At 38.8% G+C, this 72,089-nt stretch overlaps 1 protein-coding gene across 3 annotated transcripts; it reads left to right on the plus strand.

Moving 5' to 3' along the window:
- The first annotated feature begins 2,742 nt into the window (after positions 1–2,742).
- On the plus strand, positions 2,743–56,023 carry WDR11 (WD repeat domain 11). Of its 3 annotated transcripts, none has more exons than XM_081267409.1 (29): positions 2,743–2,916; positions 3,936–4,047; positions 9,294–9,447; positions 10,442–10,615; positions 12,903–13,089; positions 15,383–15,548; positions 16,122–16,236; positions 17,440–17,635; positions 17,939–18,042; positions 21,327–21,503; positions 24,126–24,210; positions 29,852–29,958; positions 32,302–32,377; positions 35,980–36,088; positions 37,957–38,081; positions 38,775–38,922; positions 42,431–42,537; positions 42,957–43,071; positions 43,445–43,616; positions 46,387–46,495; positions 47,401–47,463; positions 48,784–48,849; positions 49,746–49,923; positions 50,640–50,735; positions 51,205–51,370; positions 52,081–52,295; positions 52,725–52,870; positions 53,758–53,837; positions 55,073–56,023. In XM_081267409.1, exons 1-29 carry the CDS (start codon positions 2,831–2,833, stop codon positions 55,228–55,230), a joined length of 3,792 nt encoding a protein of 1,263 aa, XP_081123535.1. In that variant the 5' UTR covers positions 2,743–2,830; the 3' UTR covers positions 55,231–56,023. The 3 variants fall into 3 exon arrangements, with proteins under 3 accessions (XP_081123535.1, XP_081123536.1, XP_081123537.1); XM_081267410.1 differs by having other exon boundaries at positions 52,198–52,295; XM_081267411.1 differs by lacking the exons at positions 9,294–9,447; positions 10,442–10,615 and having other exon boundaries at positions 2,896–2,916.
- The last annotated feature ends 16,066 nt before the right edge of the window (positions 56,024–72,089 follow it).

Raw genomic sequence — 72,089 nt, forward strand, 5'->3', positions numbered from 1 at the left:
CCCAATCTTTATAGAAGATCTGTACTGGAGGATGGAGCTGCACGATTTTGAACCAGTTTTCTCTGCACTTGTATTTTTTCTTCATTTTATAAGGGCATGGGCCAAGGTTGTGTTGCTTAAGATATACAACTGTGCTTTCTGCATCTCAATATCTCAATGAACCTTTCCTTTAAGATTAAATATTTCTCTCTCTGTATCCTAAATCCCTATCTCAATGGCAACTAAGATGACTATGATAATAAAAACTGAAAAAAAAAAACAAGTTTCAGTGAGTATAGGGAGAAATTGGAATCCTCACACATCACTCATAAAAGTGTGAAATGGCAGAGCTTCTTTGGCAAACAGTCTGGCAGTTCCTCAAAAAGTTAAACATAGCATTACTAGACAAACCATCAATATTACTCTGTATATGCTCAAGAGAAATGAAAACATTGGTTTACAAAAAATGCAAAGAATGTTTGTGGCAATATTGCAGTATTCAGAATAGTCAAAAAGGGGAAAACTTTTTCTTGTGGGGGGAGGAAGTTCTGGTTACCTGTTGCTCACTTTCATCTGTGAGTTCCTGCCTACTCCTGATTGTCACCTCAGCCTGTTTGACCTAATACTTAATGGGCATTTGGAGCTCCTGAACCATCTGACATTTATAGAGGGCCAACTGTATGTCAGGAAGGGTACGAGGCATTGCAAAGGAAAGAAGGTTGGAATTTGGTTCCTTTCTAAAAGAAGTTCTAATTTTACTAGAGTATATTTATTTCCTTATATTATGGTTACCTAAAAATGTGTTAGTTTCCCCTATGAGACAGAAGTTTCTGCAGGTTAACAATAGCATTGGATATAAATACTGAAATAGCACGGAAGAATAACATATAAAAATGACTTTTCAGAGGTCACTACACACAATTCCACTCACATCACATTGGCCAGAATTGAGTCTCATGGCTTGGTCTAGTTATAAGGGAAGTAGGAAATTATACTCTATGGTTATGCACATCTTGGTGGCCCCAAAAGAACCAGTGGAGAAGAATATGGGACAAGGAAAACAAGGGGAAGCAGCAACAGCAACTAGTTGCAAGAGGGCAACTAAGAGCCAAAATGTTCCTACTGTTTAATTGGAGGTGACCTTCGGGAAAGCTGTTTTTCAAGAGTGATAAGGTGGACATGGAGAAATTACCAATATTTTGTTCAAATTTCTGTTGATGTATTGAGGGGAAAAAGCATCTGAAAATATCATTCCTGATGTTAAAGAAATATGAAAGTTTTCATAATCAAAATGGAGTCCCCTTGAGTAAAATTAACAGAAAAAAAGGAAAGAGGGAAGGAGAGAGGAAGAAAGGAAGGAAGGAAACAGAGCTTGATATTTAGGAAGAAAGATTTTTATGTGCAGTTGCCTGATAACAACCATTATAGTGCTCCCCTACTCCACCAAAGAGTCATAAGCTTCTCTAAAGACCCTTAGCAAAATTGGTTTAACAACAGGATATCAGCAGAAATTTCTGCAGAGTGTTCAATATGGTTTGAAGCTTCCTCTTTCTTGTAAATGCCAAGTTTGTAATCAAAACACATGAACCTCTGTCTAGCCTACAAATATGGGTCAAAGAGCAATTGTTATGAACCCACCCACTGACAGGTAACCACTACACTGAGTATAAAATTTAAAAAATTTCCAGACTCTGAGGTCCAGAGATTTTTAGGTATTAGCCCCTCTTGTCTGCTGCAGCTAAATAAATCTGTTTCCCAAAAATTCCTCGGGTGTCCAGTCTCATCTGTCCTACATCATTGCTATCACAAAAGACTCTGCCAGAATTACAAGTTTGCACAGAGGCATTGCAACCTTTTACAAAAGCACGTCTACAAGGACATCTGCCCAGCAACTGCCTGTTCAATCTCAGACTGATGCCACCCTTGTTATTAATCATTGTGGCCAAGGATTGTTATTTGACAATACCTGATGTAATCCTCCTCGTTTTTGCCTCAACCTCTTTGAATATGCCTGTAGTTTACTATGGCAAGTATATTAAACTGCTATTCCCAAATAAACACCTTGGAAGACAGAGTCTGTTATTGCTTTTATTTAGGTTTAAAGTGGAAAGAAATCATTTCATTAAGTGTTACTGTAGAGTAAACCAAGTGCTGATTACAAAGAAGGGAAGGATTGGTTATAATTGGAAAAGCAGCAGAGTAGAAATTGCAAGATGAAAGCCAGCCCAGCAAACAGGCAAGGGGGTCCTTGCACCCCAAGCATAGCACACCCACTTTTCCTCAAGTGCAAAGGGAGTATTTCCAAAACTCATATGGAGTGTTTTCTGCATTTGGTAATTATCTGCATTGGGGGCACTTATTAATTTCACTCTCTCCATCTCATTCAATTAGTGGCCATTCGTTTGTTCTCTGTAAACTCCAAGAGAGGGAGGCTGCGTCTTCATCAGTACCCCAGACACCTCAAGCGGGGCCAGGCGCTGGTCGTTGTCCTAAACGAACCGACTTCAGGCAGAAAGGCAAATTGGCACATGTGTGTCTTGTTTTTCAGATTTCTAGCAATGTTTTCCCCAAACCTGGAGGAAATAGATATGACACTTCTTGCAAACACAGCCACAGAAGTTACAAAACCCGGGACCACTGGGGCCGCAGGACTCTGGAGAAGGCGGAACCCAGAGGCGGGGAACCTGAGTTCAGCAGAAACTGGAAGCAGCGGAACCTGTAGATGGTGGGACCTTGGGGCCGGCGGAACCTGATGGCGACGCCGACGGGCTCCCCGGACTCTTGAACGGAAGGGCAGCCTCGGCCACTTCCGGGTTGCGGGCCGGCTGGGGAGCCCGGGCTAGCCGCCGCGATGCTGCCCTACACCGTGAACTTCAAGGTGTCGGCGCGCACCCTCACCGGGGCCCTCAACGCCCACAACAAGGCGGCGGTGGACTGGTGAGGGCGGCGGGCTTCCGGGCCGCCGAGAGCGGCCAGAGTCTGAAGGGAAGGGGAGAGAACAGGGGCTTCCCTCCCTGGTGTCGGCCTCGCGCAGAAGGGCGGCCGTCGCACTGCTGCGTTCGATTTTCCTCGAGATGATGAATTTTGTTGTCCCGATGGTGGCAGGTGCCCCATGTGGGGAACCCCTGCACATGCATTTGCCCTCCTGCCCCGGGTGTCCCCGGCCCTGCCTGCGCGCTCCGTGCTGGACCCTCCCTTCCCCTTCCCCTTCCTCCCCGGTTCCAGGCTTCTCTTCCCCCCAGCCCGCCTCCCGCCTTCCCTTCCCGGCTCCTGTCCACCTCTCCCCCCCCCCCTTTCTCTCTCTCTCTCTGTCTCTCTCTGTCTCTCTGTCTCTTCCTTTTCTTGCATTTATTCAACGACGTGCCGGACTCTGTGCTAGGCACCTGTGCATTCCCTGCCTTTTCGCACCTTTCTCTTTTCTGGTTCAGTTCGCCCCTGTTACCTTTTGTCTTTTCACTGTGAAGTAACAGCAGCTCCAAAACTAATAATAAAACGGATGTAAAGCAAAATTCTGAAGCTGTGGCGCTGGGATTGTTGTCAAAAGGACTGAAACTCCTGACTTGTGTCTTTTTTTATGGGGTTGTAAGATCTAGGACTCATCGTAGATACATATCCCAGGCACATGGTAGATACTCAACATTGAAAACAGATTTAAAAGAATAAGACAAAGCATAGGCCTACAAAGACACACAAGTTGCTTTATACATGTTCAGCGCTGTATAAACTTAGCCTTAGAATCCTTTTTAACCAAATTAAAAATGAATTGCAACAAGCTTTGGAAACTTAGCTAGACCTTTTATTTAAATGGATACTGTTACATACAAGCCTTTGGGTTTAAGTAATAATTTTATTAATGGTGGTACTTGTGTACCTTTATCATTTATTTAGGATTAGCAACAGAGAAGTTGAATCTTGCCTTGTTGCATACTTGAGTTTTAATGTTGCTCTTTTGCCAGGGGCTGGCAAGGTTTAATTGCTTATGGATGTCATTCGCTGGTGGTAGTGATTGATTCCAGTACTGCCCAAACTCTTCAAGTTTTAGAAAAACATAAAGCTGATGTTGTTAAGGTAAGTCAAATCTCACTTTGACCCCATAACATTCTGTATAGTGTGAAGTTTAATATATCATTAGGTTCTCATTAAATCATAGGTATACATGTTGAATACTCTTAAATATAATAATCTATTTAGGGTAACCCAGCATAATGTCAATCTAGGATGAGTTATTAAAAAATGACAAGTCATTTTAAAGCTATGTGGGAATACCATTTTTGCCATTTACCAGACCACTCATTCCATTGATTAGTTTTGGGTGCTTTGCACTGAGGATACACAGAGAGGTCTTAGGCAATTCATTATCTTGTGAGGAGAATTCAGAGCATGGTAGGACTCACTTATGCTGTGGGAAGAAAAAGAAGGAACCGCTCAGCTAGTTGTAGGGGTTTTGGGGTGGGTCACAGAAGTCTTTCCAGTTAAGGGACTGGTAAAAAGTATTTAGCCAAGTGAGAAGTTTAGGGAGTAGTATTTCAGGGAAAGGGAACACTTGTAGAGCTAACTAATGTGCTGCAAAGATGGCCAAAAGAGTGCTCCACTTATAGAAGTGCCGAAAGAGGAGCAGCCCAAGAAATTCAACTGTGTGTCTTGAGAATTTTATAATATTAGGAAGGAGTTTGATTTTTTTTTTAAATAGGAGATTGATATAACTGCATTTGTATTTTAGAAAAACTCACTTTGGCAGCTGTGGAAGATCTGTTGGAGAAAGACAGGACTGGAGGCAGTGAAATCATTTAGTAGACTTTGAGTAATTTTGGCAAGAAATTCTAAGATGCTAAAATAAGGATGAGACAAAAATAGAGTCATCTTTAGGAGCTGTGTGACAGGCAAATTGGATAACTTGTATAATGATCAATGTAAGGAATAGTCTCTGACTCCGAGGTTTCTGTTTGAATAACTGAGTAACAGTATGACCAGTAATGAGTATGTGTGAAGTCAGTGAGTTTAAGTTTTCAACATGAAAAGTTTGAGATACCTATAATGTGTTTTTTTAAAAATATTTATTTCTTAGTTTTTCGGTGGACACAACATCTTTATTTTTATGTGGTGCTGAGGATCAAACCCAGTGCCGGGCGCATGCCAGGCAAGCACACTACCGCTTGAGCCACATCCCCAGCCCTATGATGTGTTTTTTATAGTGAGGTAAAGTTTAGGAGAGAATTCAGGATTGGGGATAGAGATTTGAGGTCTTCTTCATAACAGCTTTATTGAGATAGACTATAGAATTCACCCATTTAAAGATTACAGTTTTATGGTTTTTAGTATATTCACCATTATTTAGCCATCACCAGTCAATTTCATCACCTCAAAAAGAAACCCTGTACACATTTGCCTCATTCCCCTCGTTAGGCAACCACTAATCTATTTTCTGTCTCAGGAGATTTGCCTGCTCTGTATATTTCATATAAATGGAATCATACTGTGTGTGGCTTTTTATGCCTGTCTTCTTTTACTTAACATAATGTTTTAAAAGTTCGTCTGCTATAGCATGTATCACTACTCAATTTCTTTTTATTGCTGAACAATATTCCACTGGAAGGATATATCACGTTTATTTTTTGAACATTTGGATGTTTCCCAGTTTGGGCTATTATGAATCACGTAACTACAACCATTCCTGGACTAGTTTTTATATTTGATCTGTTTTCATTTCTCTTGGGTATATATCTGGAGTAGCATTACTAACTCATTTGGTAACTCTGTGTTTAATTTTTTGAGGAGCTACTAGACTGTTTCCAAATTTTACTTTCTGTTTAGCAGTATGTGAAGATTTAGATTTCTCCAAATTACCCCAATCCTTATTCTCTGTCCTTTTGATTATAATCATCCAAGTGGGTATGAAGTGGTTCTTATTATAGTTTGGATTTGCATTTCCCTGGTAGCTAATGATGTTGAGTATCTTTTCATGAACTTGTTGGCCACTTGTGTGTCTTCATAGTAAAACTGTTCCTTCAGATCCTTTGTCCATTTAAAAACTGTATTATCTTTTTATTATTAAGCTGTAAGTTTTCTTTATGTATTTTAGATATAAGTCCCTTATCACATATATATTATTTGCAAATATTTTCTCTCATTTTTTAGGTTTTCTTTACTTTCATTTGGTAGGTCTTCCCTTTCAAGAGCAAAAGTTTTTCATTTTGATATGGTGCAATTTATCTTTTTTTTTCTTTTTTCTTTTGTTGCTTGTGCTTTTGGCGCCATCTCCAAGAAACCATTGCTTTTTCCAGTGTCAATAAGATTTACAATTTTGTTTTCTTCTAAGAGTTTTACTGTATTAACTCTTACGTGCAGATCCTCGATCCATTTTGAGTTAATTTTCATACATGGTATGAGGTGGGGGAAAATATTATTGATTTTTGTATATTTACCTATGCCTCTGCAATCTTGCAAGACTCACACATTAGAGCTAGTAATTTAGGGGTGGGTTTTTTAAAATAGACAATCGCATTATCTGAAAATGAAGACAATTTAATTTAATCATTGATAGTCTGTATTTCTTCAGGTTTTTTTTTTTTTTCCTTGCCGTATTACGCTGGTCAGAACCAGAGAATCGATGTGGTAGGAGGATACTCTTATGTTGTTTCTGAGCTTGAGAGGAAAGTATTTAGTCTTTCATTATTGAGTGCGATGTAAGGTACAGAAGTTTTTTTTTAAAGAAAAATATATTTACCTTCCTTTTTTCTTTATCTTTCTTTCTTTTTTTTTTTTTTTTCCGTTTCTGGAGTTTTTATTTCTTTATGTAGATTCAGGTTTCAGTCTGGTGTTATATTCTCTTTACCTGAAGAATGTACTTTAAGTTCTGGAAGTGCATATCTTTCTTGATTCTCTCAGCCTTTATTTGTCTGAGAAAGTGTTTTACCTTTGTTTTTAAAGGATATAAAATGCTGGGTTGGCAATTTTGTTTTCTAGTAGTACTAAAAATATCACTCTACTATGCTCTTCTTACTTAATTTCTGATGAGAAATTCTTGCCTTGGTGTGTCTCTCTCTCTTTCTTTTTGCCTTCAAGGTTTTCTCCTTATCCTTGGTTTTCAGCAGCTTGTCTATGATGTGTCTAGGTGATTTTTAAAGTGGTATATCAGTTGGAGCTTGCATAATAGGATTCAATACCATACACATGTGTATACATGTATATGCATATATATACCAACAATCATTTTGATATTAAAGGTAGTTATAGGTAGTTATATTCTCTAGAGTCACTGCAAACACTGAATTGGTGAATACTGAAACATTGTTTACTCCCAGCAATTGGGTTGTGTGAACTTCTGGTCACAACATTTTCATCAGCTCAATAATACATAACCTTATTTTATATGTGTTTCTATTTAAGGACATTTAATGTATATTGTTGACTCATTAACATTGAATTCATGGCCTATAGCATATCTCTGAGCAAAGCTATCTCACTCATATATTTTTCTGTAAGGCATGTCACAATTTTTTTGCCCTTAAGAACAGAACAGTACTATACTTGGGAGCTGTTTTAAACAATGAAGTCACCAACAAAAAGCCCCAAAATGTGAAAATGTGATATTTCAAGAGATGTGAAATGGACCCTTTTTTTGTGCTTTGAGAGCTGAAGCAAGAATACATTGTTTTCCCTCAATTGGGAACACACGTGTGTGTCTGACTAAATTTTTACGTTCTGTTCTTATCTGCAAATGCATAGCACATACTAGTTTTGAGGTTACAAACAAATATTACTGAGTAGGCAAATTCACATTTGTGGAATCTGCAAATAATTAGGATTGACTATATACACCCATACACACAATGTATAAACACATACACACGTACATACATTTAAATATATACACATATCTAAATGAACACATACAAAAAATACGCATAGCATGCACGTTTTATTAGAAAGATTTTTGCCTCAGAAGATTTATAACAGTAAAACTTTAAAGATTATTAAAATATTTGGAAAACTTGATTTCATCTTTTTCATAAATACTTAATTTGTTAGCCTACTTTCCTACTTTATCATTATCTGTGGATGTGCTTATATATATGTACACGTGTATATATGTTTATATGGGTACAATTAGAGATTTTCTGATGCTTCAATTTATCTATTTTGGGGGGGTGGGGTACTGGGGATTGAACTTAGGGGTAGTCAACCACTGAGCCATATCCCGAGCCCTATTTTCTATTATATTTATTATATTTATATTCTGTATTATATTTAGAGACAGGGTCTTACTGAGTTGCTTTGCACCTAGCTTTGGCTGAGGCTGGCTTTGAATTCGGAATCCTCCTGCTTCAGCCTCCTGAGCTGCGGGGATTTAAATTCATCTATAAACACACACTGAATACCAACTTTGAGCACTGTACTGGTGCTCTACTGGTCTGGTACTAGAAATATGAACAAGGCCTACAGGATGTACCCCTGGGAGCTGAGAGTCTATGGGTTGGTGATAAATTAAAAAAAAATTATAATTACACATGGTATAATAAAGTGCTTTGAAGAAAACATACAGGATGCTAAGATAGAAAAAACAAGTGGTAGTAACCACCAAAAGAGTGACCGGGGAGTGGCCAGGGAATGTCTCAGGTCATGGTAAGGATTATAGGACTTGTCTCTTATTCTGTATTCATTATCCAAGAATTTAATCAGATTTGTCCTGGAGTTGTGAATTTTATTTTTAAAATTCTATTCTTACTTGTCCTTTAATATTGTTGAAAGTATAAAGCATAAATTTCTTTTTATAGAAAAACTTACATTTTTATGAAGTTGATAGAACCAGAGTTTTTTGTTTGCTTTTGGTTTTTCCTTTGCTTCCCTGTGGAGGCTTTGTTTGTCTCTAATTGTCTCCTTTTAATGAGGACAACAAAATATAGAAAAACATTCTTCTTAGCAATTCATGATTTTATGTTTTGTTACAACTAGATTTTAGGGAAACTAGTTCCAAGGTATTCTGAGGTTTTAAAAGCAAAGTATTCTGGAGAATTTTTGTTGTTTTGTTTTATTTTGATTTTAACCTGAGTTTCCCAAAATATTAACGCTATGCATCATTTTTCACATTTTCAAGGCAAGGGCATTTTGATAAAAAATATTTGCAATGCAACATTTGAAAAATGCCATGTATAATAAAAATATCAAATTTCAAAATGCAAACCAGTTTCCGTTTATTCATGCTAAAGATTTTTGTAATACAAATATAGTATGGGTTCTGGTTTATGTGTTGTAAAATGATGTTTAGTTTTATCCAATGCAAGTATTTACTTGATCTGATTTCTTCTTGATACTAGGTTAAATGGGCCAGGGAAAACTACCACCATAACATTGGCTCACCATATTGCTTGCGCTTAGCTTCTGCTGATGTCAATGGGAAGATCATTGTTTGGGATGTGGCAGCAGGAGTAGCTCAGTGTGAGATCCAGGAGCATGCCAGACCTATCCAGGGTGAGGAAAATGTGCTCTCCTCAGAGCTTATATTGATGTACTTACTCAGAATATTTTCTTGCCCCCTCCCCTCCACCTCTCATTTAATATCATTGTTTGCAGATTAACTCTTGGAGATTTTTAGCCTGCTCTACTGATCTGAATTCTGGGCTTATTTTCTCAAATCTCAATTGATTCATGCTTTGGTAAAACCCTTAATTTCAATTTCAGCCTCATTCAAGCATGATAAGAAAATTAAGCTGCTTCCATCTTGAAATCTATATTATAAGTAAACTTGGGTGAACTGCTCTTATGAATTAGCTATCAATGTTTAATAGGGTTGAACAACATTTTATTCTCATTTTCTTAGATTGTTTAACTTTTTCTTTGTTATTAATCCCAAACCAATGAAATATTCTTTAGGTATATATCTTTGAGAACCTCTCTGATTTAAAAATTTTTTGAGTATTTTCTATGTGCTAGGTACTAAACTACATCTTTAGTCTGTTTATCATCTTGAAAAATCATGAAAAACTTCATAGTCTCCAGGAAAGCATTTGGGGAGTGTGGCATCTTGATTGTGGCTAAGAGAGTTTCATATGTTGATTTTATAGTTTTATTTTTGGTTTGTTCTTTTTGTGATACTGGGGATCAAACCAAGGGCCTTACATATGCCAGGCAAAGGCTCTACCACTGAGGTGTATACTCTAACTCCTAATTTTATGTTTAAAGGATGATTAATTGTGTTGAATTTTCTTGAAAGTGATATTTTAGATTACTTGGAATTTTAACTAAACATCTCATTCTTACATGAAATAAAGTTTTCTTCTGCAGATTTTTCTTATGTTACTCACTTAAAACCAATACAGTATTGGTAAGCATGCATATGTCACGTTTGGCAGTGTGTTAAGATTTTAGGGATTGCACCTACTAAACTAAATATCAATGGCAAGTTATCCACCTCTTTTGAAATGGAAGTTTTTTGAATTTTTCCTTATTTATCTCATCTTTACAGACGTTCAGTGGTTGTGGAATCAAGATGCTTCCCGAGATTTGTTGCTTGCTATCCACCCGCCAAATTACATTGTGCTTTGGAATGCAGATACTGGCACGAAACTGTGGAAGAAAAGCTATGCAGATAACATTCTCTCTTTTTCTTTTGACCCTTTTGATCCCTCACATTTAACTTGTGAGTATTGGTTTCTTATGGAAAATGAATTAAATGAAGTACTAACAATATAATTAATGCTATATCCCATGCAATATATATATATATATATATATATATATATATATATATATATACACACACACACACATACATCTGTAATGTTAAGATGACTGAGCAAAGTGGAGAAGCACATCTCATCCATATATCTGCGGGTCCTGATTCATGTACTAAATCATTACTTCTTATCATTTGCACCTATTTTAATAGTTAAAAATATGAGCCAGCAACCCACACCTTCACTATGTTGAATTTGTGAATAATATAGGACTAGCCAAGGACAGAGTGTTACTGTGATACTGTAATTCAGATTTAATTGAATTAGATTTTTTTTAGGAATATTTAAAAACCTTGAATCAAGGATTTCATTTACTCTGTGGCCAAATTAAGTTCCTACTTTTTAAAAAGATTATCCTAGGGCTGGGGCTGTAGCTCAGTGGCAGAACACTTGCCTAGCATGTGTGAGGCACTGGGTTCGATCCTCAGCACCACATGAAAATAAACAAATAAAATAAAGGCATTATGTCCATCTACAACTACAAAAAATTAAAAAAAATAAAAGATTATCCTAATTCATGCCATGTGTTGTGAGTGCCCTAAACAGATGCATGTAAAAAATGGAATAAGCCCAAAGGAATCTTTTCTTGCAGAGGCATTTTTTTGTCACTATTTGATATTTTATAGATCAGATGATCTAAAAATGAGATTTTAGATATTTTTTATGGATAAATTATTTAGAAGATACTCATTGTTCAGTTACTCAACAATATTTCTTGAGCTATTGACACTAATATGAAGGTTCTTTTGTAGAATTAGCATTCTAGTTTGAGCTAGATCATAAACTGTGAACATAGTGAGTTAAGTTCTAGTCTGTTAAAAGGTGATAAGTGATATAAAGAATGTGAATAAGATGAAGGGGATGAAGAGGGATGGGATATCTGGTGGTCAAGTTGTGATAGATATAATGGTTAAAGTAGGCTTCATTCTGATAATGATCAGAAACTTGAAACTTGAAGGAGGTAAGGGAATTAGCTGTTTTTCCTGGATTTGAATGACTCAATTCTGACTCTGGTTCGTCTTTATTAAGTGTGTATGTGTGATAGTGAAATGAAGGAGTTAGAGAAAGGCAGACAAGTGGAAGTTGAAATGGGACACATGGCTAAAAAGTAACCACAGTATGGACTGTTCAAGCCTTTGTGTGTATGAATATTTATATGAACTTGTGCATGCATACATTCACTCACTCAGCAGTTTGCTGAGGTAAATGCAGTGCTGCAAGAACACAACAGAAGACTAGTGCAGCACAGGGAGGGAAGGCATCACAAAAGAAGAGAAGCCAGTGAGACCTTCAAAGATGATTCTGGAACCTGGAAAGGAGACAAGGTTTAGCCCAGATTGGTTGCATCAGCTCTATGTCTCTGTGATTTTTCTGGTGAAAATATTTCAAAATGCCACTTGCTCTAACAGTTTTTATTTACTTCACTGTGCTAGGGTTGTCATAACTTGTATGCTTTCTTGATCTCTGTGCCTGCAGCAACCTTAGATTGCTAAGACTCAGGGTGGATGAGGTTGTCCTGACCATATATCCCAGTATTGGTCAGCTCCAGTTAGGAGGGAGATTCTCTTTATAGTCATAAAAAGGCATAGTTTATATTGCCAAATGTTGTGTTAAACTATTTTTGTTTCATGGACATTTAGTAATCCTCTGTTGGGACTTATGTCATTTTTAAATATAAAGGGAAACAGTCTTTATTCATCCTAAGGTACAGTCTGATGTTCAAGAAGACTGAGTAGCTCATGAGAATCCTACAAAATTTAGTATGATTCAATCAAATATTTGAACTTAGCTAATTGTGATATGCAGAATATCTTACATATGGGGTATTTTTCTTCTTGTGAATCTTATATTCTGGAAAGTGTTTGGATTTTGAAGTTACAGAGTTTTTAATGACATTCTGTGCATAGAATTTATCAGGAAGAACAAACATTTGTTCTTTCTGCCAACACTCTTCTGTCTCTTTAGTATATAAACATAATTCAGAATGCTGAGCTTGGAAGACTCTGATGAATTGTAATGGATTACTTGTTTCTTTTCAACTTGGAGAAAATTCTCATCATGTTATGACCATAACATTGCATGTTCTATATTGTTAAAATTATCATTGTCTTTCTCTCATGTTGTATTGGAATAAAATTCTGTGCTCAACTTGACTAAACTTTAATAAGAATTTTGCTTCTTTTAATATAGTACTCACCAGTGAGGGTATTGTATTCATCTCCGACTTCTCTCCATCCAAGCCTCCCTCGGGACCTGGGAAAAAAGTGTACATCTCCAGCCCACACTCTAGCCCAGCTCATAACAAGCTGGCTGCAGCCACAGGAGCCAAGAAGGCTCTTAATAAAGTAAAAATTTTAATCACTCAAGAGAAACCTAGGTAAGTTAAAAGTGTAAGCCTAACAGCATTCATCAGTTTGTCAGATATCAAAGCATTCTTTTGGAATTGTGCTAAGATAGATATTCTTCTTCATCTCACTTCACTTCCTAGTTTCAAGTTTATTAGAGGAAAAAAAGATATTCTGCCTTTTCCCATAGGAGGAGATCCAACATTTTAGCATGGTCTCTCTGCATCCTCCAGCCATTCTCAACTCCCCCACTGAATTTTACAGATTAAAATTTTTCACTCCTGATTTTTACTTCTGAAAATATGAAATGATTCTGAAGTTGTGCTTATTGAATACATGAAGAATTGGGAAACAAAAGCTGAATTTTATTTTAGTATGTTTTCCTGACTTTGCTGTGCCTCTCATTAGCCAGTAAAATATAAGTGTTTTTCTTATGTAGTTGAAGATTTTTCCCATACTGATTAAGAGCTAAGTTCTGGGGGAATCCATAACTGTGACTCAGAACAGATTCCTTAGTCTTACTCAGATTTCAATCTATAAAATAGGGTTTTTAAGTAGTTCCTAGGATTGTTATAGAGATTAAAAGATATGATAATGTTAGTAGAGTACTTCATGTTGTGATTGATACTTTGTAGGCTTTCATTTAGAAAATGTGAGCTGTTATGGTTTAAGAAACTATACCTGAGCTGGGTGCAATGGCACCTGTCTGTAATCCCAGCTGCTCTGGAGGCTGAGGCAGGAGGATCGTGAGTTCAAAGCCAGCCTCAGCAACTTAGCAAAACCCTAGCAACTTAGCAAGACCCTGTCTCTAAATAAAATACAAAAAGGGCTGGGGATGTGGCTTAGTGCTTAAATGCTCCTGAGTTCAATCCCTAATACAGGAAACAAACAAACAAACAAACAAAAAACCCAACAACCAAAACTGTACCTATATAAAATTTTAAGTAACTACTTTTATGTATTAGTTTTATTTTTCCTGTTCTGGCAAGATTTTTTTGCATTCATTTTTAAGATACAGCCTTTATCTTTAATATGCTAAAGTTATGCTATCTAGATTTTTTGGTTAAAAAATATAGTAAAAATATAAATTTCACTACAAATACATTCTAAATTTGTGAATAAATGTTTTTATGTTATTAAACCATAGGCTGGTTAAATTGTTTATTTGTGTTCCATTTTGTGCCAAAATGAATTGAGTATCCTGTAAGTATCTTATGAGAACTTTCCACTATTCATGGATTCCCTATCATGTGCAAATAACTATTTGGCAGGCAAATGGTTTTATAAGTTGTGATTTAATCTCTTATGTGAATTACATGTACATTTTGAGCACTTTTTATCCTTCAACTGGAACTGACCTAGGTGCTTTTACATTCATTACTTTATATAATCTTAGTCCCAGGTGGTAGCTCTGTTCCCATCACATAGAGAAAGAAAACTTACTCAGGCCCCTCCATGGCAGTTAGGAATTTATTGCACTACAAATCTCTCTCCCTTTCTAGTCCTCTAAAGTAACAATTTGAAATTTCTAAACCTTTCAATAAAATTATCATGTAAATATATTTCTGTTGAAATATAGTTAAAGGTTATGATTAAATATATGCAACAGTCACAAATTACTAGAATGATTTTTAGGACTAACACTTTTTTACAATCCTCATAGTTTCATCTCTTATTTACACAGAAGAAAATGCTGGGATATAATGAATGAAATACCCAAATTTGTTCCAAAAAAGATTTAGGCAGTGTAAAAGTGAGTGAGATGGCCTGGGGATATAGCTCACTTGCCTACCATGCATGGAACCCTGGGTGTTATCACCAGCACTGCCACAAAAAAAAAAAAAAAAAAAAAAAAAAAAGCTAAGAAAGGCAGAGTAGGGCAGAGATGACCTGCTATAGGTTATACAGATAGTCCAATAACTCTTGGTGCAGTGGTGCTAATTACCCTAAAAGTTAATGTTTTAATCCCAAGTCTTGCTTTCATAGGTCTCTTGCTTCTAATTGCAAAGTAAAAACAAAACTGTTTTATGAATTCCAGTATAGTATTACCACTTTTCATCTTATTGTGGATAAAATGCTGTTCTGTTTTACTTAAGTCATTCAAAAATTTAGAAATACTATGTCCACTTAGCCTATTGAATTCCAGCACTAAGTAGAGATCTAAGTTTTGGATGCTAACCACATTGGTAATTTCAAGAAATAATTGTACATTATTATTGACTATTTTTACATAGTAAGTACAAAATTAAATCTTAATCTTTTTTGAAGTGAATCAAGTCTTGATACTAACATTGATATCAGTTCATCTCTTGATACTTCTTTCAGTGCTGAATTTGTAACTCTCAATGATTGCCTCCAGCTGGCATATCTTCCTTCAAAAAGGAACCACATGTTGCTGCTCTACCCTCGAGAGATTTTAATCCTTGACCTCGAGGTGAATCAAACAGTGGGCGTGATTGCAATAGAACGGACAGGAGTTCCCTTTCTGCAGGTATCCAACGGTTTGTAAATTCTACCCCCAGAAATTTCTAGAGATGGTATTTAGAGAAAGACTATAATCTTCCAAGTCATTAGTACCACTTTCTTTTTTTCTGTTTATTAAAAAATAAATGGCAGTGTTTTGTATTCCTTATTTTTCTGCACTTTTAATTGGTTTGATTTATCCTAAAAATTCTTCTGACCTCTCCTGAGATATTTACTGAGCTATTTATGTCACATACACATGGATGAAGACAGATATTTTTTTTAGAATTATAAATTGAATTTTTAAAATGTTCATTTGGTGTTAAATTTTAGATATTATGTATTTTTAAAATTTTTTTTTTAGTTGTAGTTGGACACAATACCTTTATTTTATTTATTTTTATGTGGTGCTGAGGATTGAACCCAGCATCTCGCACGTGCTAGGCGAGCGCTCTACTGCTGAGCCACAACCCCAGCCCCTGTGTATGTATTTTTGTTTCTTTTTTTGCCCATATTCTCTAAATGTGATTTTGAGTATCTATGTATCTATACTTCACTTAGCTATTGTATTTTTACAAATAAATATGTCATCTATTTAAAGGTAATACCCTGCTTTCAGCGTGATGGTTTATTTTGCCTTCATGAAAATGGGTGTATAACCTTACGTGTTCGAAGATCTTACAGTAGCGTTTTCACCACTTCAGGTGATGAACCAGGTGAGTTTAAACCTCACAACAAAGTTAATTATATTTTTCTTCAAAATTATAAAGCCTAGCTGGGCACAGTGGCACATGTCTGTAATCCCAGAGGCTCAGGAGGCGGAGACAAGAGGATCATAAGTTCAAAGCCAGCTTCAGCTAAAGCGAGGCACTAAGCAACTCAGAGAGGCCCTGGCTCTAAATAAAATACAAAATAGGGCTGGGGATGTGGCTCAGTGGTCGAGTGCCCCTGAGTTTAATCTCCAGTGACTCCCCCACCAAAAATAATTATAAAGCCTCACCTGGTAATTGCCGGCCAATGCACATAGTGTTGATGATAATACTTGCCTTGACAGTGGTTACAGCATAAGGCATAAAAAATGCCCAGGATCAGTCTCTCAGTGTTTTAACAGTGTTCCTTCTATGAATGGTAAAGAGACTGATATCTTGTAATTCTTTCTTCTTGATGGTATCCATGGACCATGTAGACATTATTTTTAGTGAGTCTTCAGTCCAAGTGCAGCCTCATGCATCTTTAGTATTACATTCTTTGACTTTTCTGCTTTAGGAGCTTCCATTGTAAAGTGACAGGTTAACATGTCTCCAGGGCACTCAGTTGTCAGGTCAGTCTTATCTTGGAGTGTAGAAGTAATATTTTTGTGAAGTGATGTATGACATGAAGATGAAAGTGCTTCTTATATCTTTCAAAAATTTCTGGTATTTTCAGACTTACAGACACCTGCAAATTATGATGGTCTATAGTGCATTGTTTATTATTTAATCTTATGTTACTGTTGACATATGATTCTGAACATTTCCTTTATTTTAAAATATTTTAAAACAAAGTATCTTGTTAATTTATAGATTAAACTTTTGTGCAGACACTAAGCAAATTATCTTTATATTCTGAGGAAATTAGTAGTAATTGTAAAAAGTGAAGTTGTACTCAACAGTTTGCACTAGTGAAGGAATGACATTCTTTTTTTTAATATTCATTTCTAGCTTTAGGTGGATACAATATCTTTATTTACATTTATGTGGTGCTGAGGATTGAACCTGGTGCCTTGTGCATGCTAGGGGAGCACTCTACCACTGAGCCACAACCCCAGCCCCAGGAATGACAGAATTACATTCTTTTAGTTGGAGTTTTATTTAAGTGGAAATAAACAGTAGTGCATTTGGTATGTTTCTGACATTTAAAATAATCAATCTTATGTTTAGATCCAGATCCTGTTCAGGAGCTTACCTATGATTTACGAAGCCAGTGCGATGCAATCAGGGTTACAAAAACTGTCCGTCCCTTCAGTATGGTGTGCTGCCCTGTCAATGAGAATGCAGCTGCCCTCATAGTGAGTGACGGCAGGGTCATGATATGGGAACTCAAGTCTGCCGTGTGCAGTCGAAATTCACGGAGCAGGTAAATGAATCACTGGGATTGTGTTTTGTGTCTTATATTTTCTGTTTCCTTTCTTTAAAAAAGTTAGTAGGATCATCTAAAAGTAGAAGGGCCAGTTTTCTATTAAAAAATATTTTAAGGAGATAATTAAGACTTTAGATTATTAGGGAAGCATGTATACCTGGTAAAGCTGTTTCACCTATGAATGAGATAATACTACAATAAAAATAAAATATCATGAGCTGGGAATTAATACTTTGAGTTCCTAATATGTAATCATGGTTTTATATATGTAAAAACCATCTAATTATTTTGTCTTTGCAGTAGTTCTGGTGTGTCGCCTTTGTATTCACCGGTGTCTTTCTGTGGAATTCCTGTAGGAGTGCTACAGAATAAACTCCCTGACCTTTCCCTAGATAACATGATTGGTAAGCTGCTTCTTTTTTTTTTTTTTAAACTTTCATGTTAGGTATTATTTTTGAAGGGCAAAATTAATAGTCATAGATTTGCAATTATTATAAAGTCAAAGATAATACTTGAGAAAACTAAAATGTAGAATCATTCTTTCCTAAATTAACCAGAAGGGTATAAAATATTAGGATAAAAGTGCCTGGAGTAGCATGGATAGGCATTATAGTTGTGGATACTAGTATGTTGTCATTCCTTAGAGACTAATCTAAAATGAAAGAAATCACTGGATTCTGGATTCTGCTCTTAGATGTGGGCCTTCTCTCCCTTCTCTGCCATTCCCTGATTCAAAATTCAGCTGAAGTAATGCTTTTTGCGGGGTGTGGGGGGTATGAGGCATTGAACTTAGGGGCACTTGACTACTGAGCCACATCCCCAGTCCTATTTTGTATTTTATTTAGAGATAGGGTCTCACTGAGTTGTTTAGCACCTCGCTTTTCTGAGGCTGGCTTTGAATTCATGATCCTCCTGCCTCAGCCTTCCAAGCTGTTGGGATTACAGGCATGTGCCACTTCGCCTAGGTGAAGTATTGCTCTCTCTAATCTTCCAAGCCTGATATAAATGTCTTTTTTTGTGTGGCCCCTAATAGTTAATAACTATTGTATTGTGGCCTTACTTCTATTTCCTCTAGTAAATTATAAGGGTTTGATTGAATTTTGAGTACTCCAGCACTCCATGCAGGGCCTTGGGTGTTCTAGATGTGCAGTTAGTTAAAGGAAGAAAGTAACTCAGCATTGTTAGGAAAAAAATCACTTTAACTCTTACACATTAATTTTCATATTCTTATGTTAGGAATCCTTACTTTAAACAGGTATTTATAGATAAAATATTCAGTTATTTAATTATTATAGGGCTAGTACATACTAAAGAAGAATGAGGATTTGTGATTTCAAATATATATGTAACCTGATTTTATAAGATTTTGTAAATAGGCCAAGTAATTTTCATATCTATATCTTTTTAAATTGTGGATGTGGTTTACAAAGGTTTTTCTGTCATTATTTGTTCTTCCATAATGCAATTGTGAATGCATATTATTTAGTACTTTTTTTTTTGCTTAAATGCTATAGATAGGTGCTATACTACAATGAGCATTGCTTTATTAATCATGTTAATCAAATGGCATTTATTGAGTGCTTAAATATTACCTTAAATGCTGTGCTACATACTCTACATATTACCACTACCCTGCAAAGTAGGTGATATTAGCCCCATTTTATGGGTGAGAACTGAGGCCCAGAAATTAAAAAACTTGCCCCATACCAAATACCAATTGGTGGAAGAGCCAGAATGTGAACACAGTCCTCCTGACTTTAGAGCCTGCTCCTTGGCAGTGGCTTCCATTTCTGGCTGCTCTACTATGTAGGGCAAGACCCTGAAGTGTCAGGGCCTTGGTTTCGATGTCTTGCAGTTGTAGAACTCTTTGCTCAATGGCACTTTCATAGTTAAAATTCTTCCTATTCACCATCCAGAAACAAATTCATATGAAGAAGTTTGGACACATTTTGCATGTTTTGCAGAATTCATTTTATCAGTAACATGATATTCTGAGTTAATCGACCTTGTCTGTTTTAAATATAAAATACTAAAGGGGAAAGAATTGTAAACACACATGAACAGAAATAATCAGTAATACGAAGCCCATAGGAGGTTGAAGTTTTATGCTGTTTAGGTATATAAGTGATATAAACAACAGTGTTTAAGAAACAAAAGGATACAGATTGTATAGCAGTTCTTGACAATGTAGTTGATTTAAAAGTGTTAAAGCTTTGTCACTTGAAAACATTTTAATTAAAACTTTTAATTAAATTTTTAATTTGAAATTCACTGTGTACTTAGTGATAATTGAAAGCAATTCAGTTAAATACAGAGGCTGATTTATATTCATTGGATAAAGGCTGCTGCTTATTAAGGCTTAATCTGCCCTACCTTGTGAATTGACTCTTATGAAAAATACTTGAAAAATGTGGCAGTTCCCAGGAGTCAACTCTTAAGCTAATAGTGTTGGTATTTGCAGGACCTACCTGTTGAACTTCCCTTTCCTTAATGTACCATCCATTGTTACCAAATGGATGGTACATTAAGGAAAGGGAAGCAGAGAGATTGTGTTCAATTGTATGATGAATTCTAAGGGATCATTTTAGTTTGATTAAGTTTGTGGTTATTTTTTTTCTATATTTTATAGGTTTAAAAATAGCATTATTACTAACATAACATTATAGTCCTCAAAGGACTATATTCATGGTTCCATCCCCCACTTGTAGTAATTATTTATATTTTTCTATTATAGCATACATGTTTGTGTGTATGTGTGTATACATATATATTCACTCACACATATTCTTTGTGTGTGTGTGTGTGTGTATGTGTGTTACTGGGTATTGAACTCGGGGGCGTTGGACCACTGAGCCACATCCCCAGCCCTATTTTGTATTTTGTTAGTATTTTAGAGTCTCACTGAGTTGCTTAGGGTCTTGCTAAGTTGCTGAGGCTGGCTTTAAACTCTGGATCCTCCTGCCTCAGCCTCCCAAGCCACTAGGATTACAGGTGTGCACCACCATGCCCAGCTTACACATATCTTTATGTTTTGGGCAAGTTAATTCCAATATCAATAGTGATTTATAGGAAGGAAATTTGTATGCGTTTTTTAGTGAACAGTTTTAATTTTATTGTAATTTTTATATTTACATTGTGTTAGAGTGGTTTTTATTGGAGTCATTTTGGTTTGAGACTTGATAACCTAAATACAACATGTCTCTAAAAATAATGCTATTTAACACTTAACTGTTAACAATGACAGTTTATATACTACATATATTATTTATTAATATGTTTTATGTTTTATGTCTTTACATAGAAATTAATTATAAGGCTTAAATTTTATAAATACATTGATACATTAAAGTTTCTCATTAGAAATCATAAATTATTCTTTGAACATGCTTTTTGTGATCATCAGTTTTATATATACTTTACAAAGCACTGCAGATTGAAAAGTAATCTTTTGGAAAGACAGTAACATAGGAATGTTTTCCAGCACACCATGCTACGGAAAGTGTTGTCTAACCCAGTTTCTCTTGATTTGTTCTGAAGTCTCTGTTTAGTGCCCTCATGCCAGGAACTGTGGCTGAAACTTGTTTCTTAGAAGACTTTAGTTTCTGAATAATGGGTAGTAGTACTCTAGAGGAATCTAAGGTCAGCATGCTTTATAATTAATAATTTTCTATTTTTAATGACAAATAAGGACAAAGTGCAATTGCTGGAGAAGAACAGCCCAAAGGCTCCATTTTACAGGAGGTGCATCTCAAATTCCTGCTAACAGGACTGCTTTCAGGACTGCCCTCCCCACAGTTTGCCATTCGTATGTGCCCACCACTGACCACAAAAAACATCAAGATGTATCAGCCACTGCTTGCTGTTGGTGAGTATTTGACCTTCTCTTTTTAAAACTTATTTGATAGGATGTTTTGGCTCCTGATTTCTAGAAAATCCTATATCCTGTTTGAGAATGCTTTAAAAAAAAAAAGGAATGGGCTTAGTAAATTGTGGAAATACTCATCTTGAAGCATATTTTTTATATATTCTATCCTTTTCCTTTAAGTGTCTTTTTGTTTGTTTGGGGGGTACTGCGGATTGAACTCAGGGACACTTGACCCCTGAGCCACATCCCCAGCCCTTTTTTGTAATTTATTTAGAGACAGGGTCTCACTGAATTGCTTAGCGCCTCACTAAGTTGCTAGGCTGGCTTTGAACTCACGATCTTTCTGCCTCAGCCTCCCACACCACTGGAATTACACGCATACACCAGCATGCCCGGCAAAGTGTCTTATTTTTAATCCAGTGAAACTCATCACCTGATGCTGTTGAAGTGTCAGGGGGAGGGCCTGGCATGATGGTGAATGGAAGGCCCTTGTCTTTCTTGGTCTGCCTCCAGCTGTCTGTGCTTAACATTTGTAGAAGGTCTTCGTTAAGTAATAATGTAGTCAGAGTTAATAATTTTATGGCAGTGTTCTTGATGTGTTAAGAATTATGTGTTCTTTATTGTTTAAAGAGATTATGGTCCCTGTAACTAAGATTTGCTTTTTGATTTGAAATTACATATGCTTATTTTATAGATAAAAAAATTTGCCTGGGCTTCAACTTGCTATTATATTAATTTCATCATAATAAAATGAACCTGATTTCCTCTACAGCAAAAACCAGAAATTAGCTTATTCTTAAGTATGTAAGGTTAAATTACATTTATTCTAAAATTGAAAAAGAGAGTACATTCAAAATAGTGAACATTTCCTCTTAAGATGCTATTGGTTGGCTTCTGGCTTTCTCCTCATGTCTACAAACATGTTATTTGTGACATGTTTGTTATTGTTTTTCTTCTTTCCTAAATGAAAACTTATTTTGTGACCAGCATATCTCAGGTTATTAGGTAAGTAAGTATTAATAACTTCTTTGGGTATTCTAATTTTTCTCTGGCTACCTTCTGAAAGCAATTTAAATTTGAAGATGGAATAGTTTCTACATGTGTTCAGATTTATAAAAATGCAGATAAGTTTAATTTTTGCTTTATAAACTATTGATTCATATTTAATGTTTTATAGAAATTTTAATTAAGATTTGTCAGTGTATGTTGTAAGTGCCTGTATATACAATGTTTGTGTACCTAATGAATGTCACTACCTAATTACAATGACATTGGGATTTTTTGTCAATTTCTTGGGGATAATTACTTCTTGTTATAGCTATATAATAAGAAATATGTCAAGGTCTGAGATTTCCATTGTCAAATAAGCTGACTATACTAGCACATAATGAATATCATTTTAAAGAAATTTAGGATAATAGCAAAAAATATAAAATAAATATCTAAAGTATTCCAGTGTCACTAGGGAAAATAAGTGCAGCTGATTCTTCTTTGGTGCCCTTGAAATACTAGATCATAGTCTTCACATATCAAGACTTGCAGAATGTAGAAATCATTTGACTGTTATGAAGATTATTCAGCTACTTTCTCAGTACCAGAAGATATCTGAGAGAATAGATGATCATTGTGTACAACCTTGAAATGTATTTTTCTAGAATAGTTATCTAGAATACTACTGGAGCTTTATTCACAAATAATCTAAAATTGGAATTGGCCTAGCATTTTTACTTATTCTTTTGCTTTGTATAAATCCATTAGTCCTTTTAAACCATGCATAGTGAAAAAGTGGTTGTCCAACTACACAGTTTACTTTCCTTAACTTATAAAAACATTTTAGAGACTAAAACTTTCTCAGGTATATCCATGTCTTTTCTGTTTAAACTTTAGGCATATTGCCTGAGGCCACAAAATGTTTCATTACAGTGATAACAGAAATACTGGTTAACCAAGTTAATATTAGTTACCAGGTAATTAGTTTGTGTAAGTGTGGTGCTAAGTGCTTTACATATTTTCTCATTTATAGCAAATAGATTTTCTATTATTTCTATTTTAAAGAGGCAAAAACAGATTCAGTTTTGTGCAAGTAACTTACTTAGGTGTCCAAAGCCAGAGCATGAACCCAAGCTTCCTTCACTATAGAAACCACAGTTTAACTACCATATTTTACTACCTTGTCATGATTTACTTGATATGTCAAATAAGATTAAAAACTGTAAAGAAAAATAGGAAAAACTGGATAGTGAGCTCAGCTAGGTTCTAGCTACAATAAACATTCTGAATCTCAAGAAGCATGAACTCCCATGTGTAGAAAAGCTTAGGAAAGTGCTTCTTCAAATCGCTGTGTATATTGATTGAGGTTTTAAAATTTTTCTGTGCAAACCTATCCCTCGAGTTAAGTAAGTTTTCAGAGCATCTGATATTAGGCCATTTTTGATGAGAAGACAGAGAAATGCATTGTAGTTTAGCATGTAGTTTGGGTCTCTTTCATAAAAGATAAGTGTTGGAAAATGATTAAAATTTTGAGAGAAGACTTTTATTGGAAGTCTGAATTCCCACTAAATTAATACTCTCCTGTTACATCTTTTTAATTTTTTTTTATTTGCTGTTATGTCACTTTGATAGGTACAAGTAACGGTTCCATCCTGGTATATCATCTCACTAGTGGTCTGCTGCACAAGGAGCTAAGCATCCACTCATGTGAAGTCAAGTGAGTAAGTCACTGTGACATTGTGATCTAAAACATGTTCTGTTGAGATCAGAAAATGTCTGATTCAATGAATCTGCAGTGGTGATTATTTCACTGAAAAGTCTAAATAGTAAGTATTAATGTTCAGCTAATGGCTGTGCTAATCAAGGATGAGTACTAATTGCTTTCTTTGTAAAGGACATAAGCAGTAGAACCTGTTTCTTTTATTGCTGCATCTTATTTATTTCTCCTAAGTCCAGGTTATTTTCTCAGTAGAAATCACCATGTTGCCTTATTTAGGCTTATTTAGTTTATTTTTCAGTTTGGTGACGATCTGTCAGTAGGACTACTCATGACACATTTGAATAAAGGCATTTTAGCTGTTGATTAACCTTATTTCTTTGTTTAAATATCATCAGAAAAGGTCCCAAATGTCTTGGATTTACTCTTTGATTTTTGAGATGTGGTCTGTGGGAGTGTTGTGTGTACAAAGATATCTAGAAAAGGCTAAGTTGACAGAAGTCTACCTTTTGCTTTCTGCTGTAAAGTGCACACCTACCTGCTTGATAGCATTATTCCGCTGAGTGCAAGACTACTTTCCTTTTTCACTTTAACAGTGATAGATTGCAAAGTTGCACACATATATAATATAAATTTCCAGCATATTTTTGATCTTCAATGAAGGCATAAGAAAGGTCATCTTGTATCTTCTGTATATTACATAATTGTAAGCCTCATGTACATTCATATTTTTAACCTTTAGTGAATTCTCTGTTCTGAGTAAATGCAATTTCTGCATGGAGAAAGGTTAACCCTTTGAGTATCACAGCTTCTGATCATAATGAAAAGGGTTACTGCTTTGTTTTGTGTAGACCAAAGTCACTATATATTGCCATCTTAAGCTGTGTCCTTCCTGATACACTTACCTGGAGTAGTGGTGTCTTCAAAAGCATTGAACTTTAGGGCTACAGCAACATGGGCACATTTGGTCTCTTTCAGGCTGTTGATCTTCTTCTGTTTTAAGGACTGCAGTATGTGATTGTGAAACTTCTTTCGTTAGTCTCTGCTGCCATTGCTTTTATCTTTTCTCTTTCTCCTTGTCAATGTTTCTGCTCTTCACATATTTTTTTACCCTCATCTTTCATCTATTGTAATTTTTTTTTATGGCTAACACCAACCAATCTGAATTTTCTGTTTAACTAGTGCTCTTTCTAAGGGTTATGTTAATTATTAATACTTTTGCATGTATCATTTCACTGAATACCCACTACAGCCCTAGTGGGTAGGCACTATGGTATTTCCACTTGAGAAGGGAAAAACCGCAAATCACAGAGTAATCTGTGAAAGAGATAAATGGAATTCATTCTAGGCTTTTTGAACTTCAGAGCCTGGGCTCTTTTATATACTTAACAGTACATGAGCTAAATCTCCTGTTCAGAAATGCCATACTAGAAGGACCCATGTTGGCAGTAAAATAAAAATGGGCCAAGATTCATGCCAAGCATTTTCCACTTGATTCTGGAAAATCATACTGTCATTTTGTTTCTGAATACCAAAACCTTTGGCAGCTCTCAGTGAAGTGTTGGTGTTAAGTGGTCTGTGAACCTGGATTGATCAGGTTGTAGATGTCACTATGTATACTCCTTATACATATGCTGTGATAACATTTCTGATTAAGTAATACTGCAGTTGTTTATAGTGTTAGATGGATACTGAACAACTCTAAGGGATATGCTGCTTATACAGACTAGTGTTGTGGATGATGATATTCAGATGCTCAAGTTTTTATATGAATTTTCTCTCTTAATTGTCATTTCAAAGTTAATCTATTTTATATTTAGAGATGCTGCCCAAGAGGATGCTAAAATCCTTCTGTCTTTGTGTTTCAATTAATGCAATTTTAATGTTACAAGTAAAAGCTATTATGAAGACTTCACAGATGTGTTATAAAAAATTCTGAACTGATTAGCAATAAACCCAATAAATGCTAGGCTTTTATGTGCAAATTAAAGCTAACTTTTAGAAAGTTGTTTTTCTACCTTGTAAATGAATCTTGGGTATACATGTGGCCAGGGACTGTCTAACTGCAGATGGTTGTGTGTGTGTGTGCTTTAAAACTGTGATCTTTTAACCAGAATGCTTTATAAACATCTATTGAGCCAAAGGCTTTGATGCTTATAATTCATTGGAGAAAACCTAAAAGTGAACAAGGTGAAGTGGTACATGTTAATTTTCTTAGATTATTAGTTTGTGTTTGTGTATACTAGGCTATTTAAAATAATATTGCCCAGTACTATTTTGGGTGTCAAAAATTATTAACAGTAGTTTTTATAGATATCAGAACACTTATTGACTTTGATTAAATTGATTGATTTGTAGAAAGTAAGGTGATCTCCATTCTTGTCTATAAATTTGCAGAAGAATCTTAGTACTTTTAGGCATTTCAAAAGTGTGCTTCCACCACCATGTTGAGCAGTAGTCTATGTAGCAGCCCCAGTAAATGGTGAATGTGCTTGGCTTAGCTTGGGGACCTATAGGAGTCAGATCCACAGATACCTGCTGGTAAGTTCAAAGGTTACACTTGTTCAGTGGTTAGGAGTTCTTAAAGTCCTAGATTGGAGAGTGAGCTACTGTTCTTGGTCTTTTACAGACCTTAGTGTGTATTTAAACCAAGATAGCAGTTTTCTAATCCCAAGGGCAGTGTGAGCTCAGCTTCGTTTGACAAAATTATTCATTCCTTTGAGAAATAATCCCTTCCTTATCCACTTTGAAGTCCATCTTGATTTTTTTATTCTCTTCTGTGGTTATTGGATATATCAGCTTCCACCATAATCTGTTCAAAGGCAACATGCTTCTGCTAGATTACAGATGGCCCATCTTGGATCTGTACATCCTGCACACTGAGATGTAACTTGATGCTTTGACTATATCCCTTGTGGCTTTCAAACTTACGTGTTTTTTTTTTTTCTTTTTCCCAACCTTCTTCTCCCTGATCATCTTTTCTCTGATCTTCTTTTCCCTAACCTCCTCCTCCCTAATCTCATTTTCTCTGAATCATCTCTATAAAAAGCCCCCTGTTCCTGCTGATGGGGAGAATCACAGCCTTTGGAACAGGAGTCCCCTGTGTTTCTCCTTTGCTAGCAAAGCAGTAAGCCTCCTTTTTCCTTTTTCTCAAAACTCTGTCCTCGTTATTGGATTGGCATCAGGGACAAGGACCAAGCTTTGGGCAACAAGAACTCACAGCACTAATAAACACAAGAAAGAGTGCTAGGCTTTTCTTGGACATCATTCATTAAGTCTAACAGAATCCCCAAGTGCCTGTCACATGCCTGGAGAGTCATGATACCTCCCTTCCCAGAATGCAGTCTAGCACAGTGTTCCTCAGCCACTCACACTTGTTTCCTCAGTGGCTCAGGCTTAGATCAAAACCCTATTTGCCCTTTGGGTGTCAGCTTTAATGGTCTTCCAGGAAGCCTGCCTGCCCTGAGACCAAGTCATGGGTGACTCTTAAAACAGCCCCTGTTGAGCTCCACAGCAATGTCTCTCACAACAGGTAATGCAGAACGTACATGTATGGGGTCTCTTTGTTGTTAGAATGTAAGCTCCAGAAGGACAGCACAGTCACTAACTTGGTACTTAACAGATAAATTTTTAAAAATCATGAATGAGGAATGGGAGGATAGAGTTACTAGTGTCTAGAGATAGTGGCATCACTGTACTGGAGGTAGTTCACACTGTTAGGGACAAGGCTTGGAGGGTAGGTCTTAGGGGTTTTGTGGTCAAATAGATCTGATGAAAGCTACTAGACTTAAAGAGAGTGGAGTAACTCCAAATTGACTCCTTTTCTTTTGTTTATGCTACGCAGAAAAATTAATGAGTGTTGTTACCTGTGGGAGAAAAGAAAAAAGAAACAAGAGACAAAGGAACTTTTCTAGTGAATAATTAATGAAATTATATGGTATTCATTGTGGGTGTGATTTGAGTTCAGTACATGGAGAGACCTGATGAAGAAAATGGGGCTTGAGTTAGCTCTTGAAATAAGAGTAGTAATTATGAAGGTGGTGATTGCCAGTGCATGGAGCATGGGTTATGTGCCAGTCCTTCTGTTTTCACTTAATATTGCTATTTCTACATAATAAGTGGGGAAACAGAGATGCAGAGAAATCACAGTGAATAAGTGTTATAGCCGGTTCTTAACTGTAGCAGCATCTCTAGAGGGAAAGAGAGTGGTCATTTTAGGTACAAAAATTCCATCAATGGGCTGGGGATATAGTTCAGTTGGTAGAGTGCTTGCCTCACACGCACAAGATTCTGGGTTCAGTTAAGAACTCAGTTTTAAGTTCTGTTTCAACACAATTTTACATTTAAGAAAACCTAGATAACAAAAACTATCACCTCCTATTGGAAATATTTGTTTTAGTTCTCTTTGGATTATGTTTGTTCCTCTGCTAAAAGACAAGAATGCAGGTACATTCATAGGGATGAGTGAGTCAGATTACTCTAGTAAAGTAGCAGATAAGATGCATATGATTGGAGTTTAGTTAAGGAGGATGAGGTAGATGGCCTTGAAAGCCACAGAGAGGAGTTTGGACCTGATGCAGGAAGCCATTATACCTCCTTGGGAAAATGAGCAAGAAATGTAAAGCAATATTCATACTAAATTTAGCAATTGCATTCAAATCAGTTTAGAAATGGATAGACTAGATCAGGGTTTGTTAAATGTGTTCTGTAAAGGGACAGATAATAAATATTTTAGGCTTATGATATTTAGGTCATAAAACCTCTATCACAACTACTCAACTCTGTCTTTGTATTTTGAGAGCAGCCATTGACAATACCTTGTTTTTGGAAACACTGTCCCTAAGTACCAATGAGCAGTTGCATATAGAACCAAATTTAGATTTCACTCCCAGCCAGCTTTCACTGCATAGAAGCAACATAGAGCCTTTTTCTCGGGACTCTGAGGAATCCTCTTGTTCCATGGCACCTTTTCTTTTCCCCCTCTGTGTTGTGTTGGTTTACACTGTCTAGTTTTGTTAGCAGGAAGGAATGTGTTGTCACTTATTGTCAAGTCCCACATTCACAAGACCCCCAGGGCTTTGGATTTATCAGTTGCTGTTGTGTCAGCCGTGTCTTTCTTTTTGAGACTTTGCCTTATGCTTTTCTCTAATTGATATACTATTTGAAACTTTCATCTACTTCCATATGAAATGGCTCAGTTCATAGTCTTTGCTTTAAGAATTTCTGTTTAATAAGATTTTGATAAAATTTATAAAATTCCTAAATGTACTCAACTTTAAACCGTTCTACTCAGAATATTCCTGTAGCACTTTTTTTTTAAGCAATTGAAATTCTTGGAAATTCCTGTGATATGACTCCCTAGACAAATTTTAATAAATTTAATAATGATAGCATGACTTCTGATGATTATCATGTTACTATATCCATAGATAAAGTTTAAATTAGAAATAATTTTGTGTCAGAAATATATGATAATAAGTTCTGAATTAAAGTATTTTTAATACTGAAAGTATTTTTAATATTAAAACACTAGTAGTTTTTAATTGAAATTTATAGTAAAATTAGATATTAGGAAAACCTTATTTTTCAAATAAACTTTCCAAACAGAAAAATGTATTAAATTAATCTTTGTTATTTCTAGGGGTATTGAATGGACAAGTTTGACAGGTTTTCTTTCTTTTGCTACCTCAACACCAAACAATATGGGATTAGTAAGAAATGAACTTCAGCTGGTTGACCTTCCAACAGGTTTGTATGTTTAGACTGTTAAAAGATTCACCATTGTTTGTCATATTTGTCAAAGATGCTGCTATTTATAGAACATGTTCCAGAATGTTTTCTTTCACTTAGGAGTTTTTTCTTACATTCTGTGTTTATATATTCATTCTTTTGTTTTGTAATAATTGCCCCAGAAAAATCTCATCACTGTTTTTAGGGAAACATTGTTAACACAAATACATGATAAAATGGAATAACATTAGCCTAAACAGACAGATTCATTAAAAAAATATGATACTCAGTCCAGTTGAAGTATTTTGTTATATATAACTAAAATATTAATTTTAATTGTTTATAGTTAGACTTTTAGCTTCTCTGCTTTGAGTTTGGGCCTTTAGTTGACTCAGAAGGCTGAAGCAGGAGGATCGCAAGTTGGAGGCCAGCCTTAGCATCATAGCCAGACCCTCAGCAACTTACCAAGACCCTGTCTCAAAATAAAAAATAAAAAGGACTGGGGATGTAGCTCAGTGGTAAAGTGCCCCTGACTTCAAGTCCCTGTCTCCCTCCCCCTGCAAAAAAAAGTTTGGGCCTTTGTAGGAAACTCCTTTAAAAACTTATAGATTAAGAATAGTTTTCATTTTTAAAAATTATTTGTTCTTTTTAGATATACATGATAGTAGAGTGTATTTAGACATACATACATGAAGTATAAATTATTCTAATTAGGATCCCATTCTTGTGGTTGTACATGATGTGTAGTTTCACTGGTTGTGTATTTGTATATGAACATAGGAGAATTATGTCTGATTCATTCTACTGTCTTTCCTATTCTCATCCCCCATCCCTTCCCTTCATTCTCCTTTGTCTAATCCAGTGAACTTCTCTTCTTCCCAACCCCCCAAAATAGTTTTTAAATGTTAAAATATAGTCTTGATAGTATCTGGCTGACTGAAAGGAAAACTCAATGGGTCGTTTGAAGACGCCATAATAGAAAACATTCCAGTAAAATAACTTATTCAAAATTATTTAAAACAATCCAATGAGCTTCAAAATAAAGCAGTTGAAAATTGCTTTGATAGGATTGATAGTTTTATCATGTTATAACATGGGCTGTGATTTTGAATAGGTATTTTTAAACAAAAGTTTCTTTAAAATAATGTAATAAAATTAATATAGATGATTTTAAGTAATAAGGACACATGTATGTAATAAGTCACATGCATGATTGCTTTTGTATATTCTTAATATATATTTCCAAGTTCTCAAAGATATAGTTGTTCTTAACTCAAAGAATTAGCCCCACCTTTTCCAGTGTAGTCTCAAAATTAATTAATGAGTGTTGTTACCTGTGGGAGTAACCTTCAGCCCCAGCTTCCTGATTGCCAATGCCCTGGCCCTGGCCCTCTCTCCAGTAATGTAGTGTCCCACAATGTCATTTTCTAGTAGCATTCACTGAAAACAAACAAACAAACAAAAACAACAAAAACTCCTTGCTTGTTTTTTTCCAATGGGATTAAGTCAGGATTGTTAAGTAACTAAAAATTTACCTTTTGAGGAATGAAAGCCAAGAGTAATAGTTACTGACTTCCTCCAGTGGGCATTGGAGTTTCCAGCCTGTAGTTTCCTCTGAGGAAGACAGCAGACCAGCAGAGTCAGAGACGGACAGGTTTGTGGGGTACAAAAATAGCATAGTAAGATTCTGTGAGATTGACTGCCTTTAGCAGAGAGGCATTCAGCATCTTTTAATTCATTACATTCTCTTTTATTCAAGGTAAACAAAATCTAAGAAATGATATTAAAATGTTTATTCAGACATGAATTAAAATTTGTGGACTTTTTATTCATAGAGAAACATTTTCTCTTCTAGCAGTTAACTAATTATACAGCATACATAAGCACTGTAGTTATAGTTCCCTAACTTCCATGTATAGAGGTGTTTTGGTGGCAACATGTTCAAAATACTTTATTTTGCATATGGGACAAGAAATATTCAATACTTGTTCCAAGAGACTTTTTTCTACTACTTAGTATTTGGAAACCTAGAAGATTTTATAGGACTTTAAATATATGTGTAGTTCTTGTAGTAGACAACTGCTTTATTATAGATGCTTTAAAATTTTAGAAAATGGTATTTAATAAACTTTAAAACAAATGAAAATGTCTTTTTATAAAATAGATATTTAAATATAAGTGATAGGTCATTGTATATTGAGACTATTTTTTGAATTTAATTATTAGAAACATCTTAGAAGTAAATGGAAGAATGAACAGGAGGAGACAGGATAGCACTGATCAGATGATATCAGTATAGCTTCTTATTTCTTACATGTTTTTGGTGCTTTTTCACATTTTCTTTAATGTTTGCAATTAAAGGAAGGAGCATTGCTTTTCGTGGTGAACGAGGGAGTGATGAATCGCCCATTGAAATGATTAAAGTATCTCATTTGAAGTAAGTGTCAACCTGAAGAAATCTATGGTGTTATCTAATGAAATCTTGTAGATTTGTTAAAAGATTTTTAAGAAAGAGGGAATATACTAAACTACATATGAAATATCTTGGTGATTACAAATGGTGATGTGCACCCACATCAAAGAAAATATTTTGGACATCAAATTAAATTGCTATCACTTTAAATTCCCCACTTCTAAAAAAGAAAAGTAATTTGGGGAAGTCTTAACATGTCATTAGATTAATAAAACCAGTGGCCTACTTTTTGATCTGTGGTAGCTGGGTTGATATAAATGTGCTTTATCCATTAAAAAAACTATTTTTTTTAATCTTGTGAAATTCTTGTGTACTTCCACTAAGCATGGGGTTATTGAGTGAAAGAACTCATTTTCTTTATAATTTAGACCCATTTATTTTCAGAAATTTTTTGTTCTAAGAGAAAATACATGTAAAAAGAATTATTAAAGATAGAAACTGAATGAAAGTCAGTCAAAAAAACAAAGAAAGAAAGAGTAAGCGTCCTAATAGTTTTCTAAGTTATTTTAGCTTTTTTAGGATCTGTGTATTTCCATGTAAATTTTAGGGTCAGTTTATCAGTTTTACCAAAAAAGCTTTCTATGATTTTGATTGAGATTGCATTGAATCCATATATCAGAATAGGAAGAATGGACATTTTGACATGTTTTGCAATTCATGAACCTGATATCTCTCTCCACATATTTGAGTTGACTTTAATTTTAGTAATATTTTGAAAATTTTAGTGTGTAAGTCTTCATGTAATATTTTTTATTTCTCTTTGATACTATTATAAATGGAATTTTTTACTTCTTTTAATTTCAATTTTCAATTACTCATTATTTGTATACTGAAATAATTTCAGATATTGTCCTAGTATCTGTGACCATGCTGACCTTATTTATTAGTTCTGGTAGCATTTTTGTTTGTCCTTTAGGGTTTTCTACATAAATAATTTTATTATTTGCTAATAATGACACTTTAGTGGGGGGATGGTGCTGGGATTGAATCCAGGGATGCTTAACCACTGAGCCACATCCCCAGCCCTTTTTGTATTTTATTTAGAGACTAGGTCTGGCTAAGTTGCTTAGAGCCTCACTAAGTTGCTGAGGCTGGCTTTGAATTTGCAGTCTTCCTGCCTCAGCCTCCCAAGCCTTTGGAATTATAGGCGTGCAGTGCTTCGCCTGGCAAGACACTTTTACATATTTCTTTCCAGTCTGTAAGCCTTTTATTTCTTGCTTCATCACATTGATGATGGCTTCCAGTAAATGTTGAATAGAAGTGGTGAGAGAGCTGACATATTTGCTCTGTTCCAGGATCTTAAATCCTGGAAATTTTGATGTAAGCATTTAATGCTATATAAGCAATATTTTTTTCTATAACCTATAATTTTTTGAATTGTTGTGTAATATTTTAACATTTCCATGGAGTATTCATAGGTGTATTTTTAAACTTTGAACTATTTGGGTGTTTTTCCTAGATACATCTTTTTGTTGTTTTCTAGTTTCCATTGTGGCCATAGAACATGTTTCATTTTATCTCAGTTTTTTAAATTTAATGTGATTTGTTTAATGACCCAAAATGTTAGTTAGTACATGTTCCATATGCAAACTTGGAAATGTATATTCTGCTGTTGATTAGAGTATTCCATGTCATGTCTAGTTGGTTGATACTGTTATTCAAGTCTCCTATATTCTTACTGATTTCTACCTGCTTATTCTATGAAGGACTGAGATTGTTGAAATTTCTAACTTTAGTAATGGATTTATTTTTCTTTTGAAGAATTCCTTGCGTTGGCTATTTTGAAGCTATTATTAGGTACATACATGTTTATATCCTTTTGACTTGTTGATTTCTTTATTATTGTGAATATCTTATCCTCAGTACTAGTATTTGTTTGGAAATAAGTCTGATTTGTCTGCTGTTAGTATCACCACTCCAGCTTTCTCTTGGTTAGTGTTTTGTAGTTTAACATCTTTACACTTATAATCTACCTTTGTCTTTATATTTGAAGTTTGTTTCTTATAGATAGCATGTAATTGGGGCTTGTTTTTCTATTTGGCCTGACAGTCTCAGCCTTCTCATTTCAGTATTTAAATAATTTATACATAGTGTAATTATCAATATGGCTTGTGTTTAAATCTACCATATTGCTAGTTATTTTATATTTTCTATTTTTTCATTTTAAATGAATTAGTAAAGTTTTTAGTTTATTTAGTTTAATCTTTAATGCATAAAACATCATTTGGTCTAATGTGCATAAACAAAAGTCCTTTAAAGGTGCCCGATAATATTTAAGAGTGCAAAGGAGCTCCAAGACTAAAATTGCTTGTACTGATAGGATTCCAGTCTCTTCTGTTTTCACTCTCATTCTAAACATTTGGCTAAATTCATACTGAATTTCATGTCTAAAACACTAATCACAGTTCCCCTGCTTCAAAACATTCAGGTTTTGAAGTTCCCTGCTTCAGAACACACAGATTAACTGTGTCAAGAATAGGGGGGCATCCTTTTTTAACCTAGCTGGCATTTAAGGTCTCTAATAATGTGAACCAAAATTCACATTTCAATCTTCTTTTTTTTAAATTTTTTCCCACATACTCTGCATTTAAGGTGCATGTTTCCCAGTACACACTGTCCTTTTCTGTTGTCATTTGTCACATCTGTAACTATCTAGAAGGCCATTTCCCTGTTGTCAGAATTAATCTCCTCTTCTGCAGTGGATCTTCTTAGCGGGTATCTCATTGTTTAACATTAGTATTTTATAGACATGCTGTTATGTTAGACATAATAAGCAGTGTACTGTATTTACATAGTCCATTATGGTGTCTAATGTTCTTATCTCTTTAGTCCCTCTAGCATTTTGTGAGGTAGGTATGGTTGGTATTATTAACACAATTTTAAAGATAGAGTAAAATTCAAAAAGGTTATGTGGCTTGCCTGAAGCCCTATAATTATCAAGTTGCAGGCATGATACCGAGTGGAAGATTATGAGTCCTTTGATGTGCTGGGTACAGGGATCTTCCTACTCTGTCCCATTTCCTTGATGTTAGCCATTATTTATGTATAATGGTTCAGTTTCTTGCAGTGGTTACTGAGATATCAGTTCACCTTTGTGGAATTGCTTTCACCGACTTCCTTCTGTACTTCCAGGCTTGAAAGACTGAACAAAGTGGCTTTATTTGTTGCATACTTATTGTGGTGGGATGATAGAAACTTTATGTACTTTTAATTGTTATCGCAACCTGCGTACTAATTCATTGACGTGGGTGATAGTATTCCCATGGCAGACGTGAGAAATAGAGCTTTAGAAGAGTTATTGAGAACCTAGGCCACGCCTTCTTCTGAGGTAATCTACCTCCCTAATGTGAGGAGGGTGTATGTAACTCCCAAAGGTCGTTTCAGAGCTTCACCTCCTTACAGCTGTTAATCACGGGGGCTGACTTGGTTTAAATTAATATGCTTCAAATGTGTCATCTGAGCTTTCTGATTTATTTAACTTTTAATTTGTACTAATTCATGAAGAAATTTTTGCAAAAGGAGCTTATTTAGTAATTTTGTTCATTTTTATATTTGGTTCATTTTAGGCAGTATTTGGCAGTTGTATTCAAAGATAAACCACTGGAATTATGGGATGTTAGGACTTGTACCCTTCTTAGGGAAATGTCCAAAAATTTTCCTGCAATAACTGCTTTGGTAAGTTATAGTTTAAACACTAGTTAATTTAGGTATCTAAATATGTGGTATATTTTGTTTTCTTTAGCTTAAATTGCCATCACTACTGCCAAGTGTTTTTTCTTATTAAAAATTTTTGAGGGAAGATGATCTCATTAATTAGAGATAACTGTTTATTTTCTAGGATGGGTTAATTTAATATTAGATTAGTGCAATTCCAGTTGGATATTTTGAGCAACCTGATAAGCAGAAGAAATGGCTATTATCCTTGAAAAACGAGGAGTAAATGTGGGAGGCATGGGACCCACACTCCCTGATATTAAAACGTATGATAAAACTTATGGAAGTAAAATCAGTAGTGTACTGACACAAGAACAGGAAATGGACCAACCTAACAAAGAGCCCAGAAACAGACCTGTGTGAATACTCAATTGCTGAATGTGCAGTGAAACAGCACCAAAGCAGAGGATGGGCAGACTGTAGGAAACTGTTGGGGAAAGTGGCTTACCTGAGGAAGAAAACCAAAGCTATGTACAAGAGGGGTCTCCACAAGATTAAAGACCTGTGTGTAAAAGAGGAAGGCTATAAAATTAATAAAACTAAGTACAAAAGAATATTTTTGTGAACAGGGTCAAGAGAGTACATTAGAAGTCCAGACTAAAAAAAAGAACTAATGAATTTGACTTCATCCCAATTAATGCTGTTTGATTAAGGGTACCGTTGTCAAATAAGAAATGTTCCTGTGTCTAAAGTTAACTAGGAACTCCTACAAATCAACAATGAAGAAACGGGAATCCCACTGGAAAAATGGACAGAGTGTGACCATTTAATATATGACAGAGAAACCCAAAAGGCCAACAAGCATGTAAAAATGTTCAAGCTCCTTGGACATGGCACTGCACGCCTGTAAACCCAGTGACTTGAGAATCTGAGACAGGAAGATTGCAAGTTTGAGGCTGTCCTCAGCAACTTATCGACCTATTTTAAAATATAAAGGACTGGGGGTGTGCTCATTCCTCAGTGCTGTCGAAAAGAAAAGAAAAATTTTAAAAAAAGAAAGAAAAGAAAAATAAAACTCATTGTTTTTCAGAGATGCACAAAGGGAAATAACCACGATATACCTTTTAGAATAACAAAAATTGGAAAACCAGATAGTGTGAACTGTGGGTGAGATGCAAGGGTAGGAATCCTTGAGCACTGAGCATCCGGGTCAGAAATGAACTTTTATAAGTATTTTGACTGCAGTGTCATTTGTCATGATGGGAATTTGGAGGCAATCTGGTGTCCTTTGCTGAGAGAACAGACAGATTAAATGTTGGTGAATGCCTGTGGAGTGTTATCTACTATGTAGAACCAATAGGGAGATGACTTAAAATATGTTAAGAATAATGAAAAGAGGAAGAAATAATGCTGTATAGCAGTACTACTTATGTAAACTAGAAATGCAATAATGTAAAATAACTACTCTTTAGGAACTTTTACAAATGAGAAGATATTGGATTAAAAGCATTGGAATTGGTGGGTATGTAAAAGAATCAACAAGAGGAACAGTGCCAGGCCTAATAATGGGCCCTGACTCCAGGAGCATGATTCTTACCCTGTGCAGGTGAAGGGTAGGCCTGGGAGTTGAGGAGTAGGAGATGCCACAATTGAATTCATTTTTTTCATTTTGTAAAAGAGAAAGCATCAAAATGGTCATTAAGTTTTCTACTTATGCTCTGATTAAAATACATTCATTCGACCTTCCTATAAATAGGTACAATCTGAAGAACAATTCACATGCAGCAATAGTAAGTGGTACTGGCCAGTGGAGAGTGTGCCATATTCTGGAAGGATGCTTTGGCAGAGGAGACCTGGCACTTCTGGGTTTGTCTGTGTTTGCTTCACAGGAGTGGTCACCATCTCACAACCTGAAGAGCCTGAAGAAGAAACAGCTTGCTACCCGAGAGGCCATGGCCCGCCAGACTGTTGTCTCAGACACAGAGCTGAGTATCGTGGAGTCCTCAGTGATCAGGTACAGATTGCCATTTCCTTCCAGTATCATTTATACTGTCAGTATTGTGACTGTGAAGTTGACAAGTGTCATCTAAAGACATCTGCTGTAGTAGGTTAGACTTTGTTTTTTTAACATACTTGGTTTCATATTTCAGTATATAACCCAAATCTGAAAAGTTAATTTTATTTTTGTATTACTTAGTGCATTCAGTAACATGCAATACTATTTACCCATCTTTTAGTGAATATGTTCATTTTGTGCCCTTCTGCTCCCTTCACTTCAGTTTCCAAAATTCAGATGAATGTAGTGTAAACATAGAGATAGCTCATGTTATTCTGTACACCACAGAAAATGCTTTGGAAATTCTAAATTTTTATATCATCCCTATCCACACCATTTTAAAAACAAAAAGCTTCAGAGACTGTGAGAGGTCAGTGGAACACCACTCTTCTGTTGATTGAGTAGCAAAAAAAAAAAAAGAGTTTCTGTTACATTTATAATACTGTTTTCCCCCATACTGGATAAACTTTCTCCCATGATGTAACTATTTAGAAGTGATTTTATATTTTTACTTTATTAGCTGGGCAAGATTTATTTTAGACTTTTAAAATGGTTTTGGACCTCTTGTTAATGCATCTGGACTGTGGGCAAGTTAGTTAATGATGAGTGTCACTATAAGGGAAAAAAATCTTATTTTTCTCTATCACAAAGCTTGTTGCAGGAGGCAGAAAGTAAATCTGAACTCAGCCAGAACATCTCTGCTCGGGAGCATTTTGTATTTACCGATAACGATGGCCAAGTTTACCATCTCACTGTTGAAGGAAACTCTGTGAAAGATAGTGCTCGGATTCCACCAGATGTGAGTCTAACTCTTGATTAAATCTCCATCACAGTTCTTATCAAAGATTTTGTGATCCATAGTCAGTGAAGGCATAGTTAAATTGGAAGGCTTCTTCAAAAAAACTTCATATAAATAAATTTTACTGTTTAAGAAAACATTATAACTGATTAAAATTTCGCCATACTGCTAGAGAATAACATTGTAACTGTTTGATGAAATATTTGCCATGTACTACTCATTATTATCCCCATAATAATTGGTGTGTAATTATCTCCATTTTATCTATAATGAAACTGAAAGAGAATAAGTAACTTTTCTCAAGGTTACCTGGCTTATTTATATGGCAGAACTGTGTTTGAAACTCAAGTCTAACTTAATCATCTGTTTATTTCCATTTCAAGAATTTCTCTCAGATTTGACTTATAGAGTCTAGCATTATTTACAGAGAATAGTAATCAGATTCTAAATGTGATAATATTAGTATTTACATCTATATGGATAGATATACATCCCCCCACACCTTTTTTTGGCCTTATGGAATCCTCTAACTAAGGTTTATTCTCAACATTCATCTAACAGGTTGTTTTTAACAGATGAATTAAAAAAATGCTTTTGTTAACTAATACAAACTACTAGAATGGTTAAATGGAGGAATGAGAAGATTTTTTAAATCTCCATTTACTTAAAGTTTTTTTAAAAAGTAAAAAATTCATTTACTTAAAGTTGCCATCTAAAATTGGGATGTTCTAGTGAAAGGCCAACCCCCTCACCAGGCTCACTGTCTTCTGAAATTACAGTCAAGATGTTGGCCAGAGCTGCAGTTATTTCAAATACAGGGGGGCAGACAAATCCACTTCCAGGATGGCTCATTTAATGGCTATTACAAAATGCTGGCTGTTGGTGAGAGGCCTTCATTCTTCCTCCTGGGACCCTCTCTGTCAGGCTCCTTGAGTCTCTTCATGGTATGACAGCTGGCTTCTGCTGGAGTGATCCAGCAGAAAGCAAGAGGGAAGTCACACTGTCATTTCTATTGACCTCCTAGGAGATGGCTACCAATCTTCCATATTAACAATTGTAGAAGAATTGATTATTTTTTCTAAAAAAAACAAACAAACAAAATACCCTTTATGACTTCTAAATTGAAGCTAACATTCAAGAGTGCTTTTCAAAATGTAATTTGATCTTTATTATTGTATAGAACAAATCACACCTGAAACCTAGTGGTACCTAATATTGCCAAACATATTCAGGATTTTGGAAGGATAAAATAATACAAAAGTGGAAGCTTGTTTGGTAATTATAATAGTACAGAACTTTAAATGAAAAACTATTATTAGAATTGAGCCATAGAGTTTCAGCATAATGGAGTCATCCTTTGGAAAGTCCCAGTTTGCTCTCTTAGCACTCTATATGGCTCCTCCTCTGGAACCCCAGAGAAAGCACCATCTGAGCTCTTCCAGTGCCATGCAATAACAGCCCAGTCTCTCTGTTTTCTAATTATTGCACATTGAGAGTAAAATGTAGAAACTCTTGAGTAATTTTTGAAATGCCATTCCCCCAGCCCATGCCCTAGAGAAATTTTAAACATTTCGATATTAGACATGTGAGTGTTCCATTTTATAAGTGCTTTTTTCAGAATTGTCATTGCACCTCAGAGTTTTTAGAATCCCATCTCTTTGTAGAGGCCTGAGTAAGGATATAGCAAGTCTCTGTTCTGCCAGCAAGATAAAACTCCCTGAAGGAATGACCAGCTTCATGAGAATGTAGCCTTCAATGAAATTAGTAAATATTTTAGAGCAGATTGCTTTTAGGGAAAGGAAATTGACATCTATATAGTATGTGAGATATTTATCAATAACAAATTTTTATTTGTTATTTTTACATTCTGAAATTGTTTTCCAGTGACTGATATAGAATGTAGGCTGAGATTTGGTTTGTTTTAATCCAATATTTATTTTAATATGCCCTCAAATGTAAAGTATTTTACATTCATTTTGAGTTGAAACTCTTCCTCTGGATTTTGACCCTGTGGAGTATATAAAATGGCAAAAGGAAGGAGAAAGCTTGACATATTTTAAATAATGTGTATGTGGAGAATTCTGTAATTGCGCTTATTTAGAAAGCTGGAATAGACAGTGAATGTCTCTGTCTTATACCAGTCTTACCTGTGATCACCGAATGTCCCATTTCACACATAGGCAGCATAGCAGTATCAAGTAGTGTGCTCTCCTTAGGTTTGGGATTATTTAGCACCACAATGCAGGTATTCAGCCCTTCTTCTCCAAGCTCCTCTGTACCTCCATGTGCTTGTGTCCCATCTGCACTCAGATGGAAAGGTCTGGACAGTCCCTGCAGTTGTATTAGTACATCACCATGAACTCAAAGCTGATGACAATGATTTCTTGTGTGTGTGTGTGTTGCTAGGGATGGAACCCAGGGCTTTGATTTTGCAAAGCAAGCACTGTACCAACAGAGCTATCTCCCCAGCCCGAGTGACAATGATTTCTAGACTAATTAGAACTGTAATGTTCTATTTTTTTAAAGTTAAAGGCAAATTCTTAAATGTTATGTTAGTTTGGTCAAGAAAATAGAAATAAGGTTTGAGAGCATTGTATTTATATACAAAATTTCATTTAATTAATATAAATAAATTTCTTATTGAGTTCATTATAATATTAATTTTAAGCCATCTTCTCCTTTATTTCTTGACTGCCACAAGGATTTATGCAATATTTGGTGTAGGTGGCAGTGTCGGTTAATAGTCAATTTGTCAAACATCATTTCCTATTCCTAACCATTGGACATCATGTGAATTCTTATATTTTACTATAAATGCAAAACCAAGACTTAATTTAATAAATAGAGAAGCAGTTGAATAGTAATAGTATTTAATAGCTAGTGTATATCAAGTCTTTATAGTGTGGCAGACATGGTTTAAGGCCTTTACCTTTATAAATTTATTAACACTGAGGAACATCTTCTAAAGTTTCATGAGCTTACTCTACTCTGTTAGTGATAAATCCCAGACACAGAAAGGTTAAATAAATGTGCCCCAAATCCATGCCAGTTTCAGTGGGTAAAGCTGAGATTCTAGTCCAGGCTGGCTGAGTCCAGCACTCAGGCTGCTAAGCTGTCTGCAGTACCACCTCTGTACATCTGTGGGAACTGAGTCCTCTTCTTCCCAGTTGAATTTATTACAGTTGTGTTTCATTCTTATAATTAAATTGCTGTTTGTAACTTCTTTGCAGAAATTCGAGATAATATCAGTAAAGTTCTGGGTCTTCTTTTTCAATAGAAAAATCAATGCATAGTTAGTATGAAATTAATGATGTTTTCCTTGGGATGAATTTATTTGTCCTTTTGCAGTGAGAAATAAGTTAAAATCAGTTCTCTGGAAAGATTTTCCTTTACTTTCTTCATATAGCTTGCTTTCTCCCAAGGTATTTCTCCCTCAAAAGGCATCCCTTCTCTATTGATCTACCCAGAAAACTTATTTATGTGTGTTTTCATTGCTGTTGTTTTCTAGGGAAGTATGGGTAGTATTACCTGCATTGCTTGGAAAGGAGATACATTAGTGCTTGGAGACATGGATGGAAATTTAAATTTTTGGGATTTGAAAGGCAGAGTATCCAGGTATGAGCCAAGAATGAAATCTTTGTTTAAAAAAAAAGAAAGAAAGAAATGGTAATAAGTAACCTCTTGGTATGGTCTCATTGAAGGCCTGTGACTTACAAACAGGACCAATAAACATGGCCAAGTGAAGCTTCAAGCCTTGGGTCCCTTGTCACCTGAACTTGGGAAGAAGGGCTTTGAGCCAAGCTCTGGATCATTCACAGTAAACACTTACCTGCAAATGGTCTAAGCAAAAGCAGCTATTGATGGGCAGGCCTTCCTGTCAAATGCAGACCCCATCCCAGAACGTGAAGTTGTTCTCCTGTTATCAAAAACAGAGCTAGAAAGATACATTGGACAGTTCCTGGACAGTTCCTGGGGACTAGATTTACTCTTCATTGTATTGGTTTTTTTTTTTTTTTTTTTTGGCTTGTCTTTAGGGGAATACCTACACATCGGAGTTGGGTGAGGAAGATTCGTTTTGCTCCTGGAAAAGGAAACCAAAAATTAATAGCAATGTACAATGATGGTGCTGAAGTGTGGGATACTAAAGAGGTAGGCAGCCCCATGAGGGTAAAACATAAATGAGGCTACCAGTCACAGGGGCTGGTTTTGTTTTTCCTCTTCTCCTGATTTAGAGAGGAAAAACTGTAATAGGTGTGTCAAGCTTCTCCTAACTGATTAGTTTCTTCTTTTAATATTTTACTTGTGCAGTATTTGTTTTAAAGGTCACAGCTTCACAGGTCTTTCATTGCATTTGAGACCTTTAAAAGATAGGCTGCATGGGGAAGATAGGCCAGGAGAGGCTGCTGAGTTCTGCCCTTGCTTGGGGCCTAGCCACACTGCACTGTCTTCCTTGATAGTTTAATCCAGAATAATAAAGGTTTTCTTTTCTGTCTGATAGTGATGACAACATTCACCCTTGCAGGTTCAGATGGTAAGCAGTTTAAGAAGTGGAAGAAATGTGACCTTTCGGATATTGGACGTAGACTGGTGCACATCAGATAAAGTGATCTTGGCGTCTGATGATGGCTGCATCCGAGTCCTAGAGATGTCTATGAAGTCTACATGTTTTAGAATGGATGAACAGGAGTTAACTGGTATGGAATTCTCATGAAAGGATGCTCTGAAACCAGTAGTTTTGCCACAAGCTATTTTCATCTAGAGAGAGAGCTGCTGTTTTTTCATTTCAGTCTCATTTTCCAGAAGTCTTGAGTATGAGAAAATAAATGAACTTTAATCTTGAGTTTATGATTGCTGAGATGTGTGCTCATGGTAACTGCAGGTGCCAGTCATTCCCAACTTGGGTTTCCTAAGTGTCCCTTTCTGACCCATTTCTGTGCGGTTTGTTAACAAGATCAAGTATCTCTACATTCATCATGGCTTACTCAGAATTTAAAAGGACTCATCAGAGGAGATGAATCTAGTGATAAAACTGCTGGCTTCTTAATTGAGAGATTAAAAGTCAGCTTTTGGGCTGGGGATGTGGCTCAAGCGGTAGCGCGTTCGCCTGGCATGCGTGCGGCCCGGGTTCAATCCTCAGCACCACATACAAACAAAGATGTTGTGTCTGCTGAGAACTAAAAAAATAAATATTAAAAAAAAAGTCAGCTTTTGTCTTAGGAAGTGCAATGTTCATCTTTGGAAGATACTTGTGAAAGGAAATAGTTCCTGTGATCCTACCTGGAGCAGAGCAGGAACTTTCTGCATTGGGTATTCTCTTAGCATACCTTTGGTACATACTCCAGACTCTATTTTTGTAGAAAAGTGCTTGAGAAACTCATTTAGTCTTTAGTAAGTCAACTCTGAGAAATGTCTGTGCCTTTGCAGAGTTTATATTTGGTACTTTGGGATTAGTAAGGTTTTAAAAACCTGCCCTTTCTCATTATGTTCAAACTGGAGGCACTGCCAAGTTACTGCTGATATTGGTTGGGCTGCCTTTAACTTACCTTATTACTAATGAGGTATTTGTATCTCTTAGCACTTGGTGTTCATAATTCAGTAAGTATTTTGCATTTATTGCAAAATAAATTATCTTAATTCAGAGGACAAATTTCAGTGGAGATACTTGAGCTCTATTTGGATTTTATAAAATTTTCCACTAAGAAAAAAATTATGGATCTAAACATGGCTAAAAGTTATCTAATGACTAAATCAGTTTTAATTTAGGTGAGATAAACTGTATTCATTTCCTTCATAATGCTAGCCATTTTTTAAATGCTCAGTAGCCATACATGACTATTGGCTGTTGAATTGGGTAGCAGAGTCTGAAGTCTATTGGCAGCATAATTGATAGATTTGGGTAATGTAAAGTAATTATGTCTACTCAACATGGAGGGGTCGGTCATGAGGCTGAGTTGTAAAAAGCCAGTGGCCATTCCCAGTTTTCCAAGGAATCTCTGTACTGCTTTCCATATTGACTACACCAATTTGCAGTCCCACCAGCAGTTTATGAATGTACCTTTTACCCCACATCCTCGCCAACACTTATTGTTGTTTGTTTTCATAATAGCTACCATTCTGACAGGAGTGAGATGAAATCTTAGAATAGTTTTGATTTGCGTCTCTCTAATTGCTAGAGATGATGAACATTTTTTTCATATATTTGTTGATTGATTCTTTATCCTCTTCTGAGAAGTGTCTGTTCAGGTCCTTGGCCCTTTTATTGATTGGGTTATTTGTTTTTTTGGTGTTTAGTTTTTTGAGTTCTTTATATACCCTAGAGATTAGTGCTCTATCTGATGTGTGAGGAGTAAAAATTTGCTCCCAAGATGTAGGCTCCCTATCCACCTCACAGACTGTTTCTTTTGCTGAGAAGAAACTTTTTAGTTTGAATCCATCCCATTTATTGATTCTTGATTTTAATTCTTGCTCTATAGGAGTCCTATTAAGGAAGTTGGGGCATAATCCAACATGATGAAAATTGGGCCTACTTTTTCTTTTATTAGACGTAGGGTGTCTGGTTTAATTCCTAGGTCCTTGATCCACTTTGAGTTTTGCACATGTTAAAGATAGGGGTTTAATATCATTTTGTTGCATATGGATTTCCAGCTTTCCCAGCACCATTTGTTGAAGACTCCTTGGAAAACTGGGAATGGAACCACCATTTGACCCAGCTATTCCTCTCCTCAGTCTATACCCAAAGGACTTAAAAACAGCATACTACAGGACACAGCCACATCAATGTTTGTAACAGCACAATTCACAATAGCTAAACTGTGGAACCAATCTAGATGCCCTTCAGTAGATAAATGGATAAAAAAAAAATGGCATACATACATAATGGAATATTACTCAACAATAAAAGAGAATAAAATCATGGCATTTGCAGATAAATAGGTGGAGTTGGAGAAGATAATGCTAAGTGAAGTTAGCCAATCCCAAAAGAACAAATGCTGAATGTTTTCTCTGATATAAGGAGACTGATTCATAGTGGGGTAGGGAGGGGGACCATGGGAGGAATAGACAGCTGAACTCTAGACAGGGCAGAGGGGTAGGAGGGTAATGGAGAGGGCAGGGGGTTAGCAATCATAGTGGAATGTGATGGACAGCATTGTCCAAAGTGCATGTATGAAGACTGAATATACTATATATACAACCAGAGATATGAAAAATTGTGCTCTATATGTGTAATATGAATTATAATGCATTCTGTTGTCATTTATTAAAAAAAGAAATTAAAAGAAAAGAAAAAATAAAAAACAAAAAGCCAGTCGCCAAGAAAATATAATTTTTTAATATTTTAAAATCACGACCATTGTTGGTATCTGTTTGGTCATTATACTGAGTCTATGATTCAAGTAGTACCAAAGTTTAATACCTTATTTTACTTAAAAAGAATTTTTCTTTCTTTCTTTCTTTTTGGTCTAGAGCCTGTGTGGTGCCCGTATCTCCTTATTCCAAGGGCCTCCCTTGCCCTGAAAGCCTTCTTACTACACCAGCCTTGGAATGGATGGTATTCTTTGGACATTTCTCATGTGTAAGTTTTTTCATTTTTATTTTTCTTTCATAATATACTTGGAGGTTGAAGGACACCCATGAAAATCAGCCATGGTATACACTCCAGAGCTCAGAAGGAATGGAGTCTTAAAGTCAATCAAAAAGAAGGCAGAGACACTAAACATCTCCAGTCTGCCTTTTATGTCTGTCTCTGTGGGTCCTTGTGAAAGTGTGGGTCAGTGTGAAGCCGGAAATACATAGGTTGCTCTCAGGTGGCTGGATGGTCACCCTGCGGTCTGAATGTGGGCTTGCCATGATGATGAAAAAAGTGAGTGTGGAGACGACCAATGGAGGATGGGGGATTTGAGGCCAAGCCTAATTCTTTTAAAAGTAGCATCAGTGGGCCTGCTTCAGAGGTATGTTTAGTCTAACATCTATCTACCTAATAGTTAAAAAAAAAAAAAAAGTCACAGGAACTATTATTAATTAAATCTACAAATGTGACTGAACTTCTGCCATATGAAGCAGATAGACTGGCATTGGGTGAGGGTTTTTTTAAAAAATATAATGGAATGTGTGTTCTCAAGAACTGTCTACTTAGGGAAACAAATGGCCACTCTGTAAGGCAGAAAGAGCAAATTTCTTTATTTATTATAGTTCTTCATTAAAATGAATTTTTTTAACCTGAAAGCTTTTAGTGCCAGCTGATAAATTTTCCAAGAGTCTCTCTTTATGCATTTCTATAACTCAGTAAGATAAAAACAGATATTAAAGATGATTTATGGGTCCTGTATACATTGTTGCTATGTTAATTTATAGCTGGGTTTTTAACTAGGCTCTACAAAGAGGTTTTTTTCCTATATTAAAACAACTTTTTGTCTGGTAAAGAAAAAGGTGGTTGTAAATGGAGAGAAAATGAACTTACTCAAAATCTTTTCTGTTTAGTGATTATCCAGAAAATGAAGAAATAAAGACTCTCCTTCAAGAACAGTTGAATTCATTGTCTAAGTAAGTGCTGTGAGTTTTATTAGAAGAAAAAGAACATGAGAAAGAAAAACAAATTAGTTGGGGCTTTTTAAAATTTAAATAATTTGTGTTTTTAAAAATGGCCCAAGAAGAGACCATTCTTATATTGTAAGAGAAGGACCTGTTTAATAATTACAGGGACAGAGCATTTGTTTTCACCAAGTTCTCAACTACCAGACTGCTCTGGCCTCAGCTCAGGGCAGGTCTAGGATCTGTGTTTAACATCCTTATGTTTCACCACCCTCTACCACAAACCCCTGTGAAGCCCTGTGTTAGAAGATGCACACAGGTGACTCTTAAGACTACTTCCCTCATTTAAACTGAGTTCCGTATCTGGTACTATGTGTGTATAGGTCTGGCTGAGAAATTAATATGTTCCCAGAGCCAAGAGTATGTACTGGGAATAATAGTGCAAAGGAAATAAAAAACCGTGGGTCCACATGGAGTTCTTGGTAAAGTGTAAAATATTTTTGCAAACTACATTGCCACATGTAATTATAATATTTAACAAATTAAGGATCCTAGAATGTTCTGTTGGTAGAAAATTCAAAATAATTATTTTATTGTTTTCTGTATCCAAAAATTAAATAAGTGGGAAACTGTAAAGAATACCTTCCCTCTGACTTATGGATATTCCAAATTTATCTATTTTAGAAATGTAAATTCATAGAAATACTAGCTGTTTTTTTTCTTAAATATTTTACTTTTAGAATAGTTTCAAAATAAATTTTGGATGCCATCTTCTCTAAAGTATGTACTCTTCCTCATGATTAGCAAAATAATTTAATCAATGAAAATCTGATTCCAGTTGCTGGCAACTGTTCATAGTTTCTGAAACTCCCATGGAATTGTTGCATGCCTTCAGGGCTGAGCTGGAGCACCATCTCCTGCTGGGGGATAGATGCTGATGCTCCAGGCCCAGGTCCTCTCAGCCCCCTCACCTTTTGTAATTTTGGTATTGAGGCAAAGTGACTTTGTTTTCATAAGTTCTAAATACATCCATTGGGTGGAATTTTTACATCTCAAGAACATATTGCCTGTAATCCTACCGGCTTGGGAGGCAGAGGCAGGAGGATCACGAGTTCAAAGCCAGCCTCAGCAAAAGGTGCTAAGCAACTCAGTGAGACCCTATCTCTAAATAAAATATAATATAGGGCTGGAGATGTAGCTCAGTGGCCGAGTGTCCCTGAGTTCAATCCCTGGTACCCGCCCCCCAACCCCAAAAAAGTGTATTGATTTATCTGGTTTCATTTTTTTTTTATTCAAAATTTTTGCTTTACCTCTCTGGATTCCTACCTACAGTGACATAAAGAAACTCTTGCTTGATCCAGAATTCACTCTCCTGCAGAGGTGCCTCCTTGTTTCAAGGTAACACTCTGAAGTATTCTGTATAAGAGACAGAGAATTTCAAGTTAACTCATTTAACTTTATCTTAGCTTATGTAAAAGCTACAGCCAAATTCTCATATTTTAAAAAAATATGTGAGTTCTGCCTCTGGATTTGACTGTTAATTTTAAGAACAGTAGTAGTACAAGTATGGGGAAAATCGAATTACATTTAAACATGAGATCTAGGCCCTTCTAAATTGAAATGACTTTTTCCTACACACAGCTTCAAAATATGTGTTTTAAAATATCAGATTCAGGCTGGATGAGATGGCTCAAGCCTACAGTCCCAGCCTTTTGGGAGGCTGAAGCAGGAGGAATGCAAGTTTAAGACCAGCCTCAGCAACTTAGTAAGATCTCAAAAAATAAAAAGCACTGGGAATGTAGCTCTGTGGTAAAGCACTCCTAGGTTCAGTCCCCAGTACCAAAATAATAATAAAATGTCAGGTACAAACAGAATGTGTTTAAATATACCAATAAATTGTGTTCAGAAGCACTAGCTTGTACTTTATCACTGTAGAGTTGTCACTTACAAGAAGAAAAAAAAGACCTTTCCCTCCATGCTCCACAGAGTAAATATATAGCCAGCTGTCCCAGAGAAACAACTTCCCACTTTAGTCCACGTTGTCTGCTAATGGCAAACCAGATGGACAGTTGGTCTGCACATAGAACAGAGAGATGTTGGGGTCCACAGGAGCCCTATGCAATCAGGCCCCTGTATTTTGTTGGAAACCCAGTAGCAGAGCTGGAGAACTTGATACGTCATCCCTGTCCCCTTCCTAGGCTCTACTGCAGTGTCCTGATGGACTTGGAAATGATAGCGTTCGCAGGCCCAGGCTTGCTGTGTGAGCCGTAACTAACCTTGGTTTCACTCCTCAGGCTTTATGGTGACGAATCAGAGCTGCACTTTTGGACAGTGGCAGCCCACTACCTGCACAGCCTGTCCCAGGCCAAGTCAGGGAGTACAGTGGTGACCAAGGAAGCCATTCCTCGGGACAAATTGAGCAACCCACTGGATATATGCTATGATATCCTTTGTGAAAATGCCTATTTTCAGGTATTATACTTTTTAAAAAAGTATTTAACCTTTTTATTTAAATATTTAAAGCTTTTATCTTGATTATTTGTTTCTTTCTAAATATCTCAGAAAACTTTAAAACTAAGTTAAATCTCTCTCCTATAGAGAGATGGCCTTAATTTTTCAGCTCTGACAAACTCTCATATGTGTCTCTGAAAAAAAAAAAAAAGACAAAAAAACTAAGTTAAAGTCCATATCATAGAAATAAGTCCTTTGGCATAATCAGGACTTGCAAAGCTTACAAACACTGAGTTTTTAATAAACATTAAAATTTTACTATCAATGTTAATTTTTTTATTTGTCTGAAATATTTCAACTTAGAAGATTCATTTCCCTACAAGTAACAAGTCGTTTATTCATAGTTTAACTTTACTATTCAAAATGTATAAAGATAGCTTCATAATTTTGTTGCCTTCCATCAGAATACTTCAGTACATGCAGGGTTTTTTCATCCCGTTCTATTCAAGTGCCAGTGGCTGTAAGCAGCAGACATCCATACAAAGGATAGTACATTTCGACATTTTTGCTTTCCAAATTCTTACTAAATTGTTGAATTTTGGTAAAGTTAATTATCTAGCAATCTCACCAGTTAAACTGACTTTTCTTAAAATAATCTTTTCAAGTACAGTAAAATTGAAATAACTCTAAAGTTTTTTATAATCCATCTCAACTTTTTTGTTTTTCTCGTACTTTAGAAATTTCAACTAGAAAGGGTTAATCTACAGGAAGTAAAGCGGTCAACTTATGATCACACCAGGAAATGTACAGACCAGCTACTACTCCTGGGTCAAGTATGTCAGTTTTTATAACTCTTTTCATGCTTCATGAATTTTCTAATTGATTAGTATTTCAGACTGTCGTGTGTGTGTGTGTGTGTGTGTGTGTGTGTGTGTGTGTGTCCCCTTCCCAATAAATTTTGGCTTTCTTTAAAAATAAAACAAGTAGCATTGTGAGAAGGCACAAATGTGGTTAGGCAGCTTGTGCTTTTGGCTTCCTTGATTGAGGGTGAAGCCCAGCTCCTGTGCATTATTTGTCGTTTCTGCATCAACCAGCAAGGAGATGAAAGCACCCAATATCCCACTGTTTTTATATTTACTTTAGAGAAGCAGTGTGGCTCTTCTATTTAAGTTTCGCTTATGTAAACAAAACATTCAGGAGCATTTTTTGAAAATAATGTATTCCTTAAGCTATAGACTTTTAAAAGGCTATACTGGAGGAAGATATTCTTAATTATAATTAGAAAACGGTTTCTCTTATTAGACAGATAGAGCGGTACAGTTGCTTTTGGAAACAAGTGCAGATAACCAGCATTATTATTGTGACTCGCTGAAAGCCTGTTTGGTCACCACTGTCACCTCATCAGGTCCCTCTCAGAGCACCATTAAGCTGGTGGCAACCAACATGATTGCCAATGGCAAGTTGGCAGGTAAGGTACACTTTGTGGTGGCATCTGTCAGTGCTCACGAAGGTCAGACCCATGCTCAGCTAAGTGCTTTGTTACTGAGGACATGTCTTTCCTGTGTATGCTGAAGGAAAGAAGTTATTGCTAGCTGTTTGTCAAGTGGCTGTAATTTATTCATCTAAGCCAGAACTTGTTTTCAGAGTGAAAGGGACACTATTAATAATTGTAAAAACAAGAGATATAAGCCAGACAATCCCAGACACACTAAATCTAGTGTGTGTGATCAAGCTTGTTAGTGAGATGGGCTTTACCTGTTTATTCTCTGGGCAGTATTTGTGTTTATTACTCTGGTTACTTGAGTGGTAACCTTGTAGAACTCTATTAAACTTTAAGTCAAGAATGTCTCCATTAGTTCCAGGTGGAATACCCCTTTTCCAAAATGCTTGAGACCAGAAATATTTCAGATTTTCTATTTTTTTTTCAAATTTGCAATTTTTGTGTAGAAATAATGAGATGTCTTAGGAATGGGACTCAAGTCTAAATAGAAAATTCATTTATGTTTCCTATATAGTTATACACATAGCCTGAAGGCCAGTTTATATAATTTTTTTGATAATTTTATGCATTAAACAAAGTTTCATGGTATGGAATTTTCCATGTGTGACATTCAGTGTTCAAAAAGTTTCCTATTTTGGAGCATTTTGGATTTCAGATTTTCAGATTTGTATCCTCAGCCTGTGTAAGATGCTCAAGACTAGATGGAAGCAGATGGCAGTTGATTTTACTCTTTAATGATGTGTCCAGAAGGTTGCTATTGTGTCTCCTGAGAGGGCTGCTCTTCTGTCTTCTAGAGGGCGTTCAGTTGCTCTGCCTGATAGACAAAGCTGCGGACGCCTGCCGCTACCTGCAGACGTATGGCGAATGGAATAGGGCAGCGTGGCTTGCAAAGGTAGGTGATTCCAGAGGAGCATTTGAAGTAGAAAGCTCTGTCTTCACCTCTCACTCATGATTTGGAAGTGTTTTATGCCTGCAAACTTGCTTTATAAATATTTTTCTTAAAATTCTTATCTTCCCTCTGTTTTTTGTAAGTTGCATCTCTTCTTAATAATAGAGCTTGTATTGGTAACAAATAAGTGAAAGAAGCTGACTCTTCTCTCTGCTAGAATCTGACCCAGCCTGCAGTCCAGGGGGTACTGTCAGGCCCCTTGGTCCCACAGATGCAGGTCACTGTCACTGGCTGCCATTTGTGGTAAGCAGCCACTCAGGGCATTGTTTTGGTAAAGCAAAGGCTAGCGTTTACTTCATAGGAACAGATCTCGCTTTGATGTAATTATTTTAATGCAGGATGTTTCTGTTTCTAATGTGGGTATCTTTCCAGGTCCGTTTGAATTCTGAAGAATGTGCTGATGTTCTGAAGCGGTGGGTGGACCACCTTTGCTCCCCACAAGTCAATCAGAAGTCAAAGGCCCTCCTGGTCCTGCTCTCTCTGGGCTGCTTTTCCAGTGTGGCAGAGACACTTCACAGGTACATCTCGCGTGCCCCTGGCTCTCTGGACTGCCCTGATTGATCAGTCACACTTCCTTGAGGCTCTGGTGGATGGATATAGTAGTGAAAGAAGTATCCAGTTTAGGTTTATTTTTTAAAAAACCTGAAGGGAATTGAACCATCTGTATTCATAATTCATTTGGTCTAGAAACTATGATATTTTACTACCAATATATTAGCCAACCCTAATAGGCACTTATTTAAAATGAATATATCCTTCTGCCAGGTGGGCGCAGTGGCACAAGCCTGTAATCCCAGCCATTCGGTAGGATGAGACAAGAGGATCACAAGTTCAGGGTCAGCCTGTTAACTTACAAGACCTTGTGTCAAATAAAATAAAAAGACCTGGGAATATAGCTCAGTGGTAGAGTACTTGTTTAGTATGTTTAAAAAAAAAAAAAAAAAAAAGAAGAAGAAGAAGAATATAAAGAAATCTTGAGAGAATCAGGAAGGATTCCTCTTTAAGCAGAACAGCTGAAGGAAAGCCCAGAGAGTGGTAAAAAGGGGGTACAGCAAAGTGTCCCTTCTGACCTTTTCAAGGAAGGGAACCCATTGCTTCTGATGGAACATTTACTTATTGAAAACTAAAGGAGGCGAACATGACAAAAGATTATTTGTTCAGTCCATACAGTGAGGACGTAGTCTTTTGTCATGCCTTGGTAGATTTCTGTGATTTAAAGTGTTTGACAAAGTTCATAAGCATTTGAAGCAAAGCTTGGGTTGAGGACTTGTGTATTCTCTCTTCCCTTTTTGAACTGGGCCTGGGTGCTGGGAACGTGTGTACAAACCTTCATATAGAAACATACCCCTAGGTGGTTCTGCCTCTAGGCCGCAGAGGCTCACGCCTGTTCTGTTATATTGGACAGCATGCGGTACTTCGACAGAGCCGCGTTGTTCGTGGAAGCGTGTCTCGAGTATGGTGCGTTGGAAATCAGTGAGGACACAGATATCCTTTATGAGGGTGTTGATGCTGAGGGGGAAGAAGTGACATGAGTGGGGCTTGGAATTTCTCTAGTCAAACTGCCTGGAAAGAAATTATATTATATTGAAAAAGATCCATGTTTTGACTCACCAAAGCCAGGTGAGAGAGATGGGAGGAGGAAGAATTGGAGCGAGGGTCACTGTACCACTGGCTTTGGCCCTGGCTCGATGGAGGGGACACTGAGAGGACTGCACAGGAGGAGCCCAATTCCATAATGTTTGTATTTCAAAGGAAGCTGAAGAAATAATTTAAGAAAGGCATAAGGACCTGGTACTATAAAATAGTATTCTTAAATAAATTTTGTGTGTTTATCTGGAAAGTATATACTGAAAAATAAAAAAGAAAGATTCCCACTGCACCCATGATGACAGTCTGATATGGAACAAGACAGAACACTTCAGAGAAATGTGTCTCAAAGGCAGGCCATGTGGGCCACCCACAATCAAGAACTTAATATTTCTTCTAGATGTCTCTTGAGTCACATATTTTTCTTTGAACAGAATAGGCTTAAGGATACAGCTTCCAATCCCTTGTGTTTGCATAGCCCGACTTTTCTCTTTGCACTTTTACTTGAGTTTTTACATTTGGCCTTATTTCCATATGTCAGGTATTTAGTTCTGTGCACATATATATTTTTTTAAACTAAAACTAAACCAAAATTTTTGAAAACTAAAAACTAAAGCAAAAGCTTACTCAAGGACATGTAGCTTGTTACTGGTGAAATTGACTTTGGTTCAAAGTACTGCTTTGAGATATCAAAACTCAGCATACCAGTGCTGTCTAAAAGTCCAGCACCATGATCTGTAGAGGCTGGGGAAGTGAATATCTGCCCCACGCCCCATGCCCCACCCCCAAGCTGCCAGCCTCTCAGACTTTAACACAGAGCCGAGGTGTCTGGGAGGTTCTCATCTTTCTTTTTCTAGTTTTCACTTGGGTGTAGGTGGTGGGAGACTCTGGAAAGACGTTGCTTGATCCTCAGGAAGGAGAAGCGTCCACTCAGCTGGCACAGAGCGCAGTGATGTTACAGATTGAGACATCACCTCTCTCTGCACAGAGCTGCCTGCACTTACGCTGTGCTGCCCACCCACCGTGGGTGTCAGGTCCCCCTAGGGTAGAGCTGGCACTTCTCCTGCCCCTGGGATCCTGTGTGGAGCATCAGTCCCACTCTTTCTGCTCTTCTTTCCTTAACTGTGGTTTACAGAAACTCACTACTGCTATATATGCAGATTATGCTCGAAGCTTGAAGAACCTTGGATTTAAACAGGGTGCACTTCTTTTTGCTTCAAAAGCTGGAGCAGCTGGCAAAGATTTATTGAGTGAGCTTGAATCCCCCAAGGAGGAACTAATCAAGGAGTGACAGGTTATGTGCCAGGGAAGCTGAGGGTGGAAGTAGGCTGGAAGGAGAGCTGACCAGGCTATGGTCACGGTCATGGCTGAAGCCCAGGCCAGTGAGGAAGGCAGGCCCCTGTGAGCTCTCCCACCATGTAAGGTCGTGTATGCGCAGAAGTCTGTGGGCTGTCATATTAAGAACAAGTTCTCTATCCTATACTGAGCTTCAAAAAATGTGAACACTTCAGAGTTTGAAGGTGTGTATCATTTTCTACTTCTGGATAGAGAGCTGTAAGATTCCTGGAAATACTTTTAATTTTTTTTTAAACTTAAAATTCAAAAGACTGAATCACTTTTCTCATTTACTGAAGTATGAAGATGTTTGAAAAATTAGTAAAGAAGTTTGTGAGACTGAGTCTCAAACATGTGCTGTGCCTGTGTTTATACACAATCATTCCAGATGAAAACAGGGCAGAGGTATTTAAAGATAGCTTACCAAAGCATTTTTTTTTTCTTACCTTGAAAATACAGTTGATTCTTTTGTTTAGGCAGTTGCTGACATTTATAATTTTAGGCTCATATTCTCCTGGGGAGGTTTTAAACTTTATGTTTAGTTTCAGTATGTGAGGTCTTTGATATTTTGAATTTTAACCTCTTCTATGATACATTACAGTAACCTTATTTTTTACATCTCTCTTTGTACTTTAATTTTCTGTGTATGTGTTCTTCTAATGGCTGAAATATATAAGTTGTAATAATTATAAATTATTGCTGAGAATTTAAATGTCTGTACCTTACAATAATGATAAATAAAAAGGACATTCCACTCAGGGCTTGTGTTTTTCGAGTTTTGTTTTGTTTTTATTTTGAGACGGAGTCTCACTAAGTTGCCCAGGCAAGCTGGTCTTGAACTCAATGATTCTCCTGCCTCAACCTCGCCAGTAGCTGGGATTATGGACGTGCACCAGGCCCTTATGTTCTCTGAATGGTGTGTGAAGCCTGGTGCTGTGCTGGCTGCTCAGGAGTTGTCCAGCTGCCCAGCCTCCAGGGTCAGCATTGAGAGGACTGATACCCATACCTGGGCACGTCTGCCTCTGAGTTCCTGGTGGGAACCCACTGGCATTTCCATCTTTCCCCTCCTGGACCTTCCGGGTGGCACATGGCCTCACCCACCAAGATGTATGATTTTTAGATAGGGTCATAGCTTCTCTCTACCCTTGGGAATCAACCACTCTGACCCCCAGAGGTAGGAGACAGCTGCATGGAGAGGAAGGCCTGCCCAGGAGTCCTTGCTCCCAGACTAGTGCTTCAGCTGAAGCACTCAGGACTCACTCCTTGGTCCAGTACCTGGCTTCCTCCACTGTTCTTTCTTTGCCTAGGCAGGTTACATTAGAATTTCTAAAGGTTGTGGGCAAGCACAGCTCTCTTCATATTGTGTATTATTTAAAATGATTGTTCGGATATATTTTATTATTCAACCACTGTCTCAGCTCATGCTGCTGAAGCCAGACCACAGACTGGGTGGCTTAAACAACAGACCTTTATTTCTCACAATTTTGGAGACTGGAAGTTCAAGATCAAGGAAGGTGCCAGCAGACTCAGTTGTCCTCACTTGGCCTTCCCTTTTTGCATGCACATGAAGAGAGCAAGATCTCTCCACCTTCCCTTTCTTGTAAGAGCACTAATCCCAGCTGCCTAGTGAACCTTCAGCTCCTAATCTAAACCGGATCACTTCTCATACCTTCACTTTGAAGAGTGGATCCAGGCATTCAGCCCATAACCACCAACCAACTGAAGAATCAGAATGTGAACTTAGTAAGCAGAGAGGAAAAGGAAGGTGTTTGATTCCTGAGCAGTATATTTTGAAAATTAAATAGTCTTCAGATTGAGGCCAACAATAAGCAGCAAAGTGTTACCTGACTATAGAAACAAAGAAGTGGGAGGGACAAAGCCCTGCTAGCAGCTGGTTCCCAGTGGGGAGACAAGGCCAGGATCCAGCATCTGTGCTACAGTGCCAGTTAGTGTAGCTGTCAGCGCTCTTGACAAGATAGACCAAGTATGTGTTCAGATGCAATTGAAAGTCCCCTTCCAACTGGAACTCAGGAGTGCTCTCTGGTGAGCTTGTGGTCACCGAGCTGAAACTGCTATACCTATCTCTCCGAAGCTTCTCGAGTCAAGAGCTGAACAAATCTGAGTCATTTTTCACAGGCAGCCTTTCTGAGTATTGGTTCATCTTCATGAACCATCTTTAAGAACACTGTCTTACCGAGGATGCATCAGCAGATGGCCTCAGAGCGAGACAGCAGCTGGAGAGGGGAATGAGAGCAAGAATGGCTTCAGGGAGCCCCCCACATTCCATTCCAGTCTTGCCTGGTGGGGCCTGGGCAACAGTCGGCAACTTCTGTGACAGGAAGGCCCGTGCTAGGAGCTCCTCCCTCCTGTCTGATCCCTTCTCTGCTGCCTTTTCCCTGCCCTGTTGCTCAAGGGCTGTTCTACCAAAGGCAGCTTACCTTTTCAGTCTTGGAGGCCTTCTCCTGGCTTTGGAAATGGTTGCAGGACATTTTGTTCTTTTTAAAGTGGTCAGCAAAGTGTCATCCATGTAAACCTTGTGTCCTTCTCACACTACCTAATTAGAAAGTCTCTCCATGACAGACACTGATCAGAAAACTCTCTGTTGCTTATTTCCTGGAGAATTCATTTTGCATGAGGACACGGCTACATTTCAGTGAATCCTGATATCTTCATTTTCAGCAGCAGTACATGACTGAAGAACAGCATTAAGGTACAAACTTGTGGAGAATTCTGCCAGGCAGGAAAGGCAGACAGTTGAGAATGTTTTAGCCAATGGGGCTATTTCTCAGACCTGACTCAAAACACCTGGTGAATGAAAACTCTTTCAATTAAAATGTAAAGGCATTTTTAATGGATTCTACTTTACACAAAGGAGAGAGAGCCCACCTCTCTTCTGCTCAGATTTTGAGTGACTCAGCCTATCAGGCAAGACCCTGCAGACTATTTCAGGCATTTCTATTCACCATTGGGCTTGCCTGCCTAAAAATCCAAAGAATACCACCCTTACTTTGTATTTTTCAAGGTCACTGAGAAACATGCATAAAATACAAGTGACCATCCTAAATACAAGAGAAAAAAGGATTCCTTTCCATGGGCCACGTGGCTCCCAGTTTTCCCGTCCTCTGTATTTAAAGTTAGCAAAGCCAAAGGTTGTTAAGGAAGAAGGCTGGTTTCTGCTTTAGAAAGACCGGATTTGATGATGTTGAGAATTTGAGATGAGATAAAAAGACATTTCTCAGTCATTTCCCTAAAAATGTAGCCCTCGGGATTGACCTTCTCCCTCCAGTAACAGCATTTTATAAAATGAAGCAAGACTGCTGGCTTTGGGCCAGGAAGAGGGCTGCAGGGGGCGTCTGCCGCTGTGGGTGCCCCAGCACATGATGTGCACTCACAGCCCCACTCCCACTCCTGCCTGTTTATGTAAATAAAATTTTCCTGGAACACACCCAGGCCCACCTGTTCATTGTCTCTGGCTATTTTCAACAAGAATTGAGTACTTGGCGACAGAGATCAGGTGGCCTAAAAAGTTTAGAGTGTTGCCGTCTAGCCCTTGACAGAAGTTTTCTAACTCCTGCCTGAGGAGTTAGAAATTACTTCCTTATGATATAATCTCCGATGTCCAGCTACCCGACTGGCCACTGATCAGCATGAGGTCCCTTGTGATTTCTCCAGACTGGCTCACTAGGACCCACCTGCTGAGAAGGGTGGTGGCATGCACCCATCCCTCTGGCTCCTTCAGGGCCCAAGTTTCATGGGAGTGGCTCCAGGAAAGGACCATGCATATACATGGGCAGGTGTCTGTCTCTCAACTGCTGAGGGAGTCAGTATTATCACCATCTATAAATGAAGCTCAGTTAACAGTTGCCCACAGTCAAGCAGCTGGAGTGCCTGGAGGCGGTCCCAAGCTCCACTCCTTTCCCCCTTGCTCCCCATCTCTGGCAAGGGTGTTTAGAATCCTCCAAGTGGATTTGCTAGAGGCAAAAAGCAAAAACCAAGGTGTAGTGACAGTGTTAGCTAGAGTGGCTCCAATAGGTGCTGAGAGATGAGCCATTGCCATTCCCAAAGCTCCGACCCCAAGCAGCAAGCAGAGCAGCGCAGCAGCATTTGAATGAGCTAACATGGGAGTCCTGTGGGATCCTGTCCTCCTGCCTGTTTATGAATCTTTTCCCTTTGGACAATTCTAAGGTAAAAGCCATCAGTGAATGGCAGGTAAGTTCAACTCCTAGAGCTGTTTCATTATCAAAACTCGTTTAAGCAAATTTCAGTTTTATTCCAACACCCCCAAACCTGTTCTGCTATGAGACCCTCACTTAATTCCAATCTTATTCTGCCATCATTTGTAGCCAAAACACTTCAGGCAAGCTAGAATACGAAAAATCATCATGCTCTCAACCAGTGGCATGCATTACTATTGCAGAAGAGAATCTAATAGATGTCTTACTTAGGAAAAGAATCCTGGGTCAGGGAATCCTCTACTCCTGGTGACTAAGACCTCAATCTCACAGAGCTGAACCAGGAAATGGAACAAAATAATCAGAAGTGAAGAATGGAAAGTTTACAATATAAGAAAATGGAAGAAGTTCAAGAAGGAAATTGGCAAACCGTAGTTTGCAGAGGAATGTTGTGGGAGGGAAGCCTAAGAAATTATTTCTTAAGAATAATTGGGGGTAATAACTTGGACGGTTTTCCTAAAAGCTACCTGTCCAACAACATAATTCCTTCCTACAGATATTTGCTTCCCAGTGTTTTACAGGAATGTCTGTCAATCAGAAATATACAAATTGAGTGTCAGCCCCTTGCTTCTCTGATCTTTGCCAAGTGTAGACCAAGGAAAATACACCTTCCCTATTAGGCAGCGAGAAAGCTGCCTGGAGGACAGGATCCCACAGGACTCCCATGTTAGCTCATTCAAATGCTGCTGCGATGCTCTGCTTGCTGCTTGGGGTCTGAGCTTTGGGAATGGCAGTGGCTCATCTCTCAGCACCTATTGGAGCCACTCTAGCTAACACTGTCACTACACCTTGGTTTTTGCTTTTTGCCTCTAGCAAATCCACTTGGAGGATTCTAAACACCCTTGCCAGAGATGGGGAGCAAGGGGGAAAGGAGTGGAGCTTGGGACCGCCTCCAGGCACTCCAGCTGCTTGACTGTGGGCAACTGTTAACTGAGCTTCATTTATAGATGGTGATAATACTGACTCCCTCAGCAGTTGAGAGACAGACACCTGCAAGATCTTCTCTCATCCTTGGCAGTTTTTCAGGGACATGTGCAATCTGTCAACTGGGCTTCTCCTGGGAAGGGGGATGAGATCTCATGGTTCCCTTTCATTCAGGACAGGGGTTCTTGCTGAAGTGTCCAGAGATGAGCAGGAGCAGGGAATGGAATGAGTGGAAGTGGGAAGGAAAGAGAAGAAAGAAGCACAGATTGATTCCTGCAGCCTCTGAAACGCTCCCTCTGGGACTGATTTCTGAAAGTGTGTTTTTAGACAGAAAGAAATCTGGATGCAGGTGGGTCACCATCTCACCCCCACTCCCTGTCCTGGAGATGAATGCAGGCCTGCTCTACCGCTGAGCTACATCCACAGCCATTTTAAATTTTTAGTTCAAGACAGGTTCTCCCTAAGTTGCTTAGCTTCTTGCAAAGTTGATGAGGTCACCTTGAACTTAATGATCCTCCTGCCTCAGCCTCCTGAGTCACTGGGGTTTACAGGTGTGTGTCACAATGCCTGGCAAGGGCAGCACTGTCTGTGTCCTTGAGGCATCTCCAGAAACTGGTTCTGTCCACTTTCAGCACTTCTTTTCCTGAAAATCCCACTGTCCAAGGTCCCTTCCAACCCCTATTCCCATTCTTAGGGACCACCAAACTCAGAGTACTTATTGAGCTCCCCACACCTTCTTCACAGGACCTCTCACCCTATGGGTGGTACTCAGAGGCAGAGATGAGCAAGATGGTCAGGGATGTGCAGTGCACCTGACTTGGAGGAGTTGGGAAAAGAGCACCAAAAATAGCAAATAGGTGGCGGGAGAAGACTCGGCCACAGGTAAGAGGGAGGCGGGAGGGGAAGGCTGGGGTGGCAGAGGAGAAGCTTCCAGGCAGAATGGACTAAATGGCAAGTGGAGCAAGTGAGAGTGCTGCTTTGGGGCCAGTGTGATCTCAGCAGGCTCTGGCCAAAGAGAGCTTGGAGATGCTGCAAGGAGGCTGGGGATGGGGCCTTCCACCCCATGTGCTGTTGCGAGGGTCCCTCTGTGATTGCTTGGGACTTCTCCAGGGTAGGCAGGTTCTGAAGGACAGCAAGAGCCATGTGCTCAGCCTTGGTGTCTTGAGGACACGGCACCAACTAGCTGCACAGGCCACATCTGTCCCCAGAGTGATCGAAGGTAAACAGCTCCCTTAGCCTAAGGCTGGCATGGAAGAGTCACGTGCTGTCACGATGGGAGGCAAGGCTTCCTGAAGGAGTTGTAACTAAATCCTAAAGCCTGGAATTTATTGGATGGAAGAGAAGGGAAGGGCTCTCCAGCTGAGAGCCTGCCAGGCAGGGCACAGGCAGGAGCATGCATGAGTTGCTGGGACCCCGTCTTCTCCTCCTCCTGTCTCCTCCTGCTCTGTGTACTTCCTGGAGACAAGAGCAGCAGGGTTCAGCCTCAACTTTCCCAGGCCTCAGAGAGAGAGTAATAGGTCAATCTCCAAGGTCCAAGGCATGTCCTGGGCTTCCCTCCCCCTCTGCCTTTCCACTGATCCCCAAGGGCTACTGGGGTTGGGAGGAAACAGAGGAGAAGGGAAATTCACCTCTGATCAAGGATGCACGAAGCTCAGCCTCTCAGTAGTGGATACAGGCATCGATCGACGGTTCAAGACAGCAAAACCAGGACGGTCTCCATCATAGAGTCACCACGCAGCAAGAGGAGGAAGGAGCAGGTTGACTCACTGCAGGCTTTGAGGGGAGGCTTGGAACGAGCATGGTCATGAAAGGTGAGCAGAATTAGGACCCTCGGGGCTGAGTGTGAGACAGTCAGACAGATACTCCACAGCAAGAGGCACGCCATGGACATGTGAAAATGACCCCAGAGCCTACAGCCAGTAGCTGGCTCCCTTTCTCAGCACTGTTGGAACCAGTCCTCTGGGTGGGCGGGCCTGTTGCTTGGAAGCCCGCAGAGCCCTGCAGGGCCCAGGCCTACATGCATTGCACTGTGCAGGCCAGGGGACTGGGCAAGGCCTAGTTAGCTGTTCCAGGTAACAAAAAGTTGTCCTCAGAGCAGTATGACTGGACAAGGTGGCAGAGACAGATGAGACCCCAAGGAAAGGAAAGGAACTGCCAGCCCTGCTTATGCTGAGCTGCAGACCACCACTGACCCCTCTCCAGCCCTGGAGAGGGAAGCATAGGCCCGGGAGGCAAGGTCTCGGCCCACGCTGCTCACCCTGCGCAGCTAGCTGTGCTGTCTGGTCCTAACACCAGGGGTGCCTTTCTCCCTGATCTCCTGTCATATGTTGCCCTAGTCAAACCTCTGATGTGACTCCCACTATGCTTGGAATAAAATCCCTTACCATGGTTTGTCGGCAGCGGGCCGTTCAGGATCTTGCTCCTTGCTTTCTGTCTCTGTCCACATCTCCTGTGGCTTCCTCCTGTCCTCAGATCCCAGAAGGTTGTAGCACATAGAAGGCACTCGATAAATATGTCATACATGTATATTAGATAAATGGATGCAAGTTAAGGGAGGTTGGGCCTGGTGGGAGGGCAAGGACAGGGGCCTGCTAGAGAGGTGTACCTGCTGGGGCTGGCAGCCAGCATAGGCTTGTCTGCTCACACGTGGCTCTGTCAGCCCATGATCTGTTTCCTCTGGTCTTTCTTCTGGGGCGGGAGATGGAGAGGAGCTGATACTGCTCCAGGGATAAGTAGGATTTGGAGACAAAGCTTTCAAGAGGCTCCAGCACATTCTAGAAGACCTGTTCACCCCACCTGCCCTCTCCAGTGATGATGTGGAGGCCTCTTAGGAGAAGACGTACACATAATGGTGGTTTCTCTCAGGAATGCCTCTGGCTGCAATATGTCTTCCCCTTTGGACCCCACAAACTGTCCATACAACAATGATAGCCCCCACATGCTTGATGTGATTGGCTGTTTGGGAAAAGCCAGAGAGGAGGCTGAATTTTGGGTCAAAATGGAGACAGCCTCAGCCCACATGATGAGGGATCAGCTATATGCATTTGGCCCCAAGAAAGGGACTGCTAATGGGCTACAAGAGTGGCCCAGGGAGGGCCCAGCTTACAGAGGCTTAGAGGAGGGGCCTCAGGAGGGACAGCCCAAGGACTCACCCTGGGCCTTCTCCCTGACTGCTCTGAGAGTTGCCTTTTGTCTGCAGAAGCTTCTAGAAAATTTATCAACAGGTGTTCCAATCTTCCTTTTTTTTTTTTTTTTTCTTGGCACAGAATTACCCTGCTCGTTCTCATCATATTTATTTCCTTTAACAAATGTATGTGTTATTTATTTAAGAAAACCTAATACCTGGAGTGTTTAGTGTAATAACATCTTCTGTTGTAGCTGATGAATACAGGACAAAGTATATGTACTTAGAAAAATAATGTGTCATGGTTTGGTGTTTTCATTTCTGAAATCTATAATCAGATATGAAACCAAGAGGCAGCTTCTGTCCTGAAAAGCCAGGATTTCTGCTCCGGTGTGTGCATGTTTGGGGGCAGCAACATAGGGGTGAACTCTGTTCCCATCACCCACACGGTGGTCTGCTGACTCTGCCACTCAGCGTCCTTTCCGCAGCTCTGCAAGTGCCTGAGAGGCTGTTCCCTGGAGCAGTAGAGCTGGGGCCCCAGGCCTGAGTTCCACCTCTGCATCTGGCACTTGATTCCTGACATCCCCAGGCCTCCATTTCCTGATCTGTAAAATGGATTTAATGACAGCTTAATGACCTGCCTTGTTGATCAAGCTGTAAAACGCTTAAAACAGAGCTTGGCACAAAGAATTTTGGCCCTGGTTATGGTGATACCAAAGCCCTACCACCTGTATAAGTTGAACTCAGTAAACCACAGGGAGAAATGAGTCTTTTCTGAGATGTCCCCAGAAGACTAGCCAGGCTCATAGTAGTCAGTAAGTATTTTCAGAAATAAGTAATTGGGAAGAGCAAAGATTGTAATTCAGAGATGACAATTTAAAGTTAGAATATTATTTCCAAGAGGAAATTCCAACAAAATATCCCTCAGAAAAAAAAATAATAAAAGAAGGGGAAACCAAATGGTCTGAGAAGAGAAGGCATTCTCAAGCTTCCTGGAGATTGACCATGTACATGAGCTCACTAAAGGCTCTGAGAAGTCCTGCAGTAAAGCACTGAACCGTGTGTATCTCAGCCAACACAGCTGCCTCATTGTTTTCTCTCCTCCTTCCTCCTTCCTTTTTTTTTTTTTTTCCTTATGCTGGAGTGCTTTGAAGTGGGCAGTCACCCAGGGAATCCTGGGTATAGGATGCCATTCTAAGCAGGGGACAGAGCAATAATGCCGCTCACCAGGATTTCTGTAATGCTCAGCATGTGGCCCAGGGTCTCAGCCCTGCCAGAGGCTGCCACCCGAACTACAGGGACAGAGGTCTTCTTTCTAGAGCATAATATCGGTGTTCTCTTTGAATTGACCTGATCTTGGTCAACACAAAAGGATTTCATGTCTTTTCTCATAGAGAAACTTCTATATATGAAGCTAGGATTTATATCATCAAATAATTTTTTCCAAGCCTAGATGCTTCATGGAGAAAGAAAAACCCAAATCACTTCAGACAAACCAAAGCCACCCCAACTCAAAAACCCTGAGAAGGGAGCACGCTGAAGAGTTTCTTAGCCTTTTTGGGTTTCTGACTAGTTCATGTCACCACAGCTTTTCTTCTATTGCAGCTGCAAGGACCGCCTTGATATGGTCCCTTCAAAGTGGCACCCTGCCTCTCTATACACTCCTCCTGTAATGGGGTGCTCACTGCCTCCCAGGCTGCCCTTGGTAGTATTCCTAGCTCCCACCACCAGAAGGCGCTGTTGGTAACCGTGAGATGTCTCCAGGGACACCCACATGGAGTGGCTGTCCAGTGTAGTGGATGAAGCCTGGACTCAGGTGGCATTTCCTAGGATAGAATCCTACCCCATTGCTTACAGGCTGTGCACAAATGGCTAACAGGCTGCCCCTCTCTCTGCCCCAGTTTGCTCATGTGCAAAATGAAGGACCATACTTTGTGCTTATAAGGTGGTTGAGGGATGCGAGCCCTTACAGCCGTGTCTGGCCCGTGGCACTGTGCAAGTTTGTGACATTATTCTGTTCTTAACTGGGACTTCTTGGGGCACCTTTCAGTTCAGTCTTTTCCTGGATTTGCCACCAGTATGAACAAGTCTGGAGCTTGCTCTCCCCAGGCAGCTGTCAGAGCCCACTGCTGCTTCGACAGAACCCCCAAGACAGGGAACTTTGTAGAGTGGAGATTTATTTTGGTTTACACTTCTGGAGGCTGGAAAGTCCAAGGCCAGGTGGCAGCATCTGGTTACAAATGGAAGAGACAAGACACAAGGGAAGCCTCGCTTAAAACAACTGGCGCCTGAGATACCAATCCAGTTCCTCCCAGTGCCACGAGGAAAGCAGCAGGGGCCAGAATTAGAGGACTATCCTCATAGGTGTGGACGCAGCCTTCAAAACATTCATCAGGCTTTTGTGAGGGGGAGTTTGGATGTTCTGAGGTTAGTCTGCAAAACTGGAGCACGTTAGGCTGCTCAGGTTTGGGGTGCTCCCCTTTCATGCAGAAGCTATTGGAAAATGTCAGCACTTTATCTTTTGTCCTTATTTTTCTTTGAATGAATAGTAGATGTTTGTGTGCAGGGGTTCTGAAACAGTAACTGTTGGCTGAAAAATCAAATTCTGGTCTTCAGCACCTGCTCTGTTCCTTGGTCAAGTGCTCTAGAGCCTAGGTCCTTGTCTTCCTGCCTCAGTGGTGGCTCTGTTTTCAATGATGAGGCCAGCAAAGGATGGCACTGGCTCCTGACAGTGGCAGAAGGACATTCATCACACAGACAGGCTGCAGTGGCCATCACTCATTCAAGCCATGGTCTCAGAGATTCTCAGGATCAGCTCCAGATACCACTGGTTGGTCTATGGTCTATTGAGAAATCCTGGCTGGCTTCAATTCAATAAATAAGCTGCTGAGATCTCCAAAAGCACTGCAGGCTGAAGCATTGTGAGCAAAGCTAAAGAGAAGATGGGCCCTGAGGTTTTCTAGGCAGTCAGGACTCTGCCTGCACTTGCAGGTGGGAGGATGCTCCCTTTACTTGGCTTTGCCTCCAGACCCACCACGCCCCTCTGCATCTCCTCCTTTCCTTCCAGCCCTGAGCAACCTGGCAGCTGGCCACTCCCAGGTGAGATTCGCTGGGAGACTTGCTGGGTGAGAACTGGCCATGTGGAAGCCACTGGAGGCCATTAGACCATTAATGGTAAAGCAAGTCCAGACTAGCAGAGTGGCCTGACTTCACTGCCTGCTTCCCAGAGGGGTGAAGGTGGGTCTGAGTCAGCAGCCTCAGCAGTGAGCCATGAATGCTGCTGCCCTTAGAGACCTGGTGAAAACCTCCCTTGTTCTCTGGGCTGTCTCCCTAGGCTCAACAGACTGTCCCATCTTAAGCTATAGGCTGTCCAGGCAGCTGGACATACTTTAGCAGGAATACAAATGGAAACACTGCCTGGCATTGTGCTGTCACTTCCAAGAAGCATCAAGGATGGCCAGTGACCATCAGAAGTTGTGGGGACAGGGCAGAACCTGCAGAGCCTCTGGAGAGACTCATCCCTGCTGACACCCACTTCAAATTGTGACCTCCAGAAGTGGGAGGGAGCACACTTCTGTTGTTTGAAGACCCCAGGTTGTGTGGCAACTTGTCATGTTACCCTGGGAAGCTAAACTGTTGACCAAACATGAGGACCCAGAATTCCTCAGGGATGTGGAGTTGTAGGATGATGTCCCTGCTCTTCTCCTGTGACAGAATTCCGACACCTCGCTGCTGTGCTTTTGTTCTTGTTTTATTTAGACTCTGTTGTCTCAGGCAAGGATCCATGTGTGTGTTGGGAGGCGGGGAGCTGGGGTGGAGCCCAGGATCCTGTGCACGTGAGGTAAGTGCTCTACCACTGAGCAAACCCCAGCCCACACTTTGGCTTCCACTCGTGCCTCTGGACCCAGACCAGACTTACCCCATGAGGCACTGGGCCTTCTGCTCTCATTGCCATTCTCAACCCTCCCAGAACTTTGTTGGTGTTTCTTTTTGCTGGCTGCTGCTGACCAGAGAGAATTATAGGCATCAAGGATCCCTAGACTCTACTGTCTAAACTGTGCTATCCTAGGAGAGTATAGTTTGTCAGACTGTCTAGAGCCATGCGAGTGGTTGGGGGAGATTCAAGAGTCAGGGATTCTCCATAGTTTTGGCTTCCTGAGCTTCTAGAGCCAAGAATGCCTTTTCAATACTATATACCTCTACCTGTGTTCCTTGGGACTACTGTGTCCTGTGAAATATTACCAAACATTTGTTGAAACACCATGAGCAGGTAAGACTAAAAACTACCCAAATAAATGGAGCTCAACCAGCTTATTCTCTGCAGAACTTGATGGGGCCTTTAGTGCACATACAAGTTGTGCCCCCAGTATTCAGGGACCCTGAAACCAACTGATCACAGAGTTTTCTGTTATTTTGTCCACTTCTGTCTGCCTCTGCCTTGATGAGCTTCAGCAATGAAGATATCCCTCCCTTCTTTCTCATCCAGCCTTTAAGAAAACCACCCTGCCCCTCCCATCATTCCTGTACATCAGTGGAACAACACAGCTTCTGGCCCAGGACCCTTCACCAGGTCTCTGCCTCGGGCACGAGTTCACTTGTGAGTGGTATAAATGACTACATAATCCAGGGCCAGGCCATGACTCCCTCTCAACAAGCTGTCATTTCCATCCCACAGTGCAGAGGTCCTGAAATCCTTGTATGTGGACTTGCAGAGCTACCCTGTGACACTCTTATTGTCTGACACTCCTTTACTCTTGCTGTGTGATGCCCCTTTCCTGCTGTAGGTGCCTGGGGAACATGGACACATCTGAATGCATGGCACCCACCCCATCTCACACCCCAACCCTCAGGAGCTCCCAGCTTAATGCAAGACTTTCCTCTACAAAATAATGGACCGTTCACTGGCCTAGCCTCCACTGGACTCAAGGCCCAGTGGGCCTCCCCATGGTGGCATCTCCAGCATTTTCCACAGTGCTGGGTGTTTCCAGGTTTTCACACACCTGCTTCTTGATTTGATGATTCAAGGCCCAGGACACTCAGGCCAGGTGGTGACTAAGAGGGTGAGGTGCCTCTAGGATGAGACCCCTGGGTCCAGGCCTCCCTGATTCTTGTGCTCTTGGCTTCTTTCCTTAGTATCCATTGTGTTTGGTATTAGCCCAGTTACAATATTTTTCTTTTCCCATGGGCATATATTGTTTTATATTTAGCCTTCTCTAACCCTAATATAACTTATATGTCTTCTAATTACCATCATTTTTTTAAAATCTGTCTTTCAATCAGAGCATTAGTCCATTTATATATAACAATATTTACTATATGAATTAAATCTACTATCTTATCATTTGCTGTCCATTTACCCCACCTGTTTTATGTCTCTTTCCCTCCCCTCTTATCTTCTTTAATTAGTATTTTATTACTCCATTTCCCCCCATTATGTCGTTGCTAATAAATTCTTTACTACCCATTTAGTGATTATCTGAACAATTACATCATTTGGCTCTGAATTGTTATTGATGTATAATATAAATTAGTACTCCTACCAACTTCCAGACTGTAAAAAGGAGCTAGACCATTTTAATTCTGCCTAACCCGCTTCTGACTTACACACAACTGTTATCACCTATTAGTAATATGACAAGGCATATTACTAATATCCCATGTGGTTAATATCCATTTAAACTTGTTTATGTCAACTCACATTTCCATTGCCCCTTGGTCCTTCCTGCCAACTGGGATAATTTTCTCTCAGTTGGAAAAACAATGTTCAGTATTTTCTTTGGTACAAGTCTACTGGTAAAGAATTCTCTCAGTTTTTCTTGTCTTCACTGTCTTTGTTTTGCTTTCATTTTTTTTTAACTAGAAATTTTCAAGCATTCAGAAGCAGGGGAAATAATGTAATTGACCTCTAAGTACTTGTCACCAGTAAGCAATCATCTCACCTCCATGAGTTAAAGATATTTTCAGTGGGTAATCGAGGTTGACAATTATTTTCTTTCAACACTTTGAAGACATTCCATTGTCTTCCAGCTTCTGCTATTTCTATAAAGAAGTCAGCTGTCAGTTTAATGGATTCCCCTGTAAGTAGACCTAATCAATCATTTTGGATCTGATCAATCATGATCAAATGTGAGGCTCTGAATCCTCCAGAGAGGACTGACTTATGTCTATTGCAGGCAGCTAAACAAACCAGATGCATTAGCAACCCCAGGTTACCCTGATGCAATTGGGAGCAGAGATGATTCAAAACTAAGCTTCCTTCCTTGCAAGGTGTGGTCTTTTTCTGATGCACTATTATTTTTCAAGTATAGCCCTTTGGGGTGCCCTAGCCCTATTGTCTACAGAAGGCTCCACTTAGGTTCTCAGCCTCTCCTTCAGTAGTTTTAAACCCAATAAAACACATCTGAGCGCTTCTTGAAGAAGAAGCTAAGACTGAGGAAGCCCTGGTGCCCTTCTACCCGGGCTAGACTGCTCCGTGCTCTGCTGGAGCTGCCACGTGAGTGCTCTCCTCTGGTTCGTGGCAGAGAGCAAGGCCTCGACAGATCTTCCACAGATCTCATGGCGCCTCTCCACTGATGAGCAAAGTAACAATCACAATGTATAACTGAGAACTGGTGACAACCCATGACACTGAGGTCTACAGCTTTTTATCCCTACACATGTTTGCTCTTAGAACATTTTAAAAAATAAGAACATGAAGCACTGCTGTATTTTTGGCTGATTGGCTAGTGCAGTTTGGTGGGCTCCTGGGATGGAATGAATGTACCATCACCTTCCATATCTGTGGGTTCTGAAGCTGAGGGTTCAACAAGCCCCAGATGGAAAGTATTTAAAAAGCATGTTCTGCTGTTGCTTGAAGTGTACTATATAGTTAGGCCCATGATGGCTGAATCTGTACCAAATACATACAGATTTTCTTTTTCGAGTCACTGTTCTCTAAACAATAGAGTATGATGACTATTTGCATAGCACTTACATTGCGTTAGGTATTGCAGGCATTGTAGAGATGGCTCAAAGGGCACAGGAGGAGGCACATAGATGACATGCAAATAACACACCATTTTATATAAGGACCTGAGCATCCACAATTTTGGTATTGGGGTCCTGAAACCAATCCCCTGTGGATTTTCAGGTTTGAGTCACAAACAGCCCATGAGCTATGTGACCTATGTCAACAGCTCAATTATAGTCTAGATCAGGTTCAAATGGACCCTCAAATTTCCTTTTATGGATGACTGTGATCCAAAGGCTCCAGAGGAAGTAGAAAGTCAGTTTCTGGGTTGGGGGCAGCTCTAGGGGAGTAAAGGGACAGTCCCAGGGGTGTGGGCTCCAGAGGAAAGTCAGTAGCAGCTACTCAGCTCTGTTAGCACAGAACAATGGGGACTCCAGGTGTCAGATCTTTTAAACTTTCTAAAGGAGCTGAAAGTTCAAAAACTATGTTATACCCAGATTTTAAAATGTTGGTGTAACTAAAACGAATCCAGGGCAAGTGTAACAAAATACATCTCTGGGCCAAAATCGGCCCTCACATCACAGTTTGTGACTTCCATAATAATAAAAGTAAGAAAACATCAGCTTTGCTTCCTTTTTCATTCCCTGTGTTGATAGACTGAGAAAGCTGAGATGAGTCAACCCTTGGGGGGCATCTTGGTCTCGCTGTGCTACAGGCCACACCAACACACAAGGGCTTCTATTCCTGCTCACCTGAATTGTACACGCACATTATAAAGACAGTCACCAGAGCGTAGCGCCATGTCTGGCGGGAGCCATCACGGGGATAAAGGAAAGGGCGCGGGCAGTGGCATCAAGGCCTGGGGGCACCACCTTCTATCCTTCGCTAGCTGGACGGGGCACGTTCCTATTCCATCTCCATCCCCTCTCTCTTGAGAACATGGTGACATCTGCGCTGATGAGAAGCAAATTTCTGCAAGCAGCTAGTCGGCCTTGAAGTGCTGGTGGGCGGAGGCTGTCAGATCAGTGTCCTGGGTATCTGGTGGCCCCAGACCTCTGTGTCTAGCTCCCCATCCGTCCTCTGCTCCTCCAGCAAACACCCCCAGCTGCTTTAAGCAGCCCTGGTCCTGGAGTCCTTGTCCCCAGGGCAGGCCCTGTCCCTCCCTTCTTGCCTCCCTTCTCGGTGTCACTGGAGAAAGTTCCGTCACCCCTCCCCGTCACATGGAGCTCTGGGGTCATATCCAGTCCGGGACACAGGGCTGGCACTCGGGTCTGCATGCTTATCAACATAATGGTCCTTGTCATTGATGTCAGCCCTTAAAACACGTGTCAGTGAGGGCCACACCCTGCCCCTCTGCTTCCATCCAGGATCCAGAACACTCCGGCTCACCGTGCTCACCGTGCTCTTCCCTCGGGCTCCATCCACTCAGGACTCATGTTCCCCCTTGCTCCTGCCCTGAGCACCCAGGTCTCCCTTCCCTGTCCTCCTGGTCTATGGGACCTTGCCATCTCTGTAGGTACAGAATGAATCTCCACACGTAGGACCTAGAACACTGCTACTGTCTATGGTGGTCATATTTTATTAAG

The sequence above is a fragment of the Spermophilus citellus genome (assembly GCF_964194105.1).
Source record: "Spermophilus citellus genome assembly, chromosome: 15".
In the NCBI taxonomy this organism is placed as follows: Eukaryota; Metazoa; Chordata; class Mammalia; order Rodentia; family Sciuridae; genus Spermophilus; species Spermophilus citellus.

What these genes read in the sequence shown, in the direction of transcription:
- WDR11 (XM_081267409.1), top strand. Translation starts at nt 2,831, where the DNA reads ATGCTGCCCTACACCGTGAACTTCAAGGTGTCGGCGCGCACCCTCACC. An exon ending in ATAAAGCTGATGTTGTTAAG is followed by an intron (nt 4,048 to 9,293) that starts GTAAGTCAAATC and finishes TCTTGATACTAG; the next exon opens with GTTAAATGGGCCAGGGAAAA. An exon ending in CAGGAGTTCCCTTTCTGCAG is followed by an intron (nt 15,549 to 16,121) that starts GTATCCAACGGT and finishes ATCTATTTAAAG; the next exon opens with GTAATACCCTGCTTTCAGCG.